Source organism: Mytilus trossulus, chromosome 11 (genome assembly GCF_036588685.1).
Source record: "Mytilus trossulus isolate FHL-02 chromosome 11, PNRI_Mtr1.1.1.hap1, whole genome shotgun sequence".
NCBI lineage: Eukaryota > Metazoa > Mollusca > Bivalvia > Mytilida > Mytilidae > Mytilus > Mytilus trossulus.
This window is the reverse complement of record NC_086383.1, coordinates 1272717-1344805: the sequence shown is the minus strand read 5'-3', so window position 1 is coordinate 1344805 and position 72089 is coordinate 1272717. Positions and strand designations below refer to the sequence as shown.

Here is a 72089-nt window from a genome sequence, read left to right as displayed (position 1 = left end):
CCCCCCCCCTCCGTTAAAGGGTTCAAATGTGGTACTGCTCAAATATATTTTAGTGAAATTTGAATCTCTTCTCTGCCCGATAAAGATTAAGTTACAATATCTCCAACTTAAATGTCTGAAAATCAAATCTTAAATTGTAACTTGACAACATTGTCACATATCTACTTTGGTTCAGTTAAAGACGACATCAAAAGATCATTGTAGGATAAAAAAAAAATTCAATCAAATAGTTTGGGGGGTTAACATTGCTGCAAGCTTTGTTAATCTTAAAAAGATTTTACATATATACATATAGATAAATCAATGTTTCCCAAATTAAGTTAAAAAGGGGGGGGGGGGGGGGGTCAGTGAAAAAACTATGTGAATTAAGTTTTTTGTCCTACATTGAACCTTTGACGTCGTCCCTTATGAGTCTAGGTATTTATTATTTTTTAATTATTTCGTAAGTAAAAAAATACAAATCGTTAAATTTCCCGAACAACTATTACATTTTATAAAAAAGATTGTAAAAAAAAACACAAATCTTCATGATGCACAGCATGTCACGTGTACGAAATGTTCATCATATTCTTTTGGTGAGAGCATGCTAATCTTACTGGCAGTACATATACAAGAAATTATGATTGGCTAATTTTCACAAATGTATAAAAGTTTCAATTAATGAGGAAAAAATAGATGTGATTGTTAAAATTCAGACAAATCGATTTCACTCTTTTATGAATATTTTTGTAAAATTGATATTTCTGTGAAAAGTCGAGCTTTTATCAATTTTGTGATAAATCAATACAGTGAACGTTGAAATGTTGTACTTTGAATATATACGAAAATATAGATGTTTCTTCGTCTATTCTGTGTGCGTGGGTGTGTGGAGGGGATAAATCTATGTTCTTACTTTCATTGTAAACTAGCTATGTTTCACTGCCTTGTGAATATATTTAATAATAACATTAAGATTAATTTTATAAACGATTACACCTTCCTCCTTTTTAAAAAAAAAACAAACTACAGGGAGATTTTTAGTCGGTGCCTATAATGTATACGGTTGGAGAATTAGATATCTAGAAAGCGAAATGTATTACTTTCTGAAGTAATTGATTATGTAATGAACAATCTGGGTGATGACATATACTTCATATTTCTCATGTCAACTCCATAATTTGTCACATATTTAGAAATAAACTACAGAGTAACGAAACTGGGGTTTATTTGTCCAGATTTCCGTAGTAGTAATTGTTTAATGGTAGTGGTATAAATAGATTCCTGTAATAAACGGTAAACAATGGCACCCACAGAGACTCAGGTGTAAATTAACTGATGAATGTTATTGATATTCATTTCAATGAAATTAAATAGTTTAAAATTAGTGCTAGCACAGAATACTTCAAGGACAAAATGAGCGGGAAAGTGAGAAAATAATGAAATGGCATTGTTGTTTGTTTTTTTAGACCATTCGATGATGAAAAGAACCACAAAGCGACCGGCATTTCTATGTCCTGCGCTAGATACATTTTTTGTCCTATTTCTGTATAATGCAATTTTAACTTTTATTGGCAATTTGTGGTAACAGCAACGATTTGGATAGTACACATCCTTGGGTATACTTTGCACGAATACGCTAAATCACATATATAGAAAGAGAAAGAAAAGAACATGCATTTCAAAACCAATCAATAGAAACTGCGCCAAATTTGCATAGAATGGGAGGGGTTTTTTTATCTCTCTTTAAGGTAAGGTCTCAATTTTGTGTTTAATTTTGTGTTTGTGTTCTCAAAACTCCTTCATTTCTTTCTCACTTCTTTTTCCTTACTTTAGAAACGCTTTTTCACAGAATATTATTATCACAACTTTATGGTATTATAATCTTCTTTCTATTATAAAATCAAACAAGAAATTACATTTCAAAGTCGCCGATAGCTTATTATTTGTTTATTATTCTAATCAATGACCAATTATGTAAAGTAATTAATGCAATAAAAGGGAGATAAATTGAACTCAAATAAACATTTACGAATAGATACAAAATCAGGTGTGCGACAAGGTGTTCGCTTATCGCGTTACATTTTTGTATTATCGCTTTCGTTTAGCAAACATTTTACGGTATATTATTCATTTACATGTAATAGATCTCGCCGAAATCAAATTACGGATTTTATAATAAAGTTGTTGTAGTGATATTCTCCACTGATTAGTTAATAAAAGGTTACTAATAGTTAACTAAGTGTCTCCCATACGCTAGATAAGACAGTTGTTAAAGTCTTTTGAAGAAAGTGTTAACGCATTCAAATAGTAATTGGATTTTGTTTGTTGAATAAATTAATGCTGTTATCCGCAATATAAAATTATGTTTCAATTAGATACAAAAAGAATGCTGTAGAATAAATTATCATTGTAAAGATTGAGGTTTTTATTAACCACAATAAGTTTTAAGTCACAATTGCTAAATAATATATATCCATTATAGAATTATTAATTTTTAGAATTTTTACCTCTGAAAAAGGGGGAAATACTTCGAAAATTCGAAAACTTTAAATTTAAATTTCGTTCAACGTCAAAGCATATAAATATACTGTGCATGAACAATCGAGCGTATGTTCAGCTTTGGTACTTTTTTTTTTTTTTTTTTTTTAAAGAAAAACAGTTTTTATGGTATCTGAGATTCATTGATAAATGAATTAATTCGCGATATTTGAACACTACATAGCTCCTTAACAAGAAAAGGACGCTAAGAAGTATTTGATCATAGCTTGAACAAAAAAGTTTAAATTTAGTAAGCCTATGATTCCTACAGAGCATAACATGTAGAATTTTACCTGGGAATAGAGGCAGAATTTTTATTGGTCCTTTTCAGATATATATAATTTTTATTCAGCTATCGTTTTTAATTAGATTTTCGACTTTCTGTAGACCAAGTCGCAACAAACCAAATTACTTCTTGAATACATTAATTACCTATGTGTCAATATCTCACAAATCATTAATTCAGATTAAACTTTGTGTCTCCGTGTTATGCATATTGCATGTCACATAAGGCGTGTCATCCCTGGACATTTGACCAGCCAGAATACACAGATTTAGTGGAGAAGAACTGATAATTAGCACATGGACAAAGCAATTAAACCCCTGGGAACATTTACCTATTTAACGGGACATTATGTATATTGACTGCAGAATTTATAGTGAATAAATATGCAAATTTATGTTAATTATTACAATTTATTGTTAATTTGCAATGGAAAGTTGTCTCTGTGAAATATAGTTGAATTATAAAAAGAAATGTGTTAATGAATAATCCAAAAAAAAATACATGATTTTTTTATATAGATTAGACCGTTGTATTTCCAGTTTGAACGGTTTTACACTGTCTAGTAATATTGGGGCTCTTCATAGCTTGTTGTTCGCTGTGAGCCAAGGCTCCGTGTTGAAGGCCGTACATTGGACTATAATGGTGTACTTTTATAAATTGTTATTTGGATGGAAAGTTGTCTAATTGGCACTCACACCACATCTTCCTATATCTATGATACATTTATATTTTATCTGAATCATTTTAACAGCTTTTAACATTGTTTATCCTATCTTTGACTTATCCCAGATTCTATCAATTGAAATGAGACTTTAAAATATGAAAAAAATATATGGAGATCAATATTGCATTGTTGTCTTTGGATCTGTTAATAAAACATCCTATAAGAAGGGGTTGTCAAACTTTCATGTAATAAATCTAAATATTCGAACAAGAAAGGTTGAATTAGAAACATATAATAATGTATTCTATATATCTCGTTTAATTATACCATTTTCAAGTGTACTTCATTCTGATGTTTAACAAATATACTATTCGTAAATATTTCATATATATTTCAAATTTAAAGAGTAAAAAAAAAATAAGAACTCTCTCTGTCCGTTATGTAACTTATGGGGAAGATTACAGAAACAAATGTAATTATAACAATTCCATTCCCTCTACGACTTGTGATATTTTGGTTCATGTTTAATATCCATATTAATCTTTTAATATGCCTTGTAGAACTTAACTCGAAAAATTCAAGCCCTTTCCGTGTCCGATTTTCTCCCACACGAGGTAGCCTTCGTAGATCAGCGGAATATAACGACTGAATTATTCGGGTTATGTAGAACTGTATACAAAGATTTATAGTAATTTATAAAAGTGATAATACTAGCATACTATCAGGTTATATGGTTACAAAACATTTAAATATTATATGTTCTGATATTAAGCATAAAAGAATAACAGGAATAAAAAAAAAATACAGGAAAATAAAAATGAACGCCCCGCTATCTTTGTGTGATAAGCAGACACATGTTATTTTTGAAATTCCTGAAATATAAATTGTTGCACAATACGAGGTATTTGTTGAAATATTTAAAACCAAAATACATTGCTTACTTTAGGTATACCAGCAAATTCAAAAACTAATATTAACAATAAACAATTTTGTTTAAAAGGATTTAGTTTTCCAGCCCCGTAAGAAGAGAATGCACCTTTCTCGGACCATAACAGTAAGAGAGCTACCATTTGATTTTTAGGGGTGAGGGGGTGGTGGCTAGGATGGAAAATGTTGTCCTGCATTTTTATTTTAGTTGTAATCTCTGTCCTGCTTTTTTATTTTTATACTCTATCCGGTCATGCCTTTTTTTTTTTAGTTTATCTTGACTTTTTTTACATAAATTGTCATCCTGACTTTTGTTTGCAAGTGTCTCATCCTGCCTTTTTTTTTTAAATTTCATCCTAGCCCCCCAATTAAAATCAAATGGTAGCTCCCTAAGGCCTGGTCCTGACTTTTATTTTTCTCAAAGAAAAGAGTGGTTTTAGAAGATGGACACGTATTTCCAAAACAATATTACGAAAACCCAACTATGAAACCGCCCACTGGTTAGCTGATTTACATAATATATACATGAGGTACATTTCATTCAACTATAAAATAGATATACACTTATCGTTTGGTTAACCGCATCCCTTTGTAATAAAGCCTCGCTGACCAGAAATGAAGCTTTTGAACTTACTTAAAACGTTATTTCCTTGCAACAAAACAAAATTTCTTCCGTAAATTTGTTTTTTGTAGTCGAAAGTTTACTAGAAAAATTGGTTTTTAGAAAATGATCAAATAAATAATATTGATATAAATAAAATGAGGAAAACTGATGATAAATTTAAATAAAACATATTTAAAACCTATTTCTAACTATAATCATCAGAAAAGTTGGCTTATAGAACGCATGTACTCACAAATACATTCGTACAAATCCCCGTCATATTTCTCATTCAAAAAACGAAACTATTACCGACAATGAAAAAAATAAGAAAATGTTTACCTCAAACTCTGCTTGAATAACGGTGTTCAATGGATTGTTGAAATTGGAATGATAACATTTTCATCAAACAGAAGCATTTTATAAAACAAAATGTGAAAAGGTATTTGACAATTTGTAATATACAACAAATTTTCGTTTTTCATTCTTTTGTTTTTACCATAAAAGGTGTGATAATATATTTTTTTATTGCTCTTTGAACCCCCTCCCCTCCAATTAAAGTGACAACTGGGTGTCAAGACACAGGTAATAGACAAGGAATACACAGACCTTACCTTGTAAGTTTTTAACGCCCTTAATTGGCTATACAGCCCTTGCACGGTCGGGTAAATCACACACCTGTTCCTATACCTGTAGCAAATTTATGCGAAACAATTGGAGTCCATTTAATTTTTGCTTCGAAATAAAAAAAAAAAACAATAAATGTGAAGAGAAAATGTATTTTATATAGCTAATTTTAATGTAAATTCTGTATATACTTTTTAGATAGTCTCTCATAACTCTTTTTAGAGTGGCTCTTGTATGTTTTATGATTTTGTTTTATCAACTGTTTGTGTAAAATAAAAAATAAGGAAGCGTATTATAAGCGCCACACATTTCTTTTAAAATTTTCTTCCTATCTTTGCGTTAAACTCAAACCTTTGCGTAAAAATGCAAACATTTCGCGTTACAATATTATATTAAACACGAACCTTTGCGAAATAACGCAAACCTTTGCGTTATAGCACAAATATCTTGATTTCAATTTTTCATTAAGTTTTTTTTTATATATGTCCGTCTATCATTCATTTCGGTTGTGATTCACTAGTAGATAAAAAAAAAAAGAAACATATAATTATTTTCTGTGACTGTATCTTACATGAATTTGTAGGATCCTTTACTATAGATAATTTAGCTGATCTGTAACAATAACATCTACATGCCTTATATATCATGTACTGTAGTATGCCGCTAGATTAAAACTGACGTGGAAAGGTAACACATGCCCACCGAAAGCTTTACTTTTGCGAAGCCCAGGTGGTCGTGTGGTCTAGCGGGACGGCTGCAGTGCAGGCGATTTGTGTCACGATATCACAGTAGCATGGGTTCGAATCCCGGCGAGGGAAAACCAAACATTTGCAAAAGCAAATTTACAGATCTAACATTGATGGGTTGATGTTTAGACGAGTTGTATATACATTATATCTGTGCATCAGAACAGCATATACTTTAACAAGAAAATCGAAATGGTATAGGCATGATTCAATTGAAAGATCAAAAACAATGTCATACAATTGTGAAACATCAAAGTCAAATATATAGACAAAATGATTTTTCTGCTTTAAAATTAATTATTAATAAGGAAACATTTTTTTTTTTACAAATCTCAGAATATGATAAAGATTCTATGATAGAAAGTTATTGAGTTTTCATTTCAATATAGTGAAGTATTTTTAAGATGCTTGGGTATCAATTTGATATTTGGGTATTAAATTTGTTAATAAAACATCTGCATTCTATACATTTATAACCAAAGGGTAGCTTGCTTGAATCTAACCAACTTCACACAGTTCTCAAACGAGAGCTTACTTTGGAAGTATATTTATATTCGGTTATAGCTATAGTTTAAACATATTTTATTTGCTGAATTAAAGCAAAATGGATTAGACACAAGTAAATCATACTTATGAAGTCTTCTCCATAATACAATATAAAGTTACAATAATAGAATACTTTAATGGACATGCATATAAAACAAACAGTTTATACAATATAATACTAGCTTTCATAGGTGAACAAAAAGGAGACAAAGTAAAAAAGGAAAAAGAAAGTTTGAAAAATCGTATACTTCTGTGACGATGACTTGTGGATTGATGACAACGATGACGTCCTGTGTCAGCAATAATAACGCTCTATCAAGGCATAAGAAATCTGTTTGACCTTTTTATGTAATTTTGAACATGTTTGAAAATTTGAATATTTTGTTCGTTCGAAAGTTCCAAGTGTCCGCAAATTAATAGTTTTGTATCTAAAACAAAGTTTTCAGAGAGCCAGTTAAGGTTATGAAATAAGTTTTTCCTACATAATGTGTATTTTGGGCAAACGAAGAAGTAATGGTAGACATCCTCAATATCGGACCCACAATGACAAGAAGGATAATTTATAATATTAGCTCTAAATAGGTCATTGTTTAAGGATGAAGCGGAACATCGCAATTGCGTTAAGATAATATTTAATTTCCTTGGGCCGTACAAATAAAACGTTTCAATTTTACATAGTTAGACTATCGTTTTTAAATTCTTTCTTAAATTTAGAAATAGCTATATTAGCAGGGTTGAGTTATTTTTTTTTCTTTCGGTTTAACAACAATTTACTCAATTTTCGTTGTAATATATATATACTAGAAGTAACATTGATACCGTTTTTGGGGGTCTTCATAGTTTGCTGTTCGGTTTTAGCCAATGCTTCGTGTTAAAGACCGTACTTTGGTCTATGATGGGTGACCTTGAGAAATGTGTTTTTTTTTTCTACAGAAAACAATAATAAGGCAGCCAAATAAAGATGCGATATTTTATAGCCGCTATTGATTATGATGATGTATTTGTTGCTGCTTGTCATGATTCAAAATCTGCTGAGTCTGTTGCTATTGGTAATGATGATGTTTTTGTTGTTGCTTGTGATGATGCCAAAACTGCTCAGTCTGTTGCTATTGGTAATGATGATGTTTTTGTTGTTGCTTGTGATGATGCCAAAACTGCTCAGTCTGTTGCTATTGGTAATGGCGATGTTTTTGTTGCTCCTTGTGATGATGCCAAAACTGCTCAGTCTGTTGCTATTGGTAATGGCGATGTTTTTGTTGTTGCTTGTGATGATGCCAAAACTGCTCAGTCTGTTGCTATTGGTAATGATGATGTTTTTGTTGTTGCTTGTGATGATGCCAAAACTGCTCAGTCTGTTGCTATTGGTAATGATGATGTTTTTGTTGTTGCTTGTGATGATGCCAAAACTGCTCAGTCTGTTGCTATTGGTAATGGCGATGTTTTTGTTGCTCCTTGTGATGATGCCAAAACTGCTCAGTCTGTTGCTATTGGTAATGGCGATGTTTTTGTTGTTGCTTGTGATGATGCCAAAACTGCTCAGTCTGTTGCTATTGGTAATGGCGATGTTTTTGTTGTTGCTTGTGATGATGCCAAAACTGCTCAGTCTGTTGCTATTGATTATGATGATGTTTTTGTTATTGCTTGTGATTATACCAATACTGCTCAGTCTGATGCTTTTGTTTATGGTGATGTTTTAATGTGGAAAACATCACCCCACCTACCCCATGAGCATTGGTATTTTTCTCGTTATCGGATAAATTGAATCATTTAATAAATGTTTTATTTTTGTTGCATAACTGGTATAGTTCTATCAGCTTGTTCTCATTGGCATTTTATTTTAAAAACAACCTATTATGGCCAAGCCTCTTTCCATCTTTGTAATCCCATGAGGCTCAGCATGATTTATTATTATCATTATCTAATAAATTGAAACATTATTTTTTTATATTCATATCAACTATATCTTTATTACCAAAGTCTATATAAACTATAGGTATACAATCATATCAACATCAATAATACATATAATACATACATACACACAAACTATGTGACAGCAGAAGGTGTTGTAGTAATAAACAAACATTATTTTAACATTTCAGATTTAAGCTTAAAAGATTTAAATATAAATTTACCTAAATTACACAATTCTTTTACATTATTAGTACTCATCAGTTTATTAAATTTGTACATCGACGTTTTTCCCCCAATAAAATGGCTTAATATAAATTGTTCTAAAACCTTGAAAACGTGGACATTTGAGGATGAAATGAAAAAAAATATCATTTTTACAAAAAGTACATATTCTATTATTTCTTGTTATACCATAAAATCTTCCATTTTCTATAGCTTTGTTGTGGCTGCTCATGCTTATTTTTGTAATACATTTTTTGTAAACATATCATGTGCATAGGTTGTATATCTCTACCCTCTTGTCCTTATTATTTTAAACATTTAGATGATAGAAATATTATTACATTATGTAGATTGAGAACAGGAAGTCATAGATTTCCTATTGAGACTGGTAGATGGCAAAACGTTGCAAGAGAAAATAGAAAATGCTTACTTTGTAATTCTGGAAACATCGGAGATGAATTTCATTATATTTTTATGTGTTCTGTATTCAATGATGATCGTAAACAGTTTTTGAGAAAAAAATATAGAAATCAACCAAATGCATTGAAATTTAATGAACTGATGAATAGTAAAAATCTTTCTGATCTTAATAACTTGTGCAAATATATAAGAATTGTAAATATTCATTTAGGCTCTCCTGGGTAATTCATGTACTTGATATCATTTAGTTTAATATGTATATCGTAATATATGATATGTACCTCCTCTTGCTTTCGTATAATTTTTGTATGTCTGTACATATACACTATGTAATTATTGTGTGTATCTCTATACCATTGTAATTTGGTTTGTTGAGAAATAAAGATATTGATTGTCCTCATTGGCATTTTCTTTTAAGAAAATACCATTTCCCTTTAATGGCCAAGCCTTTTTTCAAGTTTGTTTTATATTCCAACGAGTATTGTTTTTTCTCATTATCTGATAAATTGAATCATTCAATTATTGTTTTTATTTGTATTAAGTGCATACATTGTAGTTCTTTCAACTAGGTATCATTTCAAGTGGATTTACAAATAAATTCTTCCGTAAGCAATTGTTTTTATTTTATGATAAGTTTCCGATTTGTTTTGCAATGTCTATCTTTGAGTGGTAGCAGGTCCGTATATTTTCCTATAAAGCAGCAATTTCAATATATTATTTCCTGTTGCTAAAATACATAGATTTTCAAGGAAATAACATGTATAGAACAGAAGGAAATTATAATCGCTGTATTGGAAGGGAAATACAAATTAGATACTAGTATAATTGCGAATTTATTAGTTTTAAAAAGAAGAGGTTTCACTATTTATTTTTGTATATAAAGTTATATTTGCAAATGTATCCGATCTAGAATGGACCAAACTATGTTATTTATATTCTAAAACTAATTGATAACAAATTCAAGAACATGAAGACTTTTTTAATTATTACTTGAATATCCCAATGCAATGGGGACAATCTTGACGTTTTCCCGCCATCTTAAAAATGGCAGCCAAATTGGATTTTACTGAGTGGGTCCATATTTGAAATCAAAGGGTATACTACCAAGAACTACTGTGCAAAGTCTCATGTTTTCCTCATAAAGTGAGCAATTCTGCACAAATCAGGCGGACTTATGCAACACACGCCTGTTCAATCGGCAATCCTCGGGTGTCTGCACAAATCAGGCGGACTTATGCAACACACGCCTGTTCAATCGGCAATCCTCGGGTGTCTGCACAAATCAGGCGGACTTATGCAACACACGCCTGTTCAATCGGCAATCCTCGGGTGTCTGCACAAATCAGGCGGACTTATGCAACACACGCCTGTTCAATCGGCAATCCTCGGGTGTCTGCACAAATCAGGCGGACTTATGCAACACACGCCTGTTCAATCGGCAATCCTCGGGTGTCTGCACAAATCAGGCGGACTTATGCAACACACGCCTGTTCAATCGGCAATCCTCGGGTGTCTGCACAAATCAGGCGGACTTATGCAACACACGCCTGTTCAATCGGCAATCCTCGGGTGTCTGCACAAATCAGGCGGACTTATGCAACACACGCCTGTTCAATCGGCAATCCTCGGGTGTCTGCACAAATCAGGAGGACTTATGCAACACACGCCTGTTCAATCGGCAATCCTCGGGTGTCTGCACAAATCAGGCGGACTTATGCAACACACGCCTGTTCAATCGGCAATCCTCGGGTGTCTGCACAAATCAGGCGGACTTATGCAACACACGCCTGTTCAATCGGCAATCCTCGGGTGTCTGCACAAATCAGGCGGACTTATGCAACACACGCCTGTTCAATCGGCAATCCTCGGGTGTCTGCACAAATCAGGCGGACTTATGCAACACACGCCTGTTCAATCGGCAATCCTCGGGTGAAATCCGCTTCTCTACGGAATCGGCCGAGTTGTGACGATTGACGCCTGTTGAAACCATTTTCGTAGACTGTAGAACAGCATCCCATATAAAAAAAGACACTTTACTAAAAGAAAAGGCATCTTCTTTTCTTCTATTTTGTGCTAATCTAAGAAATGTTTGAACATACAATTTCTTGGAACAAAATGATATTTTGTCACCGTAGGAAACTAACAACAATAGTTTTATTCTTTTGAAAATTAAGGAAAATATAAAAACAACATATCCCGAAACTCGTAAATAATTTAATCCTGTTCTTATATTTATCAAAATAAGTTCGCTTTTGATTTGAGTAGAAAATGGACCTCCAAGTGAACTGTAAATGTCTTATTTCCCTTTGAAGCTCTTTGACGACTGTATACATGTATGGTTAACTATAATATAATTCTTGAATTAATCCTATCAAATAATGATAAAAACTATCTTAAATATTAATGTGTATTTTCGACCCTTTTCTCGTTGTTTCTCTGCTAGGAATGACTAATTTCATAGTAATTCCACGGGTGAAATCGAAATGTGAGTTTGTAATTCTCTGGCTTGGATTTCGATTTCACCCGTGGAAATAGCAAACTCGTGGATACATATCTTTCTGCGTAGTAGTTCTGCATGTCTTTCTTGTAACTATAATATCGTTTTAGTTTAAACATATTTATTTATATAGGATTGGGAAACAAGTTTTTGCAACTTATATAAATCCCTTTCCACTTTGCGGGTGCGAGTGCTGCTTGTAGCGGCATAAGCCTACTCTTTCTCGAAATCTACAAGGGTGTCTTTAACGTGCAAGATATATGGCTCTCTCTTAACACGGGTCAGCCATTTATCGTCCCCTTCCGATGGACTATCATCGTTTCCTGAAGACCATACTCGCAAATGGTGTCAAGGGAGAGCCGAAAATCATAGTTAAGTTCCTGAAATTGTCATCCTGAACGGGAATCGAACCCGGAACCTATGTGTTAGTACTCCGATTCACTAACCACTACACCACGGCTCTAATATCGTTTTGTTTGTGATACCAATATAACTGAGATTAGTGTTTTCTATTATTTATTATAAAAATAAGGAGAAGTGGTATGATAGCCAATGAAACAGTTATATATACTATAGTTCAAATAAAGTGGATGCAAGCATATAAGCAACCGACGTGACCATACGGTCGTCAACAATGAGAAACCCTCGTACTGTATAGTCGAATATAAAAGGCGCTGGCTTGAAATATATAGAACAATTTTATTGAGATTATATAGATGCCTGATTTTTTTATTAGATAATAGAGGCTTTTGATGAACTAGCTGTCAGTAACTGCGAGTACTCTCAGATATGTACTTTGTGTTTTGTAGTTACTGGGATATACAAGTACCCGTCAACGTCCATGGCCACTCAGTGCAGTATTTCTATTTGTGTCCATCTGATGAGTTAAGCCTTTTTCAACTAATTTACATAGTTCTTATGTTGTAATGTTACACCACTGTCCCAGGTTAGGGGGATGATCGGGATATCCTTGTATCGACCTCATACAAAGGCTATAATTGTATAATATTGTGGTATCGATATGTAATAATACTGTGGTATCGATATTTCATAATATTATTAATTCGTATATTTTAACAAATTTGATTCGTTTAGGGATAGTCACATGTTAAACTATATTTCGAAGGTAGAGAGAAAACGGCGGATAGCAGAAAAGCATATTGACCTGCAAAAAGCATATCGCACGGTTATTTTTAGAATATCTAAAAACCGATATACTTTGTGACGTCATGTAATGATTTTCAGGATATTGTTTAACGTTTTGAAACAAATTATATCTGTGATCGATTATTTGACGGAAAAAAATCTTCAAATACATAAGATGTCCAAAAAACAGTAAATGAAATAACAACTAATATGTTGTTATTGTCAAGGAAATAATGTAATATCTATAAAGTTCCAATAAACCTAAATGACGATTTTGATACAAACATGTTCGGAAATTAATAATATAACAAATATAGCCTTTGTATGAGGTCAATACAGGATATATCGACCCAAAGAAGTATATCGACCTCGGACTTCGTCCTCAGTCAATATACTTCTTTCAGGTCAATATATCCTTGTATCGACCTCATACAAAGGCTGTATTTGTATAATACTGTGGCATTGATATGTAATAATACTTCAGTATCGATATGTTATGATACTGTGGTATCGATACCTAATAATACTGTGGTATCGAAATATAATAATACGCTGGTGTCGAGATGAAATAATACTGTTGTATGGAGATGTAATAATACTTTGGTATCGATATGTAATGATACAGTGGTATCGATATGTAATAATAATATGGTTTCGATATTTGATATTACTATGAAATCGATATGTAATAATACTGTGGTTTCGATATTTGATATTACAGTGGTATCGATATTTAATATTACTATGGTATCGATATGTAATAGTACTGTGGTATCGATATGTCATATTACTATGGAATCGATATGTTATAATACTGTGGTTTCGATATGTAATAATACTGTGGTATCGATATTTAATATTACTATGGTATCGATATGCAATAGTACTGTGGTATCGATATGTAATAATACTGTGGTATCGATATGTTATAATATTGTGGTATCGATATGTTTTAATACTGTGGTATCGATATGTTGTCACATTGTGGCATCGATTAGTAGTTTCCAGTTTCGTTTCAGGAAATAGGATCATTCATATACAAAAAATGATGAATGTGAATTATTCTTACGTCCATTTATTTTTTTATTTAAAAAAATCTTTTCTTTGATCTTTACTTACTTTGGTCTTGTGACATGTGACATTTCTTACGATGGTCTTGTGACATGTAACAGTTTAAAAAATATTTTGTTTTTAAAAGTGAACTAAATACATTTATATACAATAGAAATTATGGGATTCGGAAACAAGAAGAACTTATGAATTCGTCTTAATTTTTTTTACAAAATAAGGAATATAGTACTGTATAAGAAACTCGTATACTATCATTTTCAATTCACATTACATGTTTATTCTGTTTTAATGCGAGAACTCAATGTATTTAATCTTGAAAGTGTTGACACTTCATGTATAATAAGATATCATGGGAACTATAAGTTCTAAAGTTTTATTATATGTATAAACTTAGAATATATATAAATAAAAACGCATATAAAAATATCAAATTAATAGCATTTAAATTTTCTTTCATACATATTTTCATTTCAATTTCAATTTCATTTCCAGGAAAATGAGGGAAAACATATACCAATCTAATTAAAATATTGATCTCTGATTACGTTATACTACATACTCGTTGCCCATACAAAAAGATAATTTCATGAATAATTTGTTATTTTGAAGAACGTGATATATTGTTTTAAAATTACTTAATTTCATTTGAGGTGACTCATAGGTCCATTGGGCCGGGTGTATTAATATTTATCATATATTGTATATTTATAATCTGTACATATTTACACATGTCACTATAATAAATAATTTACTTACTTACTCGTAATCAGAGATCAATATTTTAATTCGATTGAACATATACGTATATAATAATTAAAATAGTAAAAACTATTATTTTCAACTTAATATTTTTACAATTATTGTTATATTTAAACTAAACAATAAAATATGTTTTATAATGGCAGTCATATGAGCATTATATATATAGGTTTGAATAACTTAGGATTTACATAGAATCATTTTCATAACTGCGTGGACAAGACCAGTTCTTGACGCTCAGATTATCAATTGACACATAAACCACATAATACGAATAATTAACAGAGGACTAAACCTTGTGTTTAAAAATGTTGAATACTTAAACTTTCTTTGTTTCTTCTCGTGCACCGGCATGTACTTCACTCTTTTATTCTATTTAACTTCCCATTGGCAGGCCTCTGACAGACTGAGTGAGAGTAAATTCATAGTTATCGATAGCCGATGACAAACAAGTAAGTACCCGGCCACGTCCACTTGTATGTTTTGTCTATCTGATGAGTTAAGCCTTTTTCAACTGATTTTTATAGTTCGTTCTTATGCTGTACTGTTATACCACTGTCCCAGGTTAGGGGGAGTGTAGGGATCCCGCTTACATGTTTAACCCCGCCACATTATGTATGTGCCTGTCCCAAGTCAGGAACCTGTAATTCAGTGGTTGTCGTTTGTTTATGTGTTGCATATTTGTTTTTTGTTCATTTTTTTTTTACATAAATAAGGCCGTTAGTTTTCTCGTTTGAATTGTTTTACATTGTCTTACCGGGGCCTTTTATAGCTGACTATGCGGTATGGGCTTTGCTCATTGTTGAAGTCCGTACGGTTACCTATAGTTGTTAATGTTTGTGTCATTTTGGTCTTTTGTGGATAGTTGTCTCATTGGATATCATACCACATCTTCTTTTTTATAAGTTAATTTAAAAGGTAACTGATCCAGTAACTGTATTATTTCCAACTTATGTATTGCAGTTGCCCACACTAATGAAAATGATTTAAGCAATATATATATATATAGGGTAGTCATAAAATGTGTCCTAAGATATATCTTATAGCAAATCTTATTGATCTTCAGAAAACTCCTACCCAGAATAATATGCAAAATAAAATAAAAAGTATTATCCATCGTCTTGCTTGCCTGGTTCACGGTTTGGTTCCCGACATTCCCTTTGAGATGCATACTTCATTTAGGGAGCTACCATTTGATTTTTATGAGGGGGGGAGGGGCTAGGATGAAAAATTTTGTCCCGTATTTCTTTTTAGCTGTAATCTCTGTCCTGCCTTTTTTTTTTTCACTCTGTTCGGTCCTGCCTTTTTTTTTTTTAGTTTATCCTGACTTTTTTTACCTAAATTAACGTCCTGACTTTTTTTTTTGCAAGTGTCTCATCCTGCCTTTTTTTTTTTTAACTCAAAACTCCTGTCCTGTCTATTTTTTTCAAATTTCATCCTAGACCCCCCATAAAAATCAAATGGTAGCTCCCTTATTAAGTATTTTTTGCAGACGGTGTAGCAATTCATTTAATAACAAAATATTTTAGTACAACGTTTGAAATACTAGCAATTTTTGACGCAAGATTGATTTTGAAAAGAGTCCGAGTGCAATTATTTCAAGCAAAATGTGGAACACTATCATTTTTTTCGAATAAACTTTTTACATATCCAATATCTTGCATTCTTTGAAAATTTTCAAAATTTATAATTTTTTATTGGGAGAAACTGCATATTAAGTTTAATTACCTTTCGTCTCGTCCCTTTTGGATATTTAGGCAAATAAAATAAGTTTAAACTTAAACTAAACATGCAGTATCTGCTAACACGTTTTGGGCATCTATAATCAATTTTGCTTTGGTTTCGAATTGCTCAGATTTTACGCCCTTAGCAATGAGCAAAACCAATATCCGTATTCTAGTATAACGGAAACCATAAAAAGACACAGGATAAAACAAAGGAGAAACCAATCGACCTGTTTATACTGTAAGAATGAACGCAAAAACAAATAAATGGTAGACAGCAACAATCGATGACTACTGAATTACAATCTGCAAGATCTTATTAACGAACATGGATACTATTCATTACAAATGTTGGGAGACTAAACATATTTATTAGAGCTCAACACTATCTCTAACCTGTGGTAGTGAAAGGCTTTACTCGTAATCTCGAGTTTTGCCGTCTAAAATATAAAAAGTAACGCGTGGGGATAAGCAAAGTTGCCTTGCAACAGGCAGCATAAGGAACTCTCTAAAATATGTACCGATTCACAACAAATGGAAGTTTTTAACGACCTTGACGGCTTATACAGCCATTGTACGTACCGGTTCTCGGATCATATATCTCTTTTATACAAATCCCGAAATCCTCATCAGCAGAAATCCAGGTAATGCGAGCTAGTGATTGTAAAGTAATTTCCCGCTGATACTACTTTTGCTGGATTCAAAAACACATTGTTTTACCGACTATCATTTGGCAGATAGAAAAAGGACAACGTTCCCGATTTCCATTAAGCAATTACCTTTGCAATAGCGAACATAAGTGTTATGTTAGTGTTAATATGTTTGTGGCATAGATTTTTATTGCAATACAATTGGATTTTGCCGTCGTTTATAGAGGGGAGGGTAGGAGGGGCTTAAAAATACAAAACCCCGAGGTCCCGAAAGGGTCAATCCCGAAATCCCGAGCTTAAAAACACCCGATCCCGGCGTCCCGATAAAGGTCCTATCTCCCCTCTTTATAGCAGATTTGAGACTGTTTTACCTATTGGACCTGCAGTACCGATAGTCAGTTATACATGTTATACAGTTATAATTACATTAGATGTATGTTTCATTATAATACGTTATTCTGATTGGCTAACTGCACATCACATGTTATTCCGTAAGCAATTGCATTAAACAATATCATTTATCATTCATGATGACGTTATTTCTGATAGGCTAACTGCACATCACATGCTATTCCATAAGCAATTGCATTAGACAATAACATTTATCATTCATGATGACACGAGGTCCCACAATAAAGTGCACAGGTGAATTAAATAAATCTGGATAAAAATCGTGTTTTCATGATCCTAGCTAAAAAATGTAATTATAAGTATTGAATGCTTCTTTTTGTAACTTTATAGGGTTGTAAAAGCGTTGACCGTGCGTACATTTTTAGAATGAATCGCTTCCGCACCTGATATCACAAGGTTTTGTTGGGGGTTCCTATTGCTCAGTCTTTAAACAAATAAATTAGGCCGTTAGTTTTCTGGTTTGAATTGTTTTACATTGTCATTTTGGGGCCTTTTATAGCGGACTATGCGGTATGGGCTTTGCTCATTGTTGAAGTCCGTACTGTGACCTATAGTTGCTAATACCTGTGTCGTTTTGGTCTCTTGTGGATATTTCTCTCATTGGCAATCATATCACATCTTCTTTTTTATATTCAGTTTTCTATGTTGTGTTTTGTGTACTATTTTTTGTCTGGTGTTTTTTTTAGGCATCGCGTTTTCAGTATATTTTGACTTATGAGATTAAATGTTCCTCTAATATCTTCCGACTCTAGTTTACTTACTCTTCCATAGTTCCGGTTAGTAAGTGGTCAATAAACAATTAGCAACTGTGTTGAAACATGCATGTCATTATAGTATGATCTTATGCTCTGTCATTTTTGTAATCATTTGAAACAAATCACTATATTTGACGAATTCAGCAATTTTTGAAAACCATACGGAAATTGTCCATACTGGGGACAATAGAAATAACATGTTTGTCTATAATTATGCCTATGTAAGTGGGTTAGTAGACTATTATACTTTAGTACAGCACTCTGTACAAGTATTTACTCATTCAGAAAAGTCACGGACAGTTCCGGTTCTATCTAAAATAGCCAATCATATCCATGAGAAATAGATTAAAACAATAGTAAATTATATCGAACTTAAGAATACTTTTTTGACATGTAGCTAAATTTTCATTATTTTCCCTTTTTCGTGCCAAAAATCAAGTGAAATAAACCATCGAGGGATAACAATTACTACGCATTATATTTGTTGGTTGCTTCGGTGTATTTTCTTTAGCTTAGATTTTTCTTACGGGGGTGTTGTTCTTTATTTTTGTTTTTTGTTTCGTTCGTTCGTTTGTATGTTCTATACTTTTTGGTGGAAGGCACGGTGTTTTTATTTCATTTACAAGTTTGCAACATATGTTAACGTTTATCACACGTGTCCTTCTTTAAACAATAATAAGCAGTAAAATGTATATATATAAAAGTTAAGTTGTTTTATTTGTTTTTCTACTGAAAGGTAAAATAAATCCATCTTAATATCTAAGATTTTGAAATACAAATTTACTTTTATATCTAATGTGATTAATACAAACGAATGATAATTTTCAAACTAAGGGAGCTACCATTTGATTTTTATGGGGGGGGGGGGGGGGGGGGGGGGCTAGGATGAAAAATTTTGTCCTGCATTTTTTTTAGTTGTAATCTCTGTCCTGCCTTTTTATTTTTCACTCTATCCTGTCCTGGCTAATTTTTTTTTCAAATTTCATCCTAGCCCCCCCCCCCCCCACTAAAAATCAAATGGTAGCTCCCTAAGGAAATTTATTATAAAAAACTGAATTCGTTATAATAGCTCAACACGTTAGGTACTCCGGGGTTGTCTTTGGATTATGAGGGGGCAATCGTCAACACCTTTTGACACAAACATTTTATTCAACTCCTTCGCCAATAGATTGACTGAATGGTAAAATCCCTAAAGAGGGTAACCAAAATATATTTAGATTTGTGCGTTTAAATAAATATGTTAAACGACTTTTAAAATGTCGGATTCATTTAAACAAACAAGGTTTTTTTTAGATGTTAGAAAGACGGGAGGTCACCATATAACTTGTATTACTTATATATCTTCCTCTACACGAAAGTTATCAAAAGTAAATGATTTATACATTTATATTTAAGAAACAGTAAAAGATGATTATGATAAGCAATGTTTATCTTTTGATAACATTATCATGGTCAAAGTGGCTTAACTCCTGACCACTTGATGGTGTCCAAGTCTTTGTCTATAATGTATACTGAAGGGGCGATTTATGACTATAGTATGAAGCTAATTTAGTAATAATTGTGTTCAGTGACTTCTTAAAGTAGCTTCAGAAATCCTTACTTTATAAGTTTTAATCTCATTTGGTCATCTCTGTTTATTTACATTTCATTGGCAAGAAATTGTCATAGATAAAATACGCACGAATCAAATGAAAGGGTTTCTGTGTACTGAATGAATTAATGCTTCTACTTTTTATCCCAACGCAAATTTCAATTAGAATTAATCTTTCAGATGAGGATCTAAAGGGGGCTTCCAAGGCACCATAAGAGCGGGTCTGTTAATGTCATACATTAACACATATGTGGCGCCATAGTGCACTTAATTAACTGTGCATGTTTCATTGCATCATATGTGTATTTCGACAATTAAGGCATCGACAATGATGATTAATAATAGAATATTCAATTTGACAAAATTCAAATCTTATACAAAATTAAGACCTAATAAAACCAAAAAAAAAGGACATTAATTAAAGACAAAACGGAAAAGGCATCAGAGCCACAAACTAGGGACACATACTATATTATCCTTCATTTAACAGTTTAATGCAAAATAAATCTGTTATTTCATATCATTTTATGTACAAGTCAATTATATACAATGTATCCCAAATCCGGTAATAGAGCTTTAAAATACAGGGTTTGGTGGAGTAGATGACCAATTTAAAACGGCATGGATCCACTCAGGGAGCGATCAAAAATATTTTTTTAAATACAACTATATTTGGTTTGGAAATTTAGGTAAACCTGTAAAAACCTTTTTATTTACATAATGACACATTCTAGTTTAAGATAATTCGTACTTTATTTGGCCCTTTTAACTTTTTTTTTTATTTGAGCGTCACTGATGAGTCTTTTGTAGACGAAACGCGCGTCTGGCGTAAATACAAAATTTAACCTTGGTATCTATATGTCATTGATGAGTTTATTTCGTATATATACATAGAAAGAGTCCATGATGTTTAATTGTAAACTTTAAGTTGTTCTGTCCTCAATAGGCATGAAATAATTGCCATTGAACGTTACAAAAACAAATTATCAATGAATAATCTGCAGCATTACATGTGCATTTCTAAAGCACTTATTAAACATATAGATTCTACCACTGTATCGAGTGTAATACGATATTTATCTAATGCTTCGTTATTTATCAGATGCTGAAGATGCATTTGATAATATGTCATCACCGTAGCATAAGGTTACCAAAAAAAGATCAGTTGGTGTTAAGTAAAAGAAATTAAAAAAATATACCCTAGCTCCCCCCCCCCCCAAAAAAAAAATAAAAAAATAAAAAATAAAATAGATATCCAACAAAAATTTTAAAACAACAAAACAAAAACACACAATAATAAACCTGAGACTACTATAACACATATATACATGATATAGTTATAAAGTAATCTCAGAACAAACAAATAAAAATCAAATAATAAAAAAAAAGATTTTTATAAATAAATAAAACAATAAATAAAGTTTTAAAAAAAAGAAAAAAAGTGCATCCCTTAAATTCCTAAAACCAAACAAAACAATTTTTTTTTTATTTAAGTTTTCAGAGAAGGAAAAATATTTGTTTATGTATGCTCTTGCAGTGGCGGATCCAGAAACTTTCACAAAGAATGGGGCACTGACTGCGTGTGCCCGCTCGAGACATCATGCTTCAGTGATTCACTTCAACTATGAAAGTATTATAAAAAATATAATACTTCCATGCTTCAACCAAGTTTTTCCGATAATGGGAAACCTCCTAAATCGGCCTCTGTCTTCCATGCCGGGCATTAAGTTATAAATCATATTCATTTTTTACAAGTTATAATAATTTCAAGGGGGATATAAAAGCTGGTGTCTATTTTTATAAGAAAAACGGCTCAGCATTTTACACAGGACTATTTTCATATTAGATTTCAGTAAAACATTATCATCTGAATAATCCGTTTCGTTTAATTTATAAATATAAATATAAACATTGACTTTTGTCGTTTATCTTTTTGCATAATAATTCAGACATCTGGAATCTTCTAAGCCCAGAAGGATCCAGAAGTTTCCCAGCAGTAGCCACAGAACATCTCAGATCATCTCAGATTTCATGTCCATATTTGGAAATCACAGAAGGCTGTCAAAAGGCCCCCCTCGTGTAGTACGGTTGATTATCGTGAATCTATGGTCATTTTGAAAACTTGAACAGACAAAATGAAAGTTGAGGTAAGCTTTTAAAACATATAGGTATTAATCATAAAGATAATACTGTTTTTTCAATAGTTTAATGCATTTTTATCAACAACTCTTCAACGCTGAGGTTTTAAAGGTGTCAACTTCCTGTTAAACTGAAAGTCGGCATGAAATTTACTTCTTGACAAAAAATACGTTAAAACCAGTTTTTCACACAAAGAAACCTATTTAATTTCTATTATTTTATAGAACTTCATCGTAAAAAACAGGTAAATGAAGGAAATTAATTAGAAAGTTTAAATATTGACCTGTTTCTCTTTCTCAAGTTTCTGATTCATATGACAAAACACTCCTTCAAAATGTAGTTTGCCCCCAATGGTGACTGGAGAAACGAAATAATATGGTCACTTGGTCTTCTCCCGACCAGCAGTAAAACGCTTGCCAAAGTGGTGCATCCGTTTGGTTGTGCAGGATGTATCAAGTTTGCAGCCATGTCCGGTCAAAATGGGGATGTTAAATCCAATGCCTTGTGTAAAGAGAGAGCCAAGCTCTTTATACGTTAAGAACCCTTGCAACAACTCTTTGAGTGGTTCATAAGTGGCCTTTTGCCAGGCAAAATTTCTGTCCCAATTCAATATACCTTTATATTGTGGCAGTCCAAATTTCACCAACCATCATACCGTATGGCCTCTTTTATTACAAAACCTACCTATTGTAGTTATTGTTATCTTGTTCTCATCCTGAACAGGCATGAAATACTTGCCACTGGACGCTAAACAACCAACAATCTATCAATCAAGATCTAGTTGCATTCAGGATAATTCAGTGTAGTTCTCATTTAATCCAGTTGTAACAGCTGTAGCTTTTATGCCAAGGGTCCTGGTTCAATTATAGACTTGCTAAATAATTTTGGATATAAATTTTGGTATCCGGTTGTTTCAACCCCAAACCGATCTGGCCCCAAGTCAATCCGGCCCCAAGTCGATCCGGCCCAAGTCGATCTGGCCCACGTCCATCCGGTCCATAACTTCCAGGCATTAGAAAGTACCATGGGCACTGTTTAATACTTGCTCATATAGCATACAAGTATAGTACCCATATTTGTGAAAAAGAATAGATCGTTGAGAATATTGGCATCTTATATCATGTATATAATGATATAAATTTCAAGTTGATAATTTCTAGGTTTCAGTGTTTTCCCTAGAAATGTTTTGAAGGATGGTGGGATTGGCTGAATGGATGGTGGGCATGAATTTTGAAGGATGGGGACTTGTATAGAGTAATAAAGAATTTCAAGATTTGAAGGATGGGGGCCTAAATTAATGCATGGGGGTACCACCATGCATAAACCCTCTAGGGAAAACACTGGGTTTACAGTCTTCTACCCTCTTGATGTTGGAGGGACACTTTTTTGCATATCAATTGTGCTGAGGAACACACATGTCCATTTGTTTAGTAAATGCAAGCTTCAAATCCTTGCCATATATCTTTCAAATAAGACTAATTGAAGATTCAATGATTTGTCTAATCATGCTAATGTTCTTCTTCGATAAAAGTATTTACACTTGTACAATGTATGCAAATTTGTAAGTCATAACGTAAAATCACACAAGTCTGAAACGATTGTTGCTTGACTCAGAAGGTTATTCAGAGCAGATATAATGTCATCATGGTCATTTGGAGACCAAATTCATCTAAATACCAGAAGTTTAAATTTATATGTTGATGAGCATGATGTGTCCCCAATGTAATGGTCATGATGGTCATTAGGGCATGATGTCAAATATTAACTGACATCATTGTTGGGCATAGGACTTCAGTCGTCTTCTATATTATCCATGTTCCAGCTAGGATTTCAAAAGGGCAGGGTGCCAATCCTGAAAAAGGGCATTTGACGCTTGATATGATTATATGAAAAGGGCATGTTTTAATTGAAATATTTATTAAATATTGTGTTTATTCATTGAATCACTGGTTATAATACTAGAACAATATCATTAGCCAACATAAAACTCAATCTTTCTTCTTTTTAGGCTGAAAAACTTGTCAAGCAGCTTGTTAAGCAGCTTGTCACACAAGTTTTTGGAAAGTTTGCTATAGCTTGCTATAGCAATAAACTTTCTTAAGGCATCGACCTAAACGGAAAAGAGACAGGCTAACTTACTTTAGGAAGTGTGTCCTACTTCTAGATAATGTAGTACTGGTGTTTGAAAACTAATAATAGAAAGATGCTTTTGAAATTTTGAGCCCTTCTATTTTAATAGCATACAGATTGAATAAAAATGTACTGAAATTTCATCGATAAATCAAACAATTCAACTTCATTTGAAAGACGAACAAACTACTTCGCGGATCTGCGCTACGCGGAAAGTAAAATCAATACACACACGAGACAGCAGTTTCTACGTGGTATGATTTTATCGGTATTCTTCAGACATGCGTCAGATCCATATATGTGTGCCACCAAACGGGAGCACTACAATCCCGGTTTTAAAGGTTTCCTACCTTCCTCCGGTTGAAGAGAAAGTTAATAGCGTGTTTAAAATATTTCATGAATGAACATTTTTCGTCGCTTTAATACGTGACGATTTTTACAAATTTCTATTCAATAGGTAAAAGCCCGAGAGTATAGGAAGTATCATGGTATCTCATCTAATCTCGGCCCACAACAAACTCGGACTATAATAAACGCGGCCTTTTATATATTTGGCATTAGAAATCGGACTATAACAAAAATCGTAATTATACTAATTGCTATTAAGACTCATAAACAAAGTTTTTGCTCAGTTCTTATTATTTTTCTTCTTGGGGTCTATTTAGTTGTTTTTTGAGGGACCAACAGAAGGGAGGAATTTCCAAAAGAACTCTAAGGGATTTTTTTTAAAATTTTCAATAACAATAATAAATTATAAACTTGAAGAAAACAGTAACAATGAGTAAGTGACACACACACATGGTTTTCAGTAATGATCACAGGACCATAAAACAAATCAAATTAAATTTAGGTTGAGTCCATGGTGTCACCCCACCCAACCCCTCATGTTTGAATACTTAAAAACAGTCAGATCCCCACTCCTAAACATTATATGTTCTTATACGTTACAATAAAACAAATCAAATGAAATAAAAGGCGAGTCCCCTGGGGTCACTCTCACCCCCTGTTTTTTTTTTTGGAGAACTTATTAACAGTTGAGATCTCCACCCATATACCATTTATATTATTGTATGGGACAATGAAATAAATCAAATGAAATATAGAGGAACTCCAGAGGGGTCAGTCATCCCACCCCTTTCTTTTCGAAAACTTAGAAACTGTCGAGATCCCCACCCCTAAACCATATATATTTTTGTATGTGGCAACAAAACAAATCCAATGAAATAAAGTGGGTGTCCCTCTGGGTCAGCCCCACCCCCTCATGTCTGAGAACATGTAAACGGTCAAGATCCTCACCCCTTAACCATATATATTCGTGTACTGGACAATAAAACAAATCAAATTCAAAAGAAGGCGAGTCCCTAGGGGTCACTCCCACTTGTTATTTGAGAACTTGTAAACGGTTGGGATCCCTACCCACAAACCATATATATTTTTGTATGAGAAAATAAAATAAATCAAAATGAAATATACTAGTAGAAGTCCACAGGGGTGACCCCACCAACTTCTTTTTGAAAACTTATACGGTCGAGATGATCACCCCTAAACCATATATATTCTTTTATGGGGCAACAAAACAAAACCAATGAAATATAGGGGAGTACCTCTGAGTCATCCCCAACCCCTCATGTTTGAGAACTTGTAAACGGTTGAGATCCCCAACCCGTAATCATAAATATTCTTGTATTGGACAACAAAACGAATAAAGTGAAATATAAGGAAGTCCCTCGGTGTAACCCACCCCATCCTGTTTTGAGAACTTGTAAACAGTCAAGATCCACCCCCTTTTCGAAAACTTGAAATCTGTTGAAATCCCCACACTGAAACAACATATTATATTCTTGTACGGAATAATAAAACAAATCAGATGAAATAAAAGAATAGTCCCCTAGGGCCACTCTTACCCTACCTCCTGCCTGTTTGAGAACTTGTAAACTGTCTAGATCCACACCCCCAAATCATGAATATCACTTTACTAGACCGTGGGAATGACTAATTTTGAGAGCTTTGTTTGGGAGACTTCGTAGCAGCATCCTGTTACAATTATTTCTTGATCAAGTATTTTTCTTTTTTAAGTAGGAAAAAAAGTTAACCATGCAATATACACACAATCTATTTGAAATATTACAATCTACCGTTGCAAACTTTCCACAGGTGCTATCCAGCACTTTGATTAGATCATATTGGCACAGTTGAGCTTTGTATGCAGTACATGTATATTTTAAAGTTGACCTGCCTCATTTTGTTTCTATGGACTGACACTCTACCCGTTTCACCTTTCTACCTCTGTTGTGCTTAATGGCAATACAGCAATAAACAGCTGTGCTCAGATAATGCACAATGTTAGGATATATAGCATCAGTGAACATTTGTATTAAAAATAAAGAATACAGAAAAAGATGACCAAGGCACCCTACCAACCCTGCTACTAAGACCCTCTTTAAACTTTTCTCATAACTCAAAATACCTTAGAAAACATATATATTCTTAAGCAAGAAGTATGTAGATATATTTTAGAATATAAGTCATTAAGTAGGTAACTCAAAGCTAGGAAAAAATCAGATCGAGTTGTCTTTCTTTTTTTGAGTGTGCTCTTTCTTTGGAGGATTATAAACAGTATGTAGAAGATGTAAATATGATTAACAATACATGGTGGCTGATTTTGTAATTTTCGTATAAAAAATTAGGGCAGTCAACATGGTCAATGACAAATCCATGTGAATTTGCTATTAATTTCATGTAAAACAACTAAAACGATGTCACGAATGAGTTGATTATGGTTTTCAACTTTCTATTGTTACCTTTTCTCCATGAAACTACGGTAAGCATTGCAAATTGTGCCCACTTTGTTGTATGCACATTTCTTAAAGATAATTGCAGACTGACCGATTCTATTTGAATGAATTAATGTTGATGATCATTAATGACCAATCTGATAAACAGATTGCCTATAACAACAGTTTATGACACCAGCTGTAACTGTTGATTAGCTTGGGATTGTAAACAAAGTCATAAACCTTTTGTAAATTTAGTAATAAGCGGATCATATCAATTAGAACAAAATAATATACAGTCGATCTTCAAAAAAGGCAGGGCGCCCTGGAAACTGTAAAAAGGGCACAGGGCAGCACTTGTGAAAGGGCACAGGGCGGCACTTGTGAAAGGGCGGGTGCGATATAAAATTTTCTACCATTTTCCTGATCAGTGATTTTACAGCTTTCACCATCAATAAAAAAATGTTTGCCATGATATAGCATAGATTAATGAATGCTTATTGATGGCTTCAACCACCAACAATGCATTACTCTAAAAGTATGGAAAATGATTCTTTTAAATATAGTATCATCATGATCATATGCATATGTAGTAAAATTTTGGTAATATTTCAAATGTCCTACTATTTTTATCATTATAGATGGCGAGTGCCCAAGTTTTACGTGAGGAGGGGAACAAGCACTTTAAGTCAGGTGATATAGACAGTGCTATTTCCTGTTACACACAAGCGTTAGACCTTGGTGAGCTGAAGGAGACAGACAAAGCCATCATTTACAAAAACAGAGCAGCTTGTCATCTTAAGAAAGATAAATTCTCTGCAGCCGTCCAAGATGCTACAGCTTGTAAGTAATGAAAAGCTTTTTAAAGTATTTTAGCAGTTTGATTAACAAAACTTTTGTACATGGCCAAATCACAGAAAAAAAAAGGTGACTGGTTTCAGTTTCCTTACATACATTTTTACTCTATTTATAAGGCATGAAAAGCCTACCCTAAAGATTTGTTTGTCAATCAAATTGGATGAAATTTTAGGAAAAAAAGAAAAATAATGTCCCTTAGATATGTGTACAACGTCAGTTTGGTTCTAAATTGTATCTTTCTTTTCCAGCTTTAGAAATTGTTCCTGATGATCCAAAGGCATTATACAGACGTTGCCAGGCATATGAAAAGCTGGACAAAGCAGAAGAGGCGTACAAAGATGCTGCTGCCCTGATGAAATCTGATCCTAAAAATACAGCAGTACAGCCTATACTGAAAAGACTGAATCCTATAATTCAGGAGAAGGTAACCCTTAAATATACTAAGTTGACAATGAATTTGGCCATGTTGTTTTGATGGTTCAGATAGATTGTCTGGCTACAATAATTTAAAAAGTTTGCTTGTATGTCGCTTAAATAACAGATATACAATACATAAGTTACTTAAATGTCAAATGATGAAATATTATATGAATGACATGATGGTTGTGAAAAAGCTCATTCATATATATGATAAATATTAGATAAAGAATAGAAATGGAAACAGGGAGTTTGTCAAAGATACCACAACACAACTAAAGAGTGGAAAACAGATGAAGGCCATCAACACCTTGATGCGGCTTATGGTTGGCTGCTAAACAAAAATAAAAACTAAAACAGCAAAATGGACGATACACTCCAACTCCAAAACAAAAATAAATTATCAACTAAAATTGAAAATAATGCACATAATTAGCAAAGGCTGGAGGTTATTGACTTGGCACAGGCGCAAAAATTCAGGGGGGGGGGGTAAAAATGTTTGTGGGATCTACAGCCCCTTCTATACCTCTAGCCATTTTCTAATGTGGAAAAAAACTTACACACAGCAGATACAATGTATAGGCTATATTAAAAACTTATATGTACAATGTATTTGTAGGTCAAAGAGCAAAATAGCACAAGTTCAAAGGTCGCTCAGATGTTTAATTTTACTTTTGACCCAAATTGTGAAAAAGAGAAAAGGATTAACGTAAGTATTGTGGAATATATATTTCTTAATTCATTTGCAGATAATTGTGATAATTACAAATGTATAAAATTTTGACTATTTTATTATTAAAAGCAAAAAAAAGTAAAAATATTTGATATATGATGAAGACTCAGGTAAATGTCATCGGTTCCTAGTCACACCTGAACTGTGTAGATTTAAAATAATACCGATATATTTATTTATGAAAACCAAGAGGATTGTTTTAGTTGACATAGTAAGCTACCCTTGTACAGCGAACACTCTGCAGAGGAAATATTATTTAAAAGATAACTAGATGCCAAAAAAAATAATATCTGATTTATATATGTCTGTTGTAATTGATAATAGTTCAATGTCTGGACTTCATTTCAATAAAAAATACTATGTCAAGAGGATTGGTTTATTATGCCAAGTGAATTCTGTAAAAACTTGACAAAGTAAGCAACCCCAACCCTTGTACATAGAATAATTGCAGAGGAAATGCTTATTTTTTAAATGTTGAAAAAATATATATCCTATCATTCAAACAGATGTACAAGTGCTAAGACAATGAAGCTAAAAATAATTATTACAGAATGGTATCAAAATACAAGTATTATAATTTCAGGTCACCTAAATGATATGAGAAATAAAATTGATACAAAACACATCTAAATTATTTCCTCAAGCATTCACTTCTATAAGAATGTTTGTCCTTTTTAAACAAAAGAGAATAACAATTAGATTATACTTAATAAGATTGAGAATGGAAATGGGGAATGTGTCAAAGAGACAACACATTAATTTGGGTTACGGCACATACTGGGGCAGTTTCTCATACCTGTAGTTTGGCATTTCCTTCGTATAGGTTGGTTAATAGGCTATTTGCCAATTCCCTTAATTGACCCTTTAATAAGAGATCCCTAATTTGGTTGTCTCCCTTATGACGGACATTATTTTTTATTTACAATGGAGAGCTAGCAGAAAGAGCAAATTTAACTGTGCGTAATGTGAGTAATCTATAAGGTTTTTAAATCTTTTAATTACACTAATTTGTTGTTAAACTTAATACTTTTGACATCAGAAATTATTTTTTAGGAAAAATTTGTTAAACCGCCGATACATACTTCAATTAATCATGCTTTGCATTGGCAAAAGGGAATCTTGTCTGGTATGGAACCAGTCTACAATTGACAAAGGAAAGTAATTTGTTTAAAAAGTGTGTAATAATAGAATCAAATCGGTAATTGGCAAATGGACTATTGCTATGTTACTATTATCTTCTCCCAGACAAGGGAACACCATCATTTCCAACTCTTAAAGAGTTCTAGTGATTTACATGTTTCTCTTTTAAAAGAATGCTCTTAAAACTTTCAACACTTTTTACAGGCAGCTAATAATTTAGTGGTGTTAGCCAAAGAAGAAGCTGGGGCAAAATTCATCAGTGAACAGAATGGAATAGCTAAACTAAAACAGTTGTTAGAGGAACGGGACCCTGACATTATACAGGCGTCTCTCAGGACATTAGCTTGTCTAAGCCAGGGGTCAAAAGAAAGGGTAGGTTATTAGTTACTGAGCAGCTTAACTGATATAGACTTCTCCAAGATAAGGCTCTAAACAGTGTACATAAGACTAAACAGATGGTATGTTAATGTGTAGCTTTTAAAACACAATGTTGTCTCAGGCAAGGTAATCAACAGAGAATAAGTTACTGTAAATTCAGAAATTATCGTGAGTTTTTCATAAATGCAAATAATTCAACTGAGTGAGTATTGCAACTATAGGAACTGGCATTCTGATAATTGAACTATAGACCTGTAAGTACTTTTGGCTCTGCATCAGTCATGTGGAGGTGGGGGTTATGTTATTTAAAATTTCATGCTTCTGAACAGATGGGTCTGACAAGTTTTGGTAAGTTTCAAGTTGATAAAAATGTAAACGTTTCATGGAAAACATATGAGAAACATTTTTAAGCAGTTGCAGGCTCAATTTAAATTAATTTAAGCAACAATTTTGTAAAATTTGACTTCTGTATTTTAACATTGTGTTTGTTATAGGATTTGTCCTTTGACCTTTGTCTCCGTGTACATGATTTATATAAATCTGATTAAGAACATATGATCTTACTATTCCAGAGCAAACAAATATTAGAACATATAGAGTTGAAGAGAATTGGTTTCCTTATAGCAGAAAAAAATAATCGTGTGTCAACCTCAGCAACATTTCTGTTAGAGAAACTACTGGTAGCTTTAACTGATCTTGAGCTATACAGAGCTAAGACGCAGCACTACAAAGATGAAAGGAAACAAGGGAATCCGTGTATTTGGCCAAAATTTGAAATGAGTAAGAAAATATTTTACTATTTTTTTTAAAGAATGTGAAAGTTGCGTCACCTTTGTAGTTAAACATTTTGTTGCTAGTGTCACATATATATATAAAATTGAGTAAAAATGGAAGTCTTAATGTAAAATTATATTCTAATATGGCTAGCATCTCTTATCTCTGTTCCCTGTTCTTTTTTTTTAAATATTTGCTTTGTATTTGTAAAGACGACATCAAAAGTTCAATGAAGGATAAAACACATATTCACATAGTTTTTTCACTGACCCCCCACCACCCTCTTAACTTAATTTGGGAAAAATTGATTAACCCATATGGATATATGTAAAAATCAATGTCTGATAACCAAATATTGTGGCAGGTCAACCCCCACCCCCAAACTATTTGAATTAAGTTTTTTTTATCTTAAATTGATCTTTTGATGTCGTCCCTAAGAGCTTTTATAGAGCATATTAATGATATTCTCAAAGCTTATACAAGAATAGATATTAGCTAGATTGGTCAAGCTTCAGTTGTTTTTGAGTATAACTTCGTTAAAGAAGGGGTATCAATAAATCACTTCTGAAATTATAAATGCAAACTTTTATTATTTTGAATGTGATACTGTCTGATTTTTCATCAAACTAAAAAATCCTAATTTAATAATTTAATTTGAATTTTATACTTTCAGCTGAGGAACAACAACTTCTTACAGACAATGTATTTACCATGTTAAGTAAGATGATCGAAAATGCCAAAGTGTCAGCGTCTGGTCGTGACAACGTGATCGAACTCATCATCAAATATATCACCAGGGAAACTGGACTACACTGGACAAGAAAATTCCTAGATACAGAAGGTAGGTACCAGTAAAGTTATATGATTTTAAGACAGTTCATACTTACATCACCTGTAGAACAAAACTAGGGTCGGTAGTTCAGCAAAAAGTTTTTATGCCCCACCTACTATAGTAGAGGGGCATTATGTTTTCTGGTCTGTGCGTCCGTTCGTTTGTTCAATCTTTCTAATTTAAATGCCAAATTTTATTTTTATCCCAATTTCACTGTCCATTGAACATAGAAAATGGTAATGGGAGTGGGGCATCCGTGTACTATGGACACATTCTTGTTTTTATTGGTAAATAAGGGCTTTGGATAAGCATTTACCTATAGTTCAGGTTAGTGGGCTTTTTGTCTGTCAGATATATTTTTATACAATACTTGCTGATATTTTCTTGCATAAAAAAATTATATAAATTGTAAAACAAAAAGAGCACCACTGTGAAGAACAATACCAGGGGAAAATCACTTCCCTTATTTACAGTGTAAACAGTTAGATTTAGACATTTAAAAGCCATGACCACATGAGAGGTGTACCTGTAATACTTCTAGTGTTTGGCATTAAATCTAAGTCAGGTCGGGACTTTTATAGTAAATTTGAAATTCATACAATTTTCAGCTGTGAAACACAAATTTCAGCAAAGATTTTTAGACTGTAAATTAGAATTTATTTTCTTCAGGATTGGATGGTTTGTTAGCAGTAGCATCGGCCATTAAACAGCACGAGACCTGTACTTTACCTATCTCAGATTCCACCAAAATGCATTCCTCTGTCTGTATGTCCAAAATCTATGATGATCTTAGAAGTGATAAGGAGAGAGATTTGTTTAAAGAAAAATGTAGTAACTTCTTCAAGTGAGTATTACAATCTATAGGTCAATATTAAGAAATAGCTTCCCCTATGTAGTAACTTCTTCAAGTGAGTATTACAATCTATAGGTCAATATTAAGAAATAGCTTCCCCTATGTAGTAACTTCTTCAAGTGAGTATTACAATCTATAGGTCAATATTAAGAAATAGCTTCCCCTATGTAGTAACTTCTTCAAGTGAGTATTACAATCTATAGGTCAATATTAAGAAATAGCTTCCCCTATGTAGTAACTTCTTCAAGTGAGTATTACAATCTATAGGTCAATATTAAGAAATAGCTTCCCCTATGTAGTAACTTCTTCAAGTGAGTATTACAATCTATAGGTCAATATTAAGAAATAGCTTCCCCTATGTAGTAACTTCTTCAAGTGAGTATTACAATCTATAGGTCAATATTAAGAAATAGCTTCCCCTATGTAGTAACTTCTTCAAGTGAGTATTACAATCTATAGGTCAATATTAAGAAATAGCGTTCCCCTATGTAGTAACTTCTTCAAGTGAGTATTACAATCTATAGTTTAATATTAAGAAATAGCTTCCCCTATGTAGTAACTTCTTCAAGTGAGTATTACAATCTGTAGGTCAATATTAAGAAATAGCTTCCCCTATGTAGTAACTTCTTCAAGTGAGTATTACAATCTATAGGTCAATATTAAGAAATAGCTTCCCCTATGTAGTAACTTCTTCAAGTGAGTATTACAATCTATAGGTCAATATTAAGAAATAGCGTTCCCCTATGTAGTAACTTCTTCAAGTGAGTATTACAATCTATAGTATAATATTAAGAAATAACTTCCCCTATGTAGTAACTTCTTCAAGTGAGTATTACAATCTGTAGGTCAATATTAAGAAATAGCTTCCCCTATGTAGTAACTTCTTCAAGTGAGTACATGTATTACAATCTGTAGGTCAATATTAAGAAATAGCTTCCCCTATGTAGTAACTTCTTCAAGTGAGTATTACAATCTATAGGTCAATATTAAGAAATAGCTTCCCCTATGTAGTAACTTCTTGAAGTGAGTACATGTATTACAATCTGTAGGTCAATATTAAGAAATAGCTTCCCCTATGTAGTAACTTCTTCAAGTGAGTATTACAATCTATAGGTCAATATTAAGAAATAGCTTCCCCTATGTAGTAACTTCTTCAAGTGAGTACATGTATTACAATCTGTAGGTCAATATTAAGAAATAGCTTCCCCTATGTAGTAACTTCTTCAAGTGAGTATTACAATTTATAGGTCAATATTAAGAAATAGCTTCCCCTATGTAGTAACTTCTTCAAGTGAGTATTACAATTTATAGGTCAATATTAAGAAATAGCTTCCCCTATGTAGTAACTTCTTCAAGTGAGTACATGTATTACAATCTGTAGGTCAATATTAAGAAATAGCTTCCCCTATGTAGTAACTTCTTCAAGTGAGTATTACAATCTATAGGTCAATATTAAGAAATAGCTTCCCCTATGTAGTAACTTCTTCAAGTGAGTACATGTATTACAATCTGTAGGTCAATATTAAGAAATAGCTTCCCCTATGTAGTAACTTCTTCAAGTGAGTATTACAATCTATAGGTCAATATTAAGAAAAAGCTTCCCCTATGTAGTAACTTCTTCAAGTGAGTATTACAATCTATAGTATAATATTAAGAAATAGCTTCCCCTATGTAGTAACTTCTTCAAGTGAGTATTACAATCTATAGGTCAATATTAAGAAATAGCTTCCCCTATGTAGTAACTTCTTCAAGTGAGTACATGTATTACAATCTGTAGGTCAATATTAAGAAATAGCTTCCCCTATGTAGTAACTTCTTCAAGTGAGTATTACAATCTATAGTTCAATATGAAGGTGGTACCTAACACTACAGGGAGATAACTCTGTAAAATCAGCAGAACGTTTAAATGAAGTTATGTTGTTTAGGGAATATTAAGCTTCTCAATGATCAAAATAAGTGTTTGTCAAACTGCTATATAACCAGTGTAATTTTTCTGACAAAACAGTTGGTTCAAAATGTTTGAAATTTTAATACTTTTATTAAAGGGTCAAAGTAAATACTTTGTCAAAATTTTATGAAAATTAAACGAGCCAAATTTATTTTAGTGAAAGTGTTGGGTACCACCTTAAGAAACAGCTTCCCCTATGCAACCGTAGATTTGTTTCATATATAATACATTTTCAAAATGTAGTGATATCTAAAATTGAGAATGGAAATGGGGAATATGTCTAAGATGTCTTCAAAACAGTGACAAAATTCAGCGACTGAAGGCACGCTTCAGCTGGCTCCTGTGAAGTAGCTTCCAAAAAAAATCTATTAACCATGTTTAATTTAATTTCTTAAGATTTTTATATGCATAATTATTTTCCAAATATTGTGTTTTTGTGATTGTTGAACACCTTCAACAATGAACAAAATGTGAGATTTGTTATTGCAGGTTCTTTCAATTAATGTTGCTATTAGAAGTCAAATGGCCAGTTTTAATTTTTTGTTGAAAAAAATCCCGTTACAATTTTTGGAATAAAATATCATTGCAGAAATGTATACATTTTACTAAACTTTGTATGACTATGTTTTTCAGGGAGTTGTTCAGTGATGAATTATATGAGTCTAAAGTAGAGGCCATCAAGGCAGTATCTACCTTATTACAGGTGAGGTTCATTAAGGGGGGACATATCAATACAAGGAGGTAACTCTGTAGTGGCCATCAAGGCAGTATCTACCTTATTACAGGTGAGGTTCATTAAGGGGGTACATATCAATACAGGGAGATAACTCTGTAGGGGCCATCAAGGCAGTATCTACCTTATTACAGGTGAGGTTCATTAAGGGGGTACATAACAATACAGGGAGATAACTCTGTAGGGGCCATCAAGGCAGTATCTACCTTATTACAGGTGAGGTTCATTAAGGGGGTACATATCAATACAGGGAGATAACTCTGTAGGGGCCATCAAGGCAGTATCTACCTTATTACAGGTGAGGTTCATTAAGGGGGTACATAACAATACAGGGAGATAACTCTGTAGAGGCCATCAAGGCAGTATCTACCTTATTACAGGTGAGGTTCATTAAGGGGGTACATATCAATACAGGGAGATAACTCTGTAGGGGCCATCAAGGCAGTATCTACCTTATTACAGGTGAGGTTCATTAAGGGGGTACATAACAATACAGGGAGATAACTCTGTAGGGGCCATCAAGGCAGTATCTACCTTATTACAGGTGAGGTTCATTAAGGGGGTACATAACAATACAGGGAGATAACTCTGTAGAGGCCATCAAGGCAGTATCTACCTTATTACAGGTGAGGGTCATTAAGGGGGTACATAACAATACAGGGAGATAACTCTGTAGAGGCCATCAAGGCAGTATCTACCTTATTACAGGTGAGGGTCATTAAGGGGGTACATAACAATACAGGGAGATAACTCTGTAGAGGCCATCAAGGTAGTATCTACCTTATTACAGGTGAGGGTCATTAAGGGGGGACATATCAATACAGGGAGATAACTATGTAGAGGCCATCAAGGCAGTATCTACATTATTACAGGTGCAGTTCATTAAGGGGGTACATATCAATACAGGGAGATAACTCTGTAGAGGCCACCAAGGCAGTATCTACCTTATTACAGGTGAGGTTCATTAAGAGGGTACATAACAATACAGGGAGATAACTCTGTAGAGGCCATCAAGGCAGTATCTACCTTATTACAGGTGAGGTTCATTAAGGGGGTACATAACAATACAGGGAGATAACTCTGTAGAGGCCATCAAGGCAGTATCTACATTATTACAGGTAGGCTTCCGTGCTTCATACAAAATGTACTTCGGTCAACGCTTTTACACCCCAATGAAGTTACAAAAAGAAGCATTCAATTCTTAAATGAAGCTTCTCAACGATCAAAATTATATCTGATATTTTCTGATTAATTCTGATATTTTCTAATTAATTCTGATATTTTTTATTAATTCTGAGTATTCTTATAAAGTATGTGGTTTAAGATTAATTTTCATTTTTACATTTGTCAAAATTTTATGAAATTTGAACAGCCAAATAAATTCTAGTCAAGGTGTTTAGTACAACCTTAAACAAATTGTAAGGTTCCAAACATTATAATTTGTCTTTCCCTATTTGTCTTTGTTAAATTTAAACTTTTTAAAAAATTAAACAGAATAAAAATTAAACAGAATTTATCATTATTTCAAATAAAATAATACTTTGAATGAGTAAAGTGTTATCCTGTCCACTACTATAAATACATTTTCACATAACATTTTAAGAGAGCCGTGGTGTAGTGGTTAGGGCATCGGACTACTAACACAAGGGTTCCTGGTTCGATTCCCGTTTGGGATGAAAATTTCAGGAATCCAATTTTCGGCTCTCCCTTGACACCATTTGCGAGTATGGTCTTTAGGAAACGATGATAGTCCGTCGGATCGGGACGATAAATGGCTGACCCGTGTTAAGAGAGAGTCATATCTCTTGCACGTTAAAGACACTCTTGTAGATTTCGAAAAAGAGTAGGCTAATGCCGCTACAAGACAGCACTCGCACCCGCAAAGTGGAAAGGGATTAATATAAGTTGTAAAACTTGTTTCCCAATCCACTATAAATAAATATGTTTAAACTAACATTTCATTGCATTTAAGATAATAATTTATCACTGGAAGTTAACCAATCAAATATTCACCCCTTTTTCCTGTGTACAAGCTTTAACAATGTAACCTCAAGTTCCTCAAATATTCTATAGAAACATAATTTTTTTTTTTTAAAATGGTGCTTTGAAAGACAGAAGATATATGTTTATGACTCAGAATTTTTTTCTGCAATGAAATGTAGGATTAGTTTTCTACATCTGTCACATTCGTGGGTATATTTTATTTCAACCCTTTTTCCTATGCAACTGAATGTGACGTACTATAATTTTCATAGTAGTGATTTGGTGGTACATGTATGACAGCTTTATGGACAAAAAACTTGCTGTTTTTCCCCCTTCAGTACATTCAATCATGACAGAAAACTTTAGGAAAATGTATGCCGTTACAACTTTATAACAGCCCCTGATGAGGATAAAGCCTAACCAGTTAGGATCTAATTGACCCCATGCTGGACGTCCTTAGGAGTACTAAAACCAATTGGAATCAACAGTTTATAGACTTCCAAATTTCTTTAAACCGCTTACTCTATTCTCTGTTACAGAAAACTTACCTTATATCATAAGAATAAATCAGAGGTATTTTGTCCTATTTTTGGAAGCTGTTTCAAGATATCTTTTTTCAAATAGAATTCCCAAGTAGTCCTTGTACAGATGATTTTGCCAAAATGTTTGATTCACAAGAAAATTATTAATAATATAAATTTTAACCACAAAATATGAAATTTATGTTGAATTGTCATTAAAAGTACTGGGACATTCCATTTACAAGTTTTAAAGAAATATCAATTTTTGGTATAATAAATGTCTTTAAAAAAAAGATCATTAAAAAAAAGTTTGAAAATTAAAAAGTTCTCAGAATATGATATAGATATTTTGGGTGTCCTTAAAAAGGGCACTCAAAAGGCCATAGAATTAAGTCAGTTCTCGATATAATATACTTTGTATATAAAAAAAATTAAAAGTTTCAAAAATTAAAAAGTTCTCAGAAGATGATATATTTATTTTGAGTGTCCTTAAAGAGGACACAAACATAAGGCCATGGAATAAAATAAAAACAGGATTTCCCATAGGTGGGTGTTCAGAAATAGAAAGTATTGTTGTACTACTAACTTAAGGAACAAAATATACTTCTATTTAATTGTTTTTTGGTTTCATATAGGAAATATTGAGATACTTGGTTAAAGTATTGAACTATTATTGAAAAATTGTGCTTAATGAGCTTAGTGCAGTTTCAGAAATAAATATATTGGTCGATAAAATAATTTTTGTTTTACCATGCAATGCCTAAGATTTGAAATAGATTATTCCTTACAATTGTTGAAGTTATTGTCTAAAATAGTCGCCACCCACTTGTTGAAGTTATTGTCTAAAATAGTCGCCACCCATTTGTTGAAGTTATTGTCTAAAATAGTCGCCACCCACTTGTTGAAAGTGCATCCAAATACTATAGGGTTATTGCATGAATATTGGGGAATATTGTCCCGAGTAGAACTTTATATTGCACGAGCTTGCGAGTGCAATATATGTTCTACGAGGGACAATATTCCCCAATATTCATGCAATAACCCTTTTATTGTATAGCAATATAATATTTCAAAGTAAAAATTGGTTTAAACTACGATTTAAACGTTGATGACGTCATGAATTTTGAAGATTTATTGCACTAATGCAATATTAGAATTTATTGCACGCTAACTTTTGGTTATGTTTTGTGGGAAATATTATATTGCTATACAATAAATTCATTTATTATTTTTATAGCCATAAAAAAAGATGTAGACAGAATATTTTAGGGAGGGTAATTACAATTACAAGTGTCAAAGAAAGACAACTCCAAGGCAGTGTAAAAAAATGTTTTTTCAAGAGATTTGTTGTTTTGAAAAAAAATAACAAGTTAGACTTTAGCTAAGAGTTTATGTGTTTAAAAAAAGACCCGACTATTTCTTTAAAACAAGGTGACGAGCGCATGCTGTTTGAGACCTCTAAAAAGTTATTTTTAATGTTTTATAGACCTGTCCATATGAAGAATACATGTTCATGCTGAGCATGGTCTATGAAGTATTATATTTTATTGTATGCAGTTTGAGACCTATACAATTTCTTATTTTTAATTTTATTACAGGGCCCATATGAAGTTGGAAATGTGATATTGAGTTTTGAAGGTGTAACTGATATTATGTTACATCTGGCAGGCAGTAAAAACCCTCTACATCAGGTAAGACAGACTCCCTGACACTATTATATCTCAAAGAAAAGTCCTACATCACTTTGTTGTAATACATTTACTTCAGAGGTGAGTGCAGAGGCATCTTTTATTTGTCTAGTTTTTAATTCAGTTTGATATAAAAAAAAACGAATCGAAATAAAAAAAATACTGAAATACGAGGAAAATTCAAAACAGAAAGTCCCTATTCAAATGGCAAAGTCAAAAGTAAAAACACATCAAACAAATTGATAATAACTGTCACATTCCTGACTTGGTACAGGAATTTTCTTATGTAGAAAATGGTGGATTAAATCTGGTTATAAACATTTACATCAGTTATGGACTTTGTATATATGTGGTTTAGGAGAGAAAAAACCATCTGGATCTCAACAGCCTTTACAAGTTTATTATGCCCCATCTACGATAGTAGAGGGGCATTATGTTTTCTTGTCTGTGCATCCGTTGTCTGTCTGTCCATTCGTTCATTCATCCGTCTGTCACACTTCAGGTTAAAGTTTTTGATCAAGGTAGTTTTTGATGAAGTTGAAGTCCAATCAACTTTAAACTTAGTACACAAGTTCGCTATGGTATGATCTTTCTAATTTTAATGCCAAATTAGATTTTTTTCAAATTTCACTTGGGACACATTTGTGTTTTACTGATGAGTTTTAAATATTTAAAGTTGATTATATTCAGCTGAGAAATCTCAGATGCAAAATGAAACTTAAAATTTATTTTCTTCTTTTTACTTTTGTAAGCAAATTTTGGTTCTATTTTATAAGATGCAGAGTAACTTACTTTTCAGCAAGTAGCAGTAGAGGCTATTGTTCATTCTGCCTCAAAGAAGGATAAGTGTACTGGTCTCCTGGCCAAAGCTGTACCATTGTTACAACAGTTAATTAAGGAAGCAGACGACCAGGTCAAAGTTCGTGCACTTGTGGTAAGTATAAGGATCATCTCAAAATAAATGGGGAAACTATAAAGGATTTATGGTAGAATTTTGAATTATAATATAAATTTTTCTATTTGTGTAAGAAAAAAAGAGACATGTTCTCTAATAATTTCAATATTTGTATCAATTTCCAACATTTATTTACATCAATTTTTTCTGAAAAAGTTAATTTAAAATACTTACTGTAAGTTCAGAAATTATAATGTTCATTTATTATTGTAAATTTGACCTACAGATGTATATGCATTAGATATTAAAAAATGAGGTCTTATTATTGCGATACTCACTCGTTCCCATTATTTACATTAATAAAAAACATCACAATGATTTCTGAATTAACAATATTAAGAATTTGAATGCAGGGACATTTTGTTACATGAAATCACAAAGATTGCAATATATTTCACAAATGAAACAACAAAACTGCCAACCTTTTGCCTTTGAAACTGAGGAACCATGAAACAACAAAACTGCCAACCTTTTTGCCTTTGAAACTGAGAAACCATGAAACAACAAAACTGCCAACTTTTTGCCTTTGAAACTGAGGAACCATGAAACAACAAAACTGCCAACTTTTTGCCTTTGAAATTGAGGAACCATGAAAAAACTCCATCTTCAAATGATTTAACTTTTAATTGAATAAATGAAATGGTGACTGCAGCAGAACAAAAGTCGCATTTAATGCTATGATAATTCTTTTACTTTTCAGGGATTATGTAAATTAGGCTCGGCAGGAGGGTCTGATGCCAGTGATAAACAGCTAGCAGAAGGTTCCACAATGACGTTAGCCAAAGTTTGTAGAAAGTGAGTATATTAGGAATAGAACCACTATTTTATATAAGAGATTTCTCACCATTTTTTGAAGAATTTAAAGTTCTAAGCAGATACCAGAAGGTTCCATACATAGTACACCAATTTAATTTAAATTTATACATGAATGTACAATGTAGGAGTTAACATTTAAAAACCCCAGTAATTTTAACTATTTGTGAGTATATTTTTTATATAGATTAGACCATTGGTTTTCCCATTTGAATGGTTTTACACTAGTAATTTTGGGGCCCTTTATAGCTTGTTGTTCGGTGTGAGCCACGGCTCTGTGTTGAAGGCCGTACATTGACCTATAATGGTTTTCTTTTTTAAAGTTGTTATTTGGATGGAGATTTGTCTCATTGGCACTCACACAATATCTTCCTATATCTATTAAAATGTTTTTTTATTTCTTTACTTTTCAGGTTTTTAGTAAATCCCAGTAAAGACATAGACATAAGGCGATGGGCAACAGAAGGATTAGCATACCTGACGTTAGACGCTGAGATCAAGGAAGAATTGGTTAATGATACAGCTGCATTGAAATCACTTATAGAAGTCACTACAGTAAGTTGTAAACAATGGTCTATTTCTGTTCAAGGGGTTTTCCATCACTTATAGAAGTCACTACAGTAATTTGTAAACAATGGTCTATTTCTGTTCAAGGGGTTTTCCATCACTTATAGAAGTCACTACAGTAAGTTGTAAACAATGGTCTATTTCTGTTGAAGGGGTTTTCCAGAAATAAATGATGGGAGAAAGAAGGATGGTAGGTAAGAAGACACTTTTAAGATAACCTAGCCAATGCGTGAAATTAAATTGATTAATTATATTTAGAAATGCTCTAAAAAAAAAATCCTGTTTTAAAGGGGGGCGGATTCTATGAATACGTTAATTGATCTTGAAAGGAAGTGTATCTTTCATGTCAAAATTAGAAATTATACTAAATGTTACACTGGTTTTTTTTTCCCGACAGCTCTTGATTATTTCAACTTTTATTGCATCTTTGCAAAACTTTGTGTAATGAATAGATTTTACGACCATACAGTTTCTTATTTTTATGCCCCACCTACGATAGTAGAGGGGCATTATATTTTCTGGTCTGTGCCTCCGTTGGTCCGTCTGTCTGTCCCGCTTCAGGTTAAAGTTTTTGGTTAATGTTTTTGGTCAAGGTAGTTTTTGATGAAGTTGAAGTCCAATCAACTTGAAACTTAGTATACATGTGCCTTATGATATGATCTTTCTAATTTTAATGCCAAATTAGAGTTTTGACCCCAATTTTACGGTTCACTGAACATAGAAAATGATAGTGCAAATTTCAGGTTGAAGTTTTTGGTCAAGGTAGTTTTTGATAAAGTAGAAGTCCAATCAACTTGAAACTTAGTGTACATGTTCCCTTTGATAACATCATTCTAATTTTATTGCCAAATTAGAGAATTTATTCCAATTTCACGGTACACTAAACATAGAAGATGATAGTGCGAGTGGGGCATCTGTGTACTGTGGACACATTCTTGTTTTTGTTACACTTAAATATGTCATTACATAAAAAGATTTGACTTGTTAATGAAATGTAGTTGTTGATTTGATAATAATTTGGATCAGGATTGACCAAGGAGAGATAACTCTAGATAAAATAATCTCTCTGTTTCAGGCCTCAGACAAAAATGTGTTGTACCCAGCAGCCACGGTGTTTGTCAATGTAACCAATAGTTACGATGTGAAGGACGTAGAACCAGAGTTGGTGGAACTCGCCAAATTTGCCAAACAACATGTACCTGAAAAACATGACTTGGTTAGTACAGACTTATTTTTAGAAAATACTGTATCATAATCAATGTAACAAATGTAGTTTACATTTTTATGTTTTCTTATCACATATTTGTTATGAATACCTTAGGTTTTGCATATGCAATAACCTCAAAATTGCCTGGGGCAAAAAAGAGATATTGATATTGTGCCCTGTTCCTAATGATGTGACGTCATTGCATCCTTAACGACACGTTCATGATAAATTGTTTAAGATTTTACCTTTTATATATCATTAAATTGTTATAATTGACCTTTTTTCTCTTTTCTGCAGAACTTAAATATGTGATACTAAAGATTATAACATGTCTTTTCCATATTGACCCGGGTATCATCCCTCGACCCATATCGGCCCTCAGCTACTGCCTCAAGGCTGATATGGGAGTTTCCGGATGATACCAGGGTCAATATGGAAAAGGGCAAGTTATAATCTATACATATTGAATTTTGTGATAGATATGGTGCCCTTTTTCATGGCATTTTCAAAAGCATGAAAAATAATTTAAAGACAAACCACTTAGAGAATATGTGACAAATAAATAGTTTTATCAGTACTTGGGAATACAAGATTTACAATGTTGTTTAAAAATGAGAAGTTAACAATATGAAAATTGAAATTATTTTAAGTTTTGTAGGATTGTTAAGAAGTATTCTCAAAAGTCATGTTCAAAATCACTATCAAAGCTTGTGGTCAATGATAGATCTTGGTGTTTTGACAGAAAATAGTTTGAATGAAACAAAAAGAAATGAAATATTTATATTGAATTTCTTTGTATTCGTAATTTTATAAAATTTTACTTCTTAATATTTTCAGGATAAGCCAGAACATATTAAAGCGAGAGTTCACAAAGTAGCCGAAGCTGGAGTATGCAGTGCCTTAGTAGCTTTATGTAACACAGATAGTATAGCAAGCAGGGAGTTGATTAGCAGGTAATGAGTTACTGCCCCTTGTAGGAAATGTTGACCTCTATCATAGACCACATAAATACATTACAAGCTTGAGTATGTAGTGTCTTAGTAACTTTATGTAACACAGATAGTATAGCAAGCAGGGAGTTGATTAGCAGGTAATGAGTTACTTCCCTTTATATGTATTATTGACCATTGTCATAGAAGATGAAAAGCAGGGCATATACTGGTTAGCAAATATAACTGCTTTGGTTGTCCTGCATAAAGGGTGCAAAAGACTGGTTAACTCAAGAGTATGAATAATGTGTACCTGTAGCTAGAGTGTTCATTCAAAAGGTTACTGGAGGATTTTGCACACTAAAAAAAAAGAATGTAGTTCTTTGTATGAAACAAGGTTTATTTGTTCTCAATTTAATTGTGAAGATGCTTATAATATTCGCCACTGGTCATTATAGGTATGACTTGAAGACATATGGGGTAGAAACAGCAACCCAAAATTAAATTTTCATTGAAGTTTGGAATCTCAACTTAACTAAAATATTTTTCTTCTGAGAATGTGTGTCAATTAGATATGATAGATTTTTTTATGTTTGGTTATTGAAAAGTCAGCTTTTAAAAACAATTAGTGATTAATAAACAAGTGAATTTTAAATGTGCGTATTGTTATGCGTATTGTTATGCGTTTTACTTTTCTACATTGGCCAGAGGCATAGGGGGAGGGTTGAGATCTCATAAACATGTTTAAACCCGCAACATTGTTGCGCCTGTCTCAAGTCATGAGCCTCTGGCCTTTGTTAGTCTTGAGTTATTTTAATTTTAGTTTCTTTTGTACTATTTGGAAATAAGTATGACGTTCATTATCACTGAACTAGTATATATTTGTTAAGGGGCCAGCTAAAGGATGCCTCTGGGTGTGGAAATTTCTCGCTACATTGAAGACCTGTTGGTGACCTTCTGCTGTTGTTTTTTCTATGGTCTGGTTGTTATCTCTTTGACACATTCCCCATTTCTATTCTCAATTTTATTTCAAGTGTTCAGTTTGCCTTAGATTTTATTTGGCCACTGAATCAGAAGATATATTCTAGGTAGGAGACATGGGGAACTAATTTCAATGTTAAGCTATAGCTTTAATTACACTTTGAATCTTATTTTTAGAGTATATTTAGCTATAGCAACAGAAGAAGATCTGAGAGGACTTATTGTACAACAAGGAGCTGCAAAGGTTTGTTTTGCCTTTAATGGTTGCACTAAATAAAAATTTTGTATGATGGAGTTTTTCAAATAATCAAATTTCTACAGTGCAAAGATAGTTTTGATAATGTCACCAACTCTTTATTAATTTCGTTTTCCATTCTGTAACTTAAATTTACCTCAACCAAATATTATGAAACTTATACACAATATTAATGCTTATTACCAGAAAACTCAGATCAAGTACAAATTTTGGGTTGTGTCACTTTTACGAATCTTAGGTTATGTCCCTTTAAAATGTTATATGCATTACAGGCACATGGACATATGAACCATTTATTTCTTCTGGTTTTAATCCATTTCTTACAGATTTCTGCTGCCATCGGTTTGTTTGATGTTTGTTGAGCCTGCAACTTTAGTTGCAGAAAGCTCGACATAGGGATAGTGATCGGGCTACGGAGGCAGCGTCGGCGCTAGCTATCTTCTTAAAAGCTTTATATTTTAGAAGGTGGAAGAACTGGATGCTTCATACTTTGTATATAGATGCCTCATGTTATGAAGTTTACGTCAGTCACATGTCAGATGTCCTTGACCTCATTTTCATGGTTCAGTGACCACTTGAAAAAAAAGTTCAGATTTTTTGTAATGTTGAATTCTCTCTTATTATAAGTAATAGGATAACTATATTTGGTATGTGTGTACCCTGCAAGGTCCCCATGCTGGTCAGACAGTTTTCACTTGACCTCGACCTCATTTTATGGATCAGTTAACAAGGTTAAGTTTTGGTGGTCAAGTCCATATCTCAGATACTATAAGCAATAGGGCTAGTATACTCGGTGTATGGAAGGACTGAGAGTGTACATGTCCAACTGGCAGGTGTCATCTGACCTTGACCTCATTTTTATGGTTCCGTGGTTATAGTTAAGTTTTTGTGTTTTGGTCTGTTTTTCTCATACTTTATGCAATAGGTCTACTATATTTGTTGTATGGAATGATTGTTAGGTGTACATGTCTAGCGGGCAGATGTCTTTCTGACCTTGACCTAATTTTCATGGTTCAGTGGTCAAAGTTAAGTTTTTGAGTTTTGGTGTTTTTATTCAATACTGTATGCCATAGGTCAACTATATTTGGTGTATGGAAATATTTTATGATCCATATGTTAGTCGCACCGGTTTTATTGATTGTGACCTCATTTTCATGGTTCATTGCACATTGTTAAGTCTTTGTGTTTTCAGAGCTCCAGATAAGAATTCACAAATTGGGGTTTTTACCCACCATTTTCTTATATAATTGGGTGATAAACTTTTTTTAATTGCATTATCAATTCCAATTCACCCCTAAGGTTAATATCAAATTGGGTTTTTCACCACCAAGCTCCTTAATGTATTGGGTTTTTTTCATCTACACAATATTGAATATTTAGGCAATATATCAACCCCAATTTATTTTCCATCTTAAATATGTTTCTTTCTTTGTTTAGTTGTTTTATTTTGTTTAGGGTTAGGGTTATTTGCTAGCTGTTTTATTTGGTTTATTCACTGAGGAGCAATTGTAGGTTTAATTTGTGTCCCGTTTCAAACCTTTTGCCAGTTTTGTATTTTCTCACAAAAACAGATATGTGTATTCACAGGCACTCATCTTATACCTTTATATAATAAATTCTGAGACCAGTGCCTGTGTGTGTATTCATTAATTAACCGTAAAACGAATAAAAAATAGTATATAAACTCTAATTATACTTGAATGATTTTGTTTTATTCAATTTACATAAATCTGGGTTTAGTTGTCTTTTATTAGAATTTTTGGTTTCTGATGCTTTAATATCATTTCATATTAATTGATTTATTGGCCTTTCACTTTTTCCAACTGATTTTGTTTTTTGATGAAACCCCGTGTTTATTAGCAATGTTCTCGTTATGGTAAGCACACACGCCCGTGCATTCGATGGACGCTTCCTAAAAATACTGGCTGAGTCTTGTTATCATCATAACTTTCCCTCAGCTTTTCAAAAGATGCCGAAAACATGTTTCTAATCAATATTTTTACCGAACATTCACTTTCGTTTTAATTCAATGTGTGTTCTGATAAATCCAGAGCACATGACACACGTCAATTGAATAAACGCAGAGAAGATCGAAATGTTTACAAAAACACGTGTATCTATTGAGCAACGGAAAACTCAAACAGTTGATGCAGGGATCTATTTTTAGAACGACAGGAAATTTCCAATTATAAATATTATAAAAATAGTTTACGCGACGACAGTAAACAGTTAAGGGTATATAACGCAAAAAATAGCCAATAAAAGGGTTGAGAACTCATGGTTTTGGTATATAATTGGGTTTCCGTTTAATTAATTGGGTTACTGAACTCTGCAATGGGCAATTGCATTGGGTTTTGTATTATTTGTATTGCGTGATCACGCAAATACGCAGCTTATCTGGAGCTCTGTGTTTTGGTCTATTTTTCTTATACTATAAGTAAAAGGTCAACTATATTTGTTGCATGGCAGCATAGTTAGCTGTACATGTCTGCCTGGCATGGTTCATCTGACTTTGACCTCATTTTCATGGTTCATTGGTCTTTGTTTATTTATCTTGGTTAATGTTAAGTTTATGTGACAGTTGTAATATAGCTTTATACTTAGGTCTATCAACATAATATCAATGATTAGTAAAGAAGGCGACATTTCAGCATGTGCACTCTTGTCTAACATAACAGTAGAAAACCATGGAAAAACATTGATGATGTCACTGTCACATGACTAAATTATTTCTATGGGCTGATAACAAAATAATGTCAGCCAATCAGAAGACATGTTACATCCAAAATTAAGTTATATATGTATATTCATATTACAGAAGGTTAAAGTTTCCTATTTTGATGTGGCTTATTAGTTTACCATGTAGTTACCAATTTTCTTTTTAATAAACTTTCAGGCTTTACTGAAGTTAGCCATAGAGAACAATACGGAGAAGGGACTGATCAAAGCGTCACATGCCTTAGCTAAACTATCCATCACCATGAACCCACAAACAACTTTCCCTGGTCAAAGAGTAAGTATCAGTATATTCATTAAACTTTGACCATATACAAATATTGTGGATTCATCTTTATTAGCGAGTACTGTGAAAGTACTTTAATTCGTGGGTATCAATTTTCGTGGTTTGAGCAATATTTACATGTTCATGGATTTTCAAATTCGTGGATTTTAGCTTTCCAAAAAAAAATGAAAAATTAAAGCCTTTAGAACGGAAGGTTACAAATTGGATTGCAAAGTAAACACTGCCCGTGTAAATTGTAGTGACAATACTAATTAACCCATGATAACGTGATAAGATTAAGGACCATCAAAGGTGTTAATTAGGCCATAAACATGTCACCTAAAGAAATCAGTATCATAAACAAATGCTTTAAACGTATGAATTGACAAATAAGTCTTATCAAAATCAAGCCCAGCATGAAATTATTATTTCCCATATGTACGAGAACTATGAGGATATAAAATGAACACTTTATCATAATAGCATATCAATACCGGAAATCTGACTCATCAAAAAAAATTGTACAGTTTAGGTTTATTAAAGATTAAATGGGTATAATCCTGGATGCAGTTGCAGTTCTGTGACTGCTATTAAAGTATTCTCAGAATGGAGGTCATTCAATATATTCTCTAGATCATATAAGTAGTCAAACCTCTATAGAGATCTTTCCATGTTTTGATTTGGACACTGTTTTTTTTTTTATTTCGTTGGACACTTAAATTCGTGGATAAGGTCATCCACGAAAACCACGAAAATTGGTACCCCATGAATAAAAGATCTTTCACAGTATCAATTTTCGTGGATTGAGGAAAAATTGCATGTTTGTGGGTATTTGATTTCATGGTTTTCCCAATCTGATCACACAAACTAGAGAAAATTTGTAATTTGTTGAAAGTTTGAAATTGTGGTTCACCTATACCAACAAAACCAACGAAAAATTGGAATCCAATGAATATTCTAATGCAATTTGGATGTAACAAATTTTTTCATTGGATAAAAGTTGCCGTCAAATCCACAGTTGACCAGGCGTAACTAAGGAGGGACCCGCCATTTTGAATTGATGAATCAACAAATGTTCGATTACTACTATATAATCGAAAATAAAACAACACCTACCTCGAATTCGCCGTTTTAATGTAATTTTACCGAATTTGAGCGTACAGGTAACGTAATAACATCCAGTTTGTAAGTTTTCATTTGTATGACGTCATGTTTAGCCATGGCGTCTTTGTGCCAAAATCATTCATGATGTTTCGCGGATTTTTTTTTTATTTGACAAATTTAGACATATTTTCAAGTTTTATCGTATTTTTCTTTTTGTAATGCATTAGAATCGGAATAACAGTACTGTAGTTGAAGAGTTGCCACCGTCAATTTTGATTTGACGGTCGCAAATCTCCGTTTTACTGTCTCCGCTACGCGTCGCCAGTAAAACTGCATTTGCGACCGTCAAATCTACAATTGACGGTGGCAACTCTTCAACTACAGTACTGTTATTCCTTAAATAATGAATCCACAGAAGTGAGATGTGGCATGACTGCCACAGAAGGGAGATGTGGCATGACTGCAAATGAATTGAAAGTCATCTAAAGTTAAATGGCATGAATGTAAGCAATTGAAAGCAACTGAACAGCAACAAAAACCCATTCCATATAGTCAGCTATAAAAGGCTCTGACATGATAAATACGAAACAATTCAATTACTGGTAGAGAAAAATAACTGCCTGATTTATAAGAAAAAGTGTACAAGAAAACAAATATGACAGGCATGGAACCAAGACTACAGATTCCATTTTACATTTTCAGTCACTTTTTCTATTTTAGTACAACATCTGTTGTTCTTGTGGGAAAACTTCTTTTAAACACAAATTCATTAAAGTATGTTATCAAATGACAAATTACTAATTACTAATTTGATTTCAGATGTATGAACTAGTGAGACCATTGTTAAGCATTTTACATTTAGAATGTACAGCATTGGAGAATTTTGAAGCATTGTTAGCACTTACAAATCTGTCATCAATCAGTGAATCTGTCAGGTAAAATTACTATAGTCAATAAGAATATGTGTAGATAATTGACCATGTGATCACCAAAGATCAGATCTGAATGTTACAGCTATACTTATACCATGATCTATGTAAGCTATTCTTATCCTCTTTTCACCGCATGATTGACAGCTGATATAATATAAAGGGGGGGTGTAGGAGGGGTCCTGATCCCGAAATCCCAGGCTTCAAAACATGAAATCCTGAGGTCCCGAATTTAGATTAAGTTAAATCCTGGATCCCGAAATTTACAAAAAAATATTTCATGAAGGAGTAAAATTCCAAAATCCTAAGCTTAAAAACACCCGATCCCGGAGTCCCGATAAAGGTCCTATCCCCTCATATAAGTTCAGTGTTGAATGTAAAATTGAGGACAGTATCTACTCCCTGCAAAACATATTTTAATAAAAAATAAAGTTGTCAAAGATTTCAGGATTAAAATTTAAGCACACCAGACATGTTTCTTGTCTATGAAAAGATAGTGCAAGTGGGGCATCTGTGTACTATGGACACATTCTTGTTTTATATACATAGTTCTAAGTCATCTCTAAGGGGCAAGTTATGGACCTAGAGCAGCATTTACAAAATGGTTTAATTAGCCCTCCGGAAAATGTACAAGCAGGGAATCAGCTTTAAAATATTAAAGTAAGCTTAGAACTTGGACACAAGTTTACCTACTTTGAACAACAAAAGTATATGTTTTGTTAACATTTGGTTTTTTTTAGGAAAAGGATTCTTGCAGAGAAAGGATTTTCAAAGATAGAGCATTACATGTTTGAGGAGCATGAGTTATTGAAGAGAGCATCAACAGAGTGTATGTGTAATCTGGTGATGAGTGATGAAGTGAGTAAATATTTATCATGTTTATTACACTCCTCCCCAAAAATCTATTGATAAAAAAAAGGAAACTCATGAGTGTTAAATACGGATTATTCAATGCATAATTAACATATTAGAGTTGAAAAATTATTTGAAATGTTTGTAAAAAGAATGTTATAAATTGGAAAAAAAAATATAAGAAAAAAAGATTTTACAAGCATAAAAATAGATAAAAAAAAGTTTTTCTTTACCTCTTTTATAAGAAAGAAAAAAAGAAGAAAAATCCTACAATTTGTTCTATGATTTGTTGTGAGATGAATAGTAATCTTGCCTTATTCAGATGATTATTTTATGTATGTTTGATGCCGATAAATATATCTTTGTCTATTTCTTGCCAACATCTGTTAATATTCACTTTGTTTTTCATTATCAGGTTGTAAAATTGTTTGAAGGAGAGAATGACAGAGTTAAGTTATTGGTATTATATTGTGGCGATGAAGATGACCCTTTACTTGTTAGGGCTGCTGCTGGGTCCCTGGCTGTCCTGACACACAGTGAAATAGTGTGTAAAAAAGTATTAGAGGTAAGAGTTGACAGTTACTTTTACAGTAGAGTTAAGAGTTATTTCCTCTGTAAGTTACTTTTATCCAAGAGTTTATAGTTGTTTCCCTTGTTAGTTACTTTTATAGTTAAGATAAGAGTTATTTCCCTTGTGAGTTATTTCTGTTGTACAGTTAAGAGTTATATCCCTAATCCCATGGACACATTCTATATTTATTAAGGCAAAAGATGGCAGATCAAATGTTTGAAGGGAATCATTCACAATTTGGATGATCTGAACATGGTGGGACTTGTTTCTAGCAAATGGCTTATGCCGTTAGCCGTCGGCAAACCGGCATGACACTTGTTTGTAAAAATATTCAGCACTGTGCATGCCCGGCTTGCACCACTCAAACTAGTTTGATTTGACAGGCTAAGGTAGCAATACACAGTTAGGAGTTTAGTTTCGCATTATGGCCCCTGTGGATTTTTCAAAAAGGAAAGTTATTGTGAAATAAAATTCATTTTTAGACAGATGAGTGCTAATTTAGCCTTCAAAGGTGGTTTATAAGAGCATCAAGATTATTTTTTACATGTTTTATGGGCTGTTTTCTGTTTGACAGTCCGTATTTTCATAGCTAGACCGGCCATCGGTCCAGAAATTAATGTACTGTTTACAAACACTCTTTTTCTACACGAAGTTTTTGACGCAATTTTACAAAAAAATGAGATGAAAGACATATGATTTTCATTGGATTTGCTGAATGATATATGTACACAGTTTCAGAAAAGGTATTACTTCAGGCAATTGAAATTCTACTTTTGGTCAAATTTTGGGGAAATATGTGACATCTTTCCCCCCCTTTTTGCAATATTTTATAACAAATAAATGCAGATTGTTGCCATGGATACACAAAAAAGAAATTATATTTTACCATTTTATATACTGGAAATAAAATCTATGGAAGATTCTGATTACATACATATGCCCATATATGACACAAACAGTAAGCTTCATATTGCAAGAAAGCAATGAAAAGGGAATGGTAAAATTCATAAGGGCAAATTTTAGTATTTTTTCCTAACTGTTTATTGCTACCTTATGGCATACTTACCAAGCTCAGAATTGTATAATTTAGGACTTTTCATGCCACAAATCTATTGATATTTAGATTCAAAATCAACTTCTGAGTAAATTAAGTGTTTAACAATGACAATATGTGTCAATTTTATTGTTTACAGTCCTTAGCAACCAAAATTAGACATTTTGACACTAGGCTTTTATTTGTTCTCTATCCGCTTAACGCTTGCTTCTGATGGATTGGGCTGCATGTAGAAGCCCAAGTATTGAACGCGTTGGATTTTTTCTTGCGAATATATCATATTATTGTTTTTATCAAGATTTCATGTTCCATTTTGGCATATATTAGATGTATAGTTAAATCAGATGTAAGAAATTGATTCCCTATCACCAAGTTTTTAATCAAGTCTTTGGTATGCAATAAGCATAAAGATTAACATTTTTATGCTTAAAATTGCTAAATTTTGTACAATGGTGCATCATCAGAGATCTTATTATGATATTCAACATTAAAAAACTGACAAAAGAGGTACAATTTTTCAGATTTGGCTAAAAATTGAGGTAGAGACAAGATTTTACACTTTGACTTGGCACCTTTCTTAAAATCAGTTTTTGTCGCGTTTCAGTGTCAACTGCTAACCTTCATAAAATATTCATTACTCAACCAATTTTCAAAAATAAAAGGCCAATTTACTCGTTTTAGCTAGCAGAACTCAGAAAATAAGTTAAAAGGGAGAATTTGAAAAAAATATTTACTATTAAGGTAGCAATACACAGTTAGGAGTTTAGTTTCGCATTATGGCCCCTGTGGATTTTTCAAAAAGGAAAGTTATTGTGAAATAAAATTCATTTTTAGACAGATGAGTGCTAATTTAGCCTTCAAAGGTGGTTTATAAGAGCATCAAGATTATTTTTTACATGTTTTATGGGCTGTTTTCTGTTTGACAGTCCGTATTTTCATAGCTAGACCGGCCATCGGTCCAGAAATTAATGTACTGTTTACAAACACTCTTTTTCTACACGAAGTTTTTGACGCAATTTTACAAAAAAATGAGATGAAAGACATATGATTTTCATTGGATTTGCTGAATGATATATGTACACAGTTTCAGAAAAGGTATTACTTCAGGCAATTGAAATTCTACTTTTGGTCAAATTTTGGGGAAATATGTGACATCTTTCCCCCCCTTTTTGCAATATTTTATAACAAATAAATGCAGATTGTTGCCATGGATACACAAAAAAGAAATTATATTTTACCATTTTATATACTGGAAATAAAATCTATGGAAGATTCTGATTACATACATATGCCCATATATGACACAAACAGTAAGCTTCATATTGCAAGAAAGCAATGAAAAGGGAATGGTAAAATTCATAAGGGCAAATTTTAGTATTTTTTCCTAACTGTTTATTGCTACCTAAGCGGCGAAAAACATCACTGACTGTTGAAAGAACCGAAATTTGTGCATTTGAAACTGCGTATTGTTAATCATCGCGAAAAAGCCAAAATGCACTAAAAACGGCATGAAACCTAGCTAAACAAACATTTGTATTTATTTACTGTAGTAGAATTGCCAAGGTCTCAGGGAAAATAAGTATTTGTAACTATAATTGTAGTCACCCATTATAAATAAATTATTTCTTGTTATTATTATTATCATATTTATCCTGTTATGTATACATGCTTTGTCGCTCTTGATAACGTTTTTGTTACAGTTGTGAACGTTAAATAAAAATATCACAATTCAGTCTGTAAAAGATAAAGTTGCAATTTTCCTTTATCATCGTCCTCAAACAACCTATTATAGTTGGCAGTAATGGTCCTTGGGCAGTCATGATAGATTTGCTGGTATATAAGCCGTTCCACTTGTTTCTCGAACGAATAGGCGTACGCCGGTCACATGAACTCATCATAGATAACAGGATTGAAATTTTACATTTGCGCCAGACGCATATTTCGTCTACATAAGACTCAATATACTCAAATAAAAAAATGTTAAAATTGCCAAATAAAGTACAAAATTTAAGAGCATTGAGGTCCAAAAATTCCTAAAAGTTTTGCTTAATACACCTAAGGTAATCTATTCCTGAGGTAGAAAAGCCTTAGTATTTTAAAAATTCAAAGTTTTGTAAACAGTTAATTTATAATTATAACCATATCAATGAAAATTCATGTCACACATGTTGTTTTGTATATTATTAAGCAATTTCTTTCTTTACAGGTCAAACCTCATATGGAGATGCTGCAGTCTCTTCTTGTGAACGAGAATGTGGAGATCCAGCATCGTGGATGTTACATCATGTCAAACTTGATCAACAGTAGCAAGGAAATAGCCGAGAAATTGTTAGAAGGACAAATGTTAGAAATTCTAATGGCTATATCAATTCTGAAAGAACCAGAAAGACAGCGAGGAAAAGAGCTTTGTGAACAATGTTTGAAAAAGGCAATAGAGTATGGAATTATCAAGCCAAATAAGTAATTTGGAAACGATTTTTTGTTTGACAAGTATCATGATCATGACATACAATTTCATTTTCACTGGTTTGATAAAATTTCTGTTTCAATAATACCTAACTCTGTTGTTTACAGTTGAGGGCTGTTCAAGAATAAAATGCATGGGGGCATGGGAGTGCTTTTATTTCGGATCCCATCCACCCAAAATATAAAATTTTCACATTTTTAACAATGTTTGACAAAATATCATACATATCATTTGACATTTTTATCAGGGTCAACATAATACATGTTCTATATTGTTATAGGCTGTGAGCTGAGGGAAACTAAATTGTAGAGAACTTCATATATTTCTTATTTTAATTTTAATATTCTTTATATGGTTTCTTTTACCTATTAAAGGGAGACAAATTTAAAGTCAGTTAAATTTTTAACATCATTAGAATTTAATGTTAAATTTAGGTGTAATTCTTTTGATTATTTCATAGAAAACTCCATTTATAATTATCTTAATATATTTAGTGTTTAATTACTTTAAGCATTTAATCAAAGTGTTATTTCTCAAAAAATATCTTAACTGGTCAGTTCCAGTTCCAACTTATGATGACTTTTTTAGTTTTCATTGTTAGCTACATTTTTGTATTGATTATCATCTCAGATTCTCTCATTTTATAATTCACCCATTTCATATTAAAACCTGTTTAAAACAGGCGGATATATTTGGTGCTTAATTTTTGTTTTATACAGTATACACAGGGTGAGAGTGCAATTAGAAAGAAATTACTCTGAATAATTATGATGGACAAATCAAATGCTGGAGTAAAGTCATGTGATGTACATGCCTACCAAATATTCATAGATACTGAAAAATATGAAAAGATCATTGTGAAAAATAAACTGATCAAAGTATACTTGTATTAACCTAACACTTTTATACTGTATTGTTTTATGTGTGTATTAAATAGTTAATTAGTTTATATAGGGTGGATAATGTTATTTATTTGTTTGTTTACATGTTTGAATGATCTGAAAAATAATGATTTTTACTGGACTATAATTGTCAAAATAAAGTTTTATTATTGCTACAGTATTTATTAGTTTTTAGTTTCGTCAATTACTGTAAATTCAGAAATTATTGCCTGCATTTATTATTAATATTGTTAAACAATGGACTAGTACTACTGTGGATTCATTATTTTCGTGGGTATCAATTTTCATGGATTGAGGAAAATTTTCAATTAAGTGGATATTGGATTTCATGGTTTTCTTGAAATATTCATACAAGTCTACAGAATATTTAATATTTGTTGAACATTAAATTTTGTGGTTAATCTGTTCCCATAAAATCCACGAAAATTGATATCCAATGAATAATAATGAATCCACAGTATCAAATTTGTTGACTTTACCGTATGGTTTCTTTGTCACAATGTTGCACATACAATCCTTATGTTATTATTCAAAGTAAGAACTGTTTGGTCAACAAGTCATTTACCCCTCTAGAGTTGGTTTCACATTAAAAGTATACTGAATTGTTTATGACTTATGACCAATCTATTATGTAAGTTTTTTGGTGAAACTGACTCCTGGATTTCAGAAAATTTTGCATACTGTGGATTCATTATTATTCGTTGGATACCAATTTTCATGGGTTTCGTTGTAACAGTAAACCACGAATTCAAATGTTCAACGAATAACATATTTCCAATAGGCTTTGTACAATACAGAGATTGGCAAAACCAAGAAATCAAATATCCACGAATATGCAAGTTTTCAACAATCCACGAAAATTGATACCCACGAAAATAAATGAATCCACAGTACAATAATGCTTTTGAAATTTAAAAATGCTTTGTTTTAATTTTGCAAAAAATAATCCTTGTTAAAATCAGTGTTTAGTTTTTGCATATTTCTGCTTGAACTGTTACCCTGCTTTGACAGTAAGGGATAACGTAAAGCATATTTTGGTGTGAACTGTATCCCTTTGATATATACTGTGTTTTTCTGTATCCCTGCTAAAATATGTGTATTATAGAATGAGTGATGTATTTATATGTGCCAAAATGTGTTTGATAAACAAGAGTATATTTCTTATAAAAATTAAAATTATTTAAAAAATATTCTGGATTTGTATTTTCTTATCTTAAATTACTGTGTATTTCATTCATGTACTTTCAATGCAATGCAAAAAAAGTTTTTGCTTGCAATGTTTTGCTATACATAAGGGATTCAATTTCCCAGTAATTTGATGTCAATAAAAAGTGAACATAGAAAATAATAATGTGGATGTGGCATCCGTATACTATGGACACATTCTTGTTTGTCTCTAAATTTCCTATACATTTCCACCAAATTAAATAAAAAAACAACCATTCAGATGTATCAAAGCTCACATAATACTAAAGAAAAGAAAATTACCAAATACTTCAAACTATTTGGTGTTTTTCAACACATGGTTTGTTTAAACCCATCTTTTGTATATAGAAGTTTTGGTCCGTCATATGTTCATTGTCTTTAAAAAGGGTCTAAATATCCATCAGACAGTTAGGTCTTTCATGGATAAGTAATCAAGAATAAAGTTACTTGATTAAGTTCTGATACTATAAGCAGTTTTATCCAGGTTTTTATTATAAAAACTGGTAAATTTAGAAAATGTTAGTATTGTCGCCTATGGCAGAATAAATAGTACCGTTTTCCCTGTATGGTGAACATGTATTTCTAGGAGGTTTTATTTTCATTGTTCATAGGTCAATGTTGAAATGATGTGTTTTGGTACGATTCTGATATATTTTGAGGCAATATGTCAGCTATATTTGGTGTAAGGAATGATTGTGAGGTGAATTTGTCTCTTATATAGATATAAGAAGATGTGGTATGAGTGCCAATGTGAAAATTCTCCATCCAAGTCACAATTTGTAAAAGTAAACCATTAGTGGTCAAAGTATGGACTTTAAAAAGGAGCCTTTGCTCACACAGACCAGCATGCTATAAAGGGCCCCATTTATGACTAGTGTAACATCTGACCTTGACCTTATGTTCAGATTTCATTGGTCAGTGTTAAGTTTCTGTAGTATGGCCCTCTTCATATACTATGATCAATAATTTACTACTATATATATGTATGCAAAGATTGGAAGATGCACATCTTTCGGTCAGGGTCCAACTGACCTTGATCTCATTTTCATGGTTCAATGGTCAAGTGAAAATACTTATGAATCTACAGACCGCAGCTTTGCTTAATATGCATTCATATGCATTTAATATGCATTCATATGCATTTAATATGCATTCATATGCATTTAATATGCATTCATATGCATATATATAAAAAAAACTCTATATTTCCTTTGAATAAATAGTTACAATGACCTTTTCAAATATTTTATATCTATAGGAACTATGGTCAACCAGATGATAACTAAATAAGTACGGTAGGGGTGCATTTTCAAACTAAGTATTCATTTTTCTGTGAACTATGGTGGATACTGTCTCGGTGGCAATCATGCATATCCTTAATTTAATAATGTTGAGATTTACATTATTCTCTTGTGTTATAGAAGTTCTGTTTCATTTACTTATACCCTGAATATCTCTAATCAGTCACAAGCTGCTGTAACAGGAGGTGGCATTAAGGGAGTTCGCTTCTCACTTTCAAAGTAATTAACTTTTTAAAACACTAGTTTGTATTGATAGGGGATTAATAAAGGAATCCAATGAGCCAAATAAAATTATAGGTCACAGTGCTTGTTTTCGAGATATTAGCTATTCAAATTTTGGCCGGAAAATATTCTCTCTTGACTTTTCATAGCTTTATCATTATCAAGTTGAAGTCCTCAAAAACTGTTAAAAAGTAATTAATATTTTATAAGACTTTTACAGATGGCTTATCATTATACATGTTAAAGATTTACAAAAAGAAAAATGGGGGTCACCTGGCAAATTTTTTCAAGGCATTCAAATGCATAAAACCAGAGGATTCCGAAAATCTGACAAAAATTCCAAAACATGACAAGCCAGCTTCCTTAAGCGTTCCCCTTGTGGGTCCATCTGTCAGTATGCACAATTGAACGTCCCAAGATTGGTTTCTTTTCTCTAACTTTAGTGTGTCTCAACTAAATGTTAAAAAACTTATACATAATGCTTATTGTCACAAAACACAGATCAAGTTTGAATTTGGGGGACATTACTTTAACCATCTTCCTGTTATGCCCCTTTATAACTGTGGAAGCAGGGGCATCATCTGTCCTATGGACACATACTCTATTTGTTTGTGTCGATTTGATGCTGTCTCGTGGATGTACTGTGGTTTAATTTATTTTCATGGATACCTTATCATGTGGAATGAAGATAACTTGCATTTTCTTGGATATTTGCCTATTGGACTTGTAAATGACGTTTGCACAGCACTGTATGCGTTATGGCCTTGATATCTGGAAGTTTGAAAATTGCATCAAGTTTTAAAATACACATTAAGGTAAGAAACATACAACTTCTTAAGTTTACACAGTATGCTCTTAAATCTCGTGTTCGGGTGGGGATTGTTCTTCTTTAGTTACGGAATACCATCAACTTTTTGAGGATTACTTTCCGGCCCATGCCTGTATAAGGTCGTTTAAAGTTAATTTTCATTTAAATTTTTTTTTTTTACTATTATTTATTTATGAAATTTACATTTTATTTTTTAGTCCTTAATCCTGATAGGGAGTGTACACAGATTCCATTGTACCCATGCAGTTCTCGAGGATTGCTCCATAAACAGACAAATCTATATACATACACACATACACCAATCTATATACATACACAAATCTATATACATACACACATACACAAATCTATATACATACACACATACACAAATCTATATACATACACACATACAAACATTGGTAAAAGGAGGGATGGTGAAAGTTATCAAGTCTTTCTCGCTACATTGAAGACCTGTTGGTGACCTTCTGCTGCTGTTTTTTTATTTGGTCGGGTTGTTGTCTCTTTGACACATTCCCCATTTCCATTCTTAATTTTATTGATCTTGGTTTCTGATATTTGAATAAAATGATATTGGGTATATTTTTGTGCTTGGTGGTCCATGAAAAATCTTCTAAAAAATTAATAAATAAAACTTAACAAATGAATGGAAAAAATATGAAGATAAAATTTTCTTAACTATAAACACCTCATATGTATTTCAATGAAAGATTGAATATGTCAATCAACATTTTTACACCAAACTGTGTTTTGGGTCCTGTCTGTAGATTAATAGGTCAAAGTATGGTCTTCATTTGGGGAGCCTTGGCTCACACCGAACAAAAAGATATAAAACAGCCCCAAAAATTACTTTGTACAACCATTCAAACAGGATACGGTAACCAACTGTCCAGCAATCTTTATAAAAACAAGAATGTGTCCTAAGTACACGGATGCCCCACTCGCACTATCATTTTCAATGTTCAATGGACCGTGAAATTGGGTAGAAAATCTAATTTGGCATTAAAATTAGAAAGATCATACCATATGGAATATGTGTACTAAGTTTCAAGTTGTTAGGTCTTCAACTTCATCAAAATCTACCTTGACCAAAAACTTTAACCTGAAACTCCCACTTTCATTTTCTATGTTCAGTGGACCGTGAAATTGGGGTCAAAAGTCTAATTTGGCTTTAAAGTTAGAAAGATCATATCATAAGCAACAAGTGTACTAAGTTTCAAGTTGATTGGACTTAAGCTTCATCAAAAACTACCTTGACCAAAAACTTTAACCTGAAACTTGCACTTTCATTTTCTATGTTCAGTTGACCGTGAAATTGGGGTCAAATGTCTAATTTGACTTTAAAATTAGAAAGATCATATCATAAGCAACAAGTGTACCAAGTTTCAAATTGATTGAACTTCAGCTTCATCAAAAACTACCTCGACCAAAAACTTTAACCTGGAGCGGGACGAACGAACGGCCGAACAAACAGAGGCACAGATCAGAAAACATAATGCCCCTCTACTATCGTAGGTGGGGCATAAAAACGATAAAACGAAAAAAACTACAAATTACAATTGGATTGTTTTAATGTATTGAAAATGAACACATATTTAAACTGCCATGACATTGTTAGTTGAAACAGAAACACATTACTCATATAAAATTACATACAAAAAATAAAAATCATAAATAGGTAAAAAGAAACTAAAATATCATGAAATATATACCGTAAATTCAAAAAATTTGAAACTTTTCTGTGCATTAATGCAAATGTTTATATACAGAAAACAATTGGGATTGATTTGAAGATTGTAGAACATGCTATGTAAATACTATACAAATATTCCAATTGGAATTTGATATGGGAGTTCTAATAATCTGATATGCATTCAATCATATTTTTTGTAAACATAGTAGAAAGTGCAAAAATTTCATAGTACAATGTAAATTACTTACTTACTGCCCGGAATGCCATCAGCATGTAGGGCAGCAACAAAGGTTCAAAATTCAATGTAAATAGCATATAATAAATAATTGTACCGGTAAACTGAGTATCACCAGATATAGGATACCCTTGATGAACCTAATCACTGAGACCATTATAATTCCAAAAACCATTATAATTAAAAACAAAATCAGATCTAACCAAACTACAAAGTAGTAAATTAATAACCTGACAATAGAAATTATCAATACATATAAGGAAAATAGATACACCGAGAGGTAATCAAATATAAGAACCACACATAATTGTTTTTATCTAATTTTTGTTAATAGAAATCAACACCATTTGTGACATTAGGGATAATCATTTAACATCAAGGGGGTGGGGGCTCATACCTTAGAGTGTTATTTTTTATTTTTTTTTAATGAAACATCAAAAAAGTAAAAAAATAAATAAAAAAATATTCATTTGAAAAATACTTTCCAACAAAATCAGATATTGCAATTTTAGGATATTTTAATCCACTCAAAAAATAATGACATTGCATTTCATTCTACCAAAATAAAAATATCATGATCATTCTACCAAAATGAAAATATTATGACAATTCATTCCACTCTAAAAAAAAATAATGTCATAAAGCTTCATTACTCTCAAATAATATTGTCATGACATTTAATTCCACTAAAAAATAGTCCTGAGAAATTTTAGTTTATAATGAAAAAGCTGCACATTCAAAGCACAATAAGCAAGCATTCAAATATTGTTAGATATACACTCAGTTGGAAATCATTATTTAAACAAATCTATTTTACAATACACACAGGGCAATCCATCAGTCATAACAATCACTCATGTTAAAGACAGCAAAAACATTACAAATCTCTCTTGAAATTTAGACACAGAACATTTACCGAAGTTGAATGAATCATGTTTGTCATGTTAAATTTTTGTAAATAATATTGAAATTTCATGACTTATCCTCACTGTTTTACATCATCTCTAAAATAGATAACAAATAAAATAGATAATAAATTAATAAACAAGATAAAAAATATTTTTTCTCAATTATCTCCCCTGGCATTGAGGAAAGTTAACATATCTATAAATATATATATTATGCAATGGACGCTTAGTACATTTGTGTCCATGTAAATTTCAAACCTATTTATAAAGGTCATCCTTGGATCCAGAGACCCCCATTATATTAAATAACCTTTGAATTGAGGTTCAAAATGCATATGGATTGGCATAACAGGAAATGAAGAGGGTGATCTCCCTTTACAAAGGTGACCTTTATAGCAGGTTCAATGTAAATCTTAACAATAATAAAATGTTTTGCAAAGCAAAGGCAAAGCAAAAGCATAGGCATTAAATTAGTACAGCATAAGATCTGTAAATATCTATAAATAGAAATAATATTAAATAGTCAGTTTTACAGTGGTACCAACTACCAAACACCTTGACTAAAATTAATTTGGCTCGTTAATTTTGATTAAATTTTAAATATAAGAAGAAAGCCATAATAAATGTAAAAGTATACTACTTGTTCATTGTGTTGGGTGTAACAGCAATTTGTAGTTGTACTGAAATAAAATGCTTTAAATATGATTTCTTTTCCATTTAAATTCCTGTTCTAAATTATTCATAATTGTTACTTTTATTCAAACTTGGATTACAATCAAACTTTTTTAGTAACATTTTTGCAACAGCAAAGCTTAAGAGCCTGCTTCAACTAGCTTTTTCGCCAGAAAGCAATCATTTATTTCATACAATATAACTAAAAGAACTGTATACATGGTATACCAAATAATTTTCGCTAGGATTTTTTTTACGATTAACAGAAGTATCAAAATATTTTGAATATATGTGTAAATCTTATATGTAAATCTTTCCTAATTTCACAACCCAAATAAATTTAAAAATTGCAAATTAAATTGTCAAAGTTTTCTTAACTCGAAAATCAGTTAGTTTACAGTAACCAGATTTTAAAAATTAATCACATTCCACTGCAATTATTATTTAAATAATACATAGAAACAGCAATAGAAATAAAAAGGGAAACTTCAACTTAAATTCATATACAGATTGTGACTAAGTATGTTTTTTGACTAAGTCTGTTTTGAGTAAGTATGTTATGACTAAGTCCTATAAGCAGATGACAGTTTATTGAGGTACTCCGGCAGTGTTCCTATGATTTTTCATGGCTGTTGCATACCAGTCTAACTGGTCCAGAAGTTTGCCTGCACCCTTTTCCATATGGTCATTTTTGGGGACACCTTCCTCATCCAGGGCTTTGTGAACTTCTGGAATCCCAAATATATTAGATACAGATAATGTTCCTATTTCACTGAGCAGTGGTCTCAATGCCATGGCAGCCCTCATCCCTCCATAAATACCTGAAAAAGACAATAAAAAATGTACACTGACTGGTTTCATGTTCATTTTTCTATTCAATATTGTCGAGCTCTATAAGTATATTGGGACTCAAATAACAGTATGTTCCAAGGGAAATAACCAGCTTAAAATTTTCAGTTATTATAAATAGGAAATACGTTTTTTATGCTTGAACGTATTTCACAGAAAATAAGTTCCTTTAAAATATTGCACAGCAACATCTTTTCTTGTTACATTGAAAAATATAATGCTCTCTGGATGCCAATCTCCGGCGCAGAGCTCACATATCCGTTCCGTTCAATATTTTGTAACACTACACTCAATATTAAGTGCAGTATTGCAAAGCATGTATGGAACGGATATGAACTCTGCGCCGGAGAATGGCTGGATGCTGTTTTTGTGCTTGCATGGCTGTAGGATGAAGATAAGAAATACAAGCGATGATAATGTCTCATAATTTGTATCTATGTTTTATCATTTATGTGGTATTTAACCTCCTTGTTTCCAGTTGATCTGTCATTGGTGTTCTTATCATTCATGTACTAATAGCTATGGTCATTTCACAGTTTTAATGAGTGTGTCTTTTATTTCTTTATGTCTTTTTTAAAAGATCAATCACTTCGTCCTTTTCAAATTAGTACAAATGTTCATCTTTAACTATAGTACTTTTTTTTCGGAATGACTTTTATCATTATTTCCCCACTGACCCGTCCGCTTGAACTTTTGACGCATTCAACAATCACTTTTCCATTGTGGCATCAGATATTTTGTATTGTGACGTCAAAATTTTACGGGAACCTGTGTGATATCCAGTAATGGCGGACAAATAGCGACAAGGTGTATTGAAGGTGTATTGAAGGTCTACAGTGGTTTTCTTTAGGCAATCCAGCTTCCTCCACAATTGAAAACTGGTAGTCACATAATAGCCCAAAAGTGGTCTTTAAAAGTGGCGTTAAAACACCAACAATCAATCAGCTAATAGGTTGATTGATTAATTTTTGGTATTGAACACCACTTTCAAGATTGTCTATTTGGTGACAGCCAATCATCATTGATGAAAGTAGCAATATTTAACATGATTCGTCAATATCAGTCAATTTTTTTATTGCCTGATAGAAAGTGTACATTTTATCACCATGCACCAAAAATTATCGTTAATATCATTTGGCACAAATTTTTACCAATAATCGTCATGAACGTACCCCCCATTACCACCCTCACAATACACAGCGAACATACCTGGAGAATAACACACTATTGCACTTGGTTTGTATGAAAATATTGATCCAGGAAAATGATCCAACATGTTAGACAATGCTGGGGGTATGGAGTGGTTATACTCCCCAGATACAATGACAAAAGCATCAGCTGCCTTGATCTTCTTTTCAGCCTCCTGAAGCCACTCAGGAGCTCCTGTTCTTTCTGGGCCATAGAAATGTACTGGCTTTTGCAGAAGGGGGAATTTCATCTCCAATGGATCTGAAATGAGATAATAACAGGCTATTATTTGAAGTTGGAATTATTTTTAATTATTGAATTTTCATAATTTCTTGAGCTCGAAAATTTTTAATGAATTCCATGTTTATTCTGTATTATAATGTTCTGTGCTATGCACAACACTTTCTATTACAAAAAAGATAGCACATTTTCAATAGAATGTACTGTGCCGCGCACAACACTATCTATATACAAAATACATTGGTTAGAAAGTTTTATGCACTGATCAAAACATCATAATACAAAATAACCATGGAATTCATCAAAAATTTCAAACACAACAAGAAATTATAATAATTCCATAATTAAAAATGATAGCCTGTTTTAATACAAGGTACAGTATTTATATAAAACATCATTTAAAACTTTTTATATTAGGTCAATTATTCACTGCTTTTACAAGGTTGTATAATTTTATATTTTCATGAGTAACTAGAGGGTAAGCAAAATCAAAAGGCGATTCCTGCTATGCCCCCCCCCCCCCCTTATGATTTTACTTACTCTATGGATCTATAGGGGGTCAGTAGTGAACCAAATAACTTAGAGTATCTGTTTAGCGTAAGGCTTAGACTTTATCAGTGCATCCTTATGATTTATTATTTTATTTTTGAATGCCCAAATTAATGTAAATTTATATTATTCTCTATTTTGCCGAGATATTGCTTTTTTGTGCTAATGCGGCGTAAAGCAACCAACAATCAATTAGTATTCTCTATTGAATGGTTCAAAACTTCCTACTTTGAATGAGAGAATACAATTTGGTGTAGACAGTGGCAGATATATATATAGCTAAATACCATATTGTGAGTTCAAACTGTCCCTAGGTCGAGAATAGCGGGGAGATGAATATTAAACTATAAATCAACACTATAGTTTACTAAAATTATTAAAGGATAAATTAATTAAAGTCCATCAATGGCTGAGTAATTGAAAATTAGATAACATTATGTATTACAGTTATATGTACATATGTAGTTTAAATGTATTGTTATAGTTTTCTATTCATAGTTGCAGTAGTGGCCATATCTTTAACATGTTTAAGCACATATAAATTCTTTAAAAAAATAATGAACAAAGTTGTTTTTTTGTTTTTCTTGTTTTTGTTAAAAAGATTTGGTGTAGTTGAAATCAGATGACACATGATAAATTGTTTTTGGCCCTTTAACCCATGTGAGCTTAACAAACAATAAGCATTTTTGAGAACACATCTATACTTTCACAGTTCAGAGAAATTTCAATTTCTGTACTGATCATATTAAAAAATATAAAAACTGCTACATACCAAACATTTCAACCTCATAATTTCTTTTTTCAAGCTGTTTCTGCATAAATCTTGCAACTCGTAATCCAACTCGATTTTCTCTGACTGTTCCTAGGAATAATATAGCTTTCAATTTGCTAGCTGCTTTTGATGAAGCCATTCTGTTTTTAGTGTCTAGTTCTTTTAGATAAGCTCTGTACATACCAATAATATGAAAAAGAGAAGAGTTGATTCTAGACTACTAAATTTAAATTAATATTTCGATATTTATACATGGACTTCCATTTAGCTGAATAATACAGTTACAATTCAGAACTATTTAAAATACAACAAAGCCGCTCTACTATAACATTCCACCTTTTAACTTTGTCTTTGGAACTTGTTCTAAATATTGACCAGTTGAGTTATTTCCCTTTTTATGTTTAGCTAGATTTTGACCTTTTAAAATTATCTCCCTTTATTTCACATCAACATGCTGTACATTCACTGAGTCTGAGAGAGAAAAATCAAGTAATTGACATATATATTTAAAGAGAAGTTAGAAAGAAGATTGTTGAAGTTTTGAATTATACATTTTATAACATGCTTCATGAACTTATAAAACCAAAATCCTTCATAATTTTCAAATTATTGTACATATTATTATTAAATTTGTATGCAGATCTATATATATATCTGTCTATGCCATGGCATGTCTGGTCTGATGAAGTAAACAACACTCTAAAGTGCATTTCATTCAAAAATTAGTTAAAAGCATACACTATGTACATATAGACTATGTGTTGAATATCAAAATCTTAAATATTTTAATCTTGGGGTTGGAAAATGTAAATGTAAAACAGAAGATGTGGTATGATTGTCAATGAGACAACTGTCCACAAGAGACCAAAATGACACAGAAATTAACAACTATAGGTCACTGTAATGGCCTTCAACAATGAGCAAATCCCATACCCCATAGGCAGCTATAAAAGGCCCTGATAAGACAATGTAAAACATTTCAAACAAGAAAACTAATGGCCTTATTTATATAAAAAAATTAATGAAAAACAAATATGTTACACATAAACAAACAACAACCACTGAATTACAGGCTCTTGACTTGGGACAGGCACATCCATACATAATGTGGCGGGGTTAAACATTGTAAGCTGGATCCCAACCCTCCCCCTAACCTGGAACAGGGGTATAACAGTACAACATAAGAACGAACTGTAAAAATCAGTTGAAAAAGGCTTAACTTCTCAGATAGACAAAAATACAAGTGGATGTGGCCGGGTACTTGTACATCCCAACAACAAAAAGACAAATAAATGGTCTATTTTAAACTTAAGTTAAGTGGCAGAATAATCCAAAATGATGCCGGCTTGTCCAAATAATTATGACGTCTGGGAAGGTTTTTTTAGGCTGTCAAAAAATAATTAAGATAGCCTTTCAAGACGTCTTTATAAATTAATTATTTAGACTGGAGGGCTTGAAGCTTTCATAGCATAAATATGTTCATCATAACAAATGGCAAAAAATGGCTGTATACACCTTAAAAACTACCCAGGGTACAGACTTACCTGAGCAGTTTGAAAAATGTTAAGGCCTGTGAGTGGCATCCACTAGATAAACAAAAGTTAAATGAAGATTTGAATGTTTGAAAGCATGATTTTATTTCCTTATGTTCCTATGGTACCAGAATGTCCAACAACAGAGAATGTGACCTGTCAAAAAAAAAAAACCTTCAGAGTCAAAATTAGGTAATATGAAAATTGTCAAATGTCCACAGATTATAATTTGTTTAATGAAATTAAACAGGAAACACTCAAAGATCTGCCATGAACCTCCAACTCTCCAAATAAGAAAAATAAACCATTTAGGGGGCTCACGGGTCTAAATCAAATTTTTTATCTAATATAAGATTTTGCTATATTTTTCTATAAATGAACTTTATCTTATACTTATTAGAAAAATGAAATGAAAAATGGGGTCACCTTTCATTTAGGCTTACTTTAGGCTCACAATCTGCCTTCAAAAGAAGCATACATTTTTGTTAATGTTCTTTTTTTCTGTTGAACTAATAGGAGAAATAGCGGTAAATAACGATATAAAAAAAGAACCAAATTACAGTCATTAAGTTTATGTACAGCTTATTCGAAAACAACAATAAATAATAAAGGTCACTGATGCGTTAAAAAAGATAAATAAATATTTCAATTTTAATGCCAAAAAATGGCAATTTTCACCAAAGGGAGATAATTTAGAGCTTTTTCAATGATATAGATCTAAAGTGTAAAAGTCACCTGAACCCAACTCAAACTGATTTTTTGGAATGATTTTTTTATTTTATGATGAAGTAACAACTACTAAAGGTAATTAATAAAATTTATAATGAAAAATAAATGTTTATTTTTTTTATACCCGCGAGCTTCCTTAAGCTATGACATAGAACAACTACTTTCGAGGTTCCTTACTTGCTAAAGATATATTTAGAAGAACCTGAAACTTGTACAAATATCTATGATAAATGATATGTAAATAGTTTTGAACACACCTTTTTATTTATATTTCCTTTATTCATTACAGGTGAAATGTTGTCAAAGAGAATTGTGGCATGTTTGTATCGGGGTATTACACAGAGAGCTCAAAGTAATGTCCCACTGTATTGTTGCCATAGAAACACATGTGTGAGGTCAATGTCAAGTAATGTCAAGGCTGAGGAGGATATTACAAATGGTACTCTAAAAAATACAGGTAGATCAGGCACAATAAACATGATTAACTTCAACAGAGGGGGGAATGTTCCTTTTTGGTCATAGTCAGAATTTTTATGGGGGCGCAAAGCGAGATCTGAGGTCTAAACTTTTAATAAAAATTTCCTAAATCTCCTGATATGAGTTTCAGTCTATCACATGTATATGAGCTTAAATGTCTAAGATGGCAAAGAAGAATGATAGACCCACTATAATGTTTGTATGTTGAATATTTCTTACCTGTTTTTATGTACCACTTAGGGGCAATACGTTTTTCTTTCTGTGTCCATCTGTCCAACATCAAGTTTAAGTTTTTGTTTTAGGTAGTTCATGATGAAGTTGAAGTCCAATTAACTTGAAACTCAGTACACATGTTCCCTATGATATGATCTTTCTAATTTTAATGCCAAATAGTATTTTTTACACCAATTTCACGGTCCAATGAACATAGAAAATGAAAGTGTGAGTTGGGCTTGTGTGTACAATGGACACATTCTTGTTCTAATTCAGAATATTATGTTTTCAGAAAATGAAAATGGTGAAGTTGGTGTATTCACAGTACCAAAAAATAATCATACATCTGGTGTGACGATAGACATAAAGAAACCAGGTCAATATTTAATTAATCACCATGATAACACAGATGATGTAACAACAAACCAAAATATAATAAGTAACATTAGTGATACAGAAAATGTAATTACAGATCAATCAACACAAACTAAAAGTGAAGACTTTGATTCAAACCTTTCAAGGTCAACAAATTATCAAGAACATCAAGGTCAAAGTGTTTTGATCACCAGTACAAGTGAATGTTCAATATCTACTGAGGATAGAGGACAGAGCAATGATATCAATCAGGAAAATAAACTTATTACAGTTCAGGATCACCATCCTATGTCAGATACATCTACAGATTTGGATTTTCCCAGTATTTCTAGAGGACAAAAGAAAATATATGAACCAATTTACCATTTAGCCCCACTTGTGAAAGAATCAGTGGTGTTGTCAAATCTAGTCATGCTTGGTGTCAGCCTGGCAGAGATTGAGAAACAAGGTGCTGCAGATATGCTGGTTCAACTGAACTATGAAAACGATGTGCAGCCATTGTTACTTTTCTTAAAAGAGATAGGTGTGGCTGATGCTGACCTTTGTAGGGTCATTACGAAAAATCCTTTCTTGTTTAAAGCGGAAATAACAGACTTAAAGGTAATTTACAGCAACATGCATTGAGTTTGTAGGTAAAGGTAATATCTTTTACTAGCTTGCTTGCTAGCTGAAGTGTGAAGTCAGGTAAGGTATACTACCCTCTTTTTGGACTTAGTCTAGTCCAGATGGGTTATCTGTCGAACTAGTCTACTCTTATTTAGGGAAGGTAGTACTGATTAATTACTACTTGGTTCAGCTAACTAGCAAGCTAGTCAAAGATATTATCTTTATCTAATACCTACACACTCAATGTAATATGCTGTATAAGGGCATAGATTGTGTACTGTATGTTGATTTGTTGATGTGTTTTTAAATTAGAATTGGTACTATAATTTGGAAGTGCATTAACTATTAGGAACGAAATAAGCTTAAAATATTGAAAGGTTATGGAGCTCCTTTCAAGATATTTGAGTTTTAAAAAATGGAGGGAAAATGCTGACTTGGACTTTTACCTTTTATTTGCATAAGTATTGATTGGGTCTCAAATCATAAGAAAAGAAATCAAGAATCTGCTGAAATTTTGGTAAAATGACCTTTTATGAGCTATTGAAGAAATGTATGAAAAGAAACATGGGTGTTACGGTGCAAAATATTTGACCCTCTCATGGCTGTATTGAAGGAAAAAAATTCGTAAGGGTTCTGCAGAACCCAGTGTCTCGCCTACTTTTGCTGTAACTCCCAGGCTCAACAAAAATGAGGAAAACAATCAATAAAAATATTCCTACTGATATTATCTTTTGATTGTAAGATGCTTCTGTCCAAGTTTGGTATACATTTCAGGATAGTTTATGAATCGAATAAATGTTTTAAAAACTTAAAGTGCAGACTGTATATTATGTTAACTGGATTTATTTTTTTACAAAATTTACTTCTGGATACTATCTTATGATCATAAACAAGCTTCTGTCCAAGTTTGGTAAAAATCCAGTATAGTTT

The 72089-nt window shown here is 32.4% G+C and overlaps 3 protein-coding genes and 1 long non-coding RNA gene across 6 annotated transcripts in view; 3 read left to right on the top strand and 1 right to left on the bottom strand.

Moving 5' to 3' along the window:
• The first annotated feature begins 22059 nt into the window (after nucleotides 1–22059).
• LOC134690620 (protein unc-45 homolog B-like) lies at nucleotides 22060–57753 on the top strand. Of its 2 annotated transcripts, none has more exons than XM_063550595.1 (21): nucleotides 22060–22221; nucleotides 27759–27960; nucleotides 28224–28399; nucleotides 29012–29101; nucleotides 30470–30637; nucleotides 31216–31423; nucleotides 32091–32258; nucleotides 32919–33093; nucleotides 35684–35753; nucleotides 39886–39978; nucleotides 40775–40909; nucleotides 41631–41725; nucleotides 42157–42298; nucleotides 43386–43526; nucleotides 44355–44470; nucleotides 45605–45671; nucleotides 48580–48696; nucleotides 50608–50723; nucleotides 51458–51575; nucleotides 51985–52134; nucleotides 55401–57753. In XM_063550595.1, the coding sequence occupies exons 1-21, from the start codon at nucleotides 22210–22212 to the stop codon at nucleotides 55656–55658; spliced, it is 2817 nt and encodes a 938-aa protein (XP_063406665.1). In that variant the 5' UTR covers nucleotides 22060–22209; the 3' UTR covers nucleotides 55659–57753. The 2 variants fall into 2 exon arrangements, with proteins under 2 accessions (XP_063406665.1, XP_063406666.1); XM_063550596.1 differs by lacking the exon at nucleotides 22060–22221 and adding an exon at nucleotides 22327–22457.
• A 5828-nt stretch (nucleotides 57754–63581) lies between these two features.
• LOC134690619 (quinone reductase-like) lies at nucleotides 63582–67619 on the bottom strand. Of its 2 annotated transcripts, XM_063550594.1 has the most exons (4): nucleotides 67564–67619; nucleotides 67228–67400; nucleotides 65688–65927; nucleotides 63582–64450 (listed from the first exon to the last, which is right to left on the bottom strand). In XM_063550594.1, exons 2-4 carry the CDS (start codon nucleotides 67364–67366, stop codon nucleotides 64218–64220), a joined length of 612 nt encoding a protein of 203 aa, XP_063406664.1. In that variant the 5' UTR covers nucleotides 67367–67400; nucleotides 67564–67619; the 3' UTR covers nucleotides 63582–64217. The 2 variants fall into 2 exon arrangements, with proteins under 2 accessions (XP_063406664.1, XP_063406663.1); XM_063550593.1 differs by lacking the exon at nucleotides 67564–67619 and having other exon boundaries at nucleotides 67228–67528.
• A 52-nt stretch (nucleotides 67620–67671) lies between these two features.
• On the top strand, nucleotides 67672–69945 carry LOC134690621 (uncharacterized). The gene is made up of 2 exons (XR_010101982.1): nucleotides 67672–67716; nucleotides 69778–69945. It is a non-coding gene; the product is annotated as an uncharacterized LOC134690621 (long non-coding RNA).
• Nucleotides 69946–70128: 183 nt separating this feature from the next.
• Nucleotides 70129–72089, top strand: part of LOC134691553 (transcription termination factor 3, mitochondrial-like) — a 15262-nt gene continuing 13301 nt past the window's right edge. The window contains exons 1-2 of the mRNA XM_063552118.1: nucleotides 70129–70164; nucleotides 70455–71153. Coding sequence (XP_063408188.1) covers nucleotides 70129–70164; nucleotides 70455–71153 — 735 coding nt within the window. The remainder of the gene's footprint in view (nucleotides 70165–70454; nucleotides 71154–72089) is intronic.

Excerpts from the sequence above, each read along its gene's own strand:
- LOC134690620 (XM_063550595.1), top strand. Across the intron at positions 27,961-28,223 it reads CGTCCAAGATGCTACAGCTT|CTTTAGAAATTGTTCCTGAT; the intron begins GTAAGTAATGAA and ends TTTCTTTTCCAG. Across the intron at positions 52,135-55,400 it reads TGTGTAAAAAAGTATTAGAG|GTCAAACCTCATATGGAGAT; the intron begins GTAAGAGTTGAC and ends CTTTCTTTACAG.
- LOC134690619 (XM_063550593.1), bottom strand. The coding sequence starts at position 67,408 with ATGTACAGAGCTTATCTAAAAGAACTAGACACTAAAAACAGAATGGCT. Across the intron at positions 65,928-67,227 it reads TTATGAGGTTGAAATGTTTG|ATCCATTGGAGATGAAATTC; the intron begins GTATGTAGCAGT and ends ATCTCATTTCAG. Across the intron at positions 64,451-65,687 it reads AATAGTGTGTTATTCTCCAG|GTATTTATGGAGGGATGAGG; the intron begins GTATGTTCGCTG and ends TGTCTTTTTCAG.